The 72,089-nt window shown below is 40.5% G+C and overlaps 1 long non-coding RNA gene across 1 annotated transcript; it reads right to left on the bottom strand.

Annotated features, from left to right (window-relative positions):
- Nucleotides 1–21,469: 21,469 nt before the first annotated feature.
- On the bottom strand, nt 21,470–61,316 carry LOC112994362 (uncharacterized). The gene is made up of 7 exons (XR_003261933.2): nt 61,077–61,316; nt 54,509–54,659; nt 48,359–48,504; nt 45,616–45,801; nt 44,306–44,435; nt 40,832–41,016; nt 21,470–22,494 (listed from the first exon to the last, which is right to left on the bottom strand). It is a non-coding gene; the product is annotated as an uncharacterized LOC112994362 (long non-coding RNA).
- Nucleotides 61,317–72,089: the final 10,773 nt, after the last annotated feature.

Genomic DNA, 72,089 nt, shown 5'->3' with positions numbered 1-72,089 from the left:
TAATACTAGTGGGGCTACCTGCATAAATAAGGCATCAGAGCAAAGGATCTTTGTACATTAAATTCCAATCATACAAAGCTTTTAAACACGTTCCTTGCTGTAAGCATGTCAGTAGTCCTATTAAAGCAAAACTGTGTATAAAATGAAGCATCTGATTAAGTGTTTTGCTAGACCACGTTCTTCACCATCTCTCTTTGTGAAGACAAGTGACTGTGGTGTCAACTGCAGTATAGAGCTGGCTTCAATACTGACATTTGCCTAACTCGTTCTGGTACCCAGCTGAAGTTATATAGTCTAATTTACTTTTCAAGCAATTTCAGGCAAAATTCCTGCTGAAGTCACTGACACAGATATATTTGCAAAAATGGCTAGATACATATAGCACTGTTGCAGTGTTTACTCGAGACACATATGTATGACTTGAGAATATATAGATATATATCTGTGTATATTCAGGTTCTAGATCTCAAATTATTTGTCTTGAATTCAAAATACAGCTAGAGCTCTTCATGAAGCACAAAACATTTTCTCAAATGTTGTGATAACCACCAGGCACATAAGAAAAACTTAACGACAGTTATTTAAACACAGCTTCAGATGGTTTTCCTTAACTGGAGAATAAGCCAAATGGATAGGAGTATGACTTAGGAACAGAGACTGGTGAACATAGCTTTCAAAGTCTGTTTTGACTGTCAATGGGAGTTTGAGTGCAGATGAAATAAGACAAAATTAGGTGGTAATTTTGTTTTTTTTTTTCCTCCCAAACAAGTCTTTTTTTCAACAAAAGAGAAGTACTCCTCATGATTTCTTCTCATATGCTACAAACCTTTACATCCTGGTTTATGGAGGAAGGGTGTGTATATATTTCAATATGCACCAAACTGATAACATCCCTGGCAGCGCCTGCTACTGGTAGCAGTTACTAATCTTGGTGAGAAGTCAGCTGTCTCTGGGTCAATGCCAAAGAAAGTATGCTGTCTGATTTTGTATGCCACACATCACAGCTATTAACGGGACCAGAAGCTAGGAGTATAGTATCCTGAAAGAGTATCTAAGAGAGGAAGCAGCTCACACTACATCTGATGCTCAGAGAGAGGTAGAAACCTCAGTCATAAGCTAGATACCATCAGGCAGCCTATCAGCTGTATATTGCTTCAGTAACAGGCAAACACTTTCTTAGCTCCTGATGATTTTCTGCTGCAGGCAGGGTTAGCTAAAATCTGTGAAAGAAAAATACATTTTGCATCTTCTTGACAGTTGTCATCTCCTGCTCTTTTCTGTCATTCTCATATGGCTCTATCAGTTCTCTTCATATAACTGATACCTGAAATTTCAACTAAAAACCTGGAGGGAGAAAAAGCAGGTAAAATATGCTTTCTTTTCAGTGTCAACCTGTCATCAAAATTGAAACATTGAAAATAGAAGTTTCTTCTGATTTTTAGGGAGAAGCTGAAAGATTTGGGTTTTTTAGGAATGAAGTTAACAATTTCCATGGAAAACTGTTCAACATTACCCCACCCCATAACCTCCCCTTGTCACAATTATGTTGAAAAATTAGTCAGAACTAAACTCAGTTTCTCAACATCATTAATCAGTGCAGTTGCCTGAGCACTTCCTAGATGAGGACAGTGTACCAACATTATGTGTTCCCTGTGATCCAGAGAATCAACTTACGTAAATCAGCAGAGTTCCTCCACTGAGAATCATAGATTAATTTCTGTTGGGAAGGACCTCCAGAGGTCATCTGGGCCCATCACAGCCCGAAACAGGGTGTCAATGGAATGACATTTATTTAAAGCAAAGAATGGTCTCACCGCAAATATGTATTTATATAGGTACACACCCCAGCAAAATGAATATTGGTAAGATGTAAAAGATCATTATCTTACAACATTAGTTATCCAATTAGTTAGCTAACAATTCTATTAGCTATTAGTATACTCATATACACTATGTGCTTAACTTCAGGCACATAAGCATATAAACACTATTCTGAGAAAAGTCTCATGAAAACTTTTAAATACACTTTTAAATAAATTACTTCAAGTTTCCATTTATTTCATCTGAAGTCAGCTGTTGCCAGCCTTACGTTGTCCCGCACAAGGGACAATGAGAGAAGAAAGGAATTCTTACCTTTCCCTGTGACGCCTGTCAGCTGAAGTTGCCAGGCAGGTTGGTTTTGTGATCTGAAGGAAGCGAAGTGCTGGCTCGCTTATAAATGTAAACTCTGAAAGGAAAGGGATGCTCCGTTTCACCGCAATACCACAGAATTGCAACACGTGGACTGAGTTCCTTTTTAGGCAGTGGTAGAACTAAAGCAAAAAAAAAAGAGAGAGAGAGAGAGAGAGAGAGAAAATGTTTGGGAGTTTGGGAGTCCCAGGTAAACTTTAAAGAGGAAACGAGATTGTTACAATGACCTTTATGATATGCCAGAGGCATTTCCTTTCCTGTCCAGTTTTCTGTCTCTCTCATACTGCCAGTCTCATCAGCTGGAGAAGGGTAAATAAAGAGTAAATAAACTTCCAAAACTGTTTGATGGGAAATCTATTGTGAAGACAGAAAGAGAAAGTTAAATGAACTAAATCTTCTGCTACCTGGTAAACACTAAAGCGAGAAATACATGAACTAAAATCCCACCTGTCACATCAATCAGAATTAGAGCTATGGCAATTTTTTTTTAATTTCCTCTTTTAATATTGTATTTATTCTAAAAATTGAGACTTGAGTCAACCAAAACAAATTCTGAAATTGCCACATTATTTGATGTTGGCAATTTTTAAATAAAACCTATTGGTTTTTCCTTATAAACTGAGGTTCCTGTAGACCTATATTTGAGCATAAGAAAAGCTGCGTATATAACACATTTTTTGAAAATGAGGCAAAAGTTTTCATTTCTTTATTTATTTGAGAAATAGAAAACAATTCACTTTATTCGGCAGGCAAACCAAACTGAGCTGGTCAACTAGCCCTGTTCTAAACCTAAATAATAATAAGATTGAAAAACTATAAGCACCAAGAAATACATTGCTTATCAAAACAAAAAATGGAATTCAACCTGATATACTTTAGAAATGCATAAAGAGACACCCTTCTTTACCGCAAACTTTCTAGTGACAGAAGGGTTCTTACAGCCTGGAGATCAAAGATACAATGTAGGCATAGAGCAAAGAAAAGATGGTGCCTGTCCCTTCTGCTACAGTCAATGGCCTTTCACAGGTCCTTCACACAGGTGAAACAGCACAAGTGTGTGCAGTATGTTGCATATTTGTTGCCCCCAAATATGACAAGAACATAAAACAAAAGGAGGAACAACCCAAATTAGCAGTGAGACAAACTAGATTTTTATAAACCCCAGCAGTTCCCAGTGCATCAAGTTCCTGTTCACTGTCACACATTTGGGAGGCACAATAGCCAAGAAGGAGGCATGGTCTCATTTAAATGAGGGTAGTTTCAGGGCTCTGGAGTAACTGCACTGAAAGCTTTAAGCAAATGTACAGAATTGCTAGTGAAGTCCTTTTCTCTCCTTAGCTATCCCCTTCAAAGAAACACTCCTTGAGTAGGGTCACCTACCTTAGGCAGCTGAGCTTTAACTCCCTCGCATCAGACAAAACACATAATTAATGCACTGCAATGGCATTCTCATGGGGTCCTAACAGCTTTCCTGCTGAGTCCAATGTATCCAACCTGTTATTCAAATGTCAGCTTCAGACTAGAGACCACAGCCAGAGCCGGGATGAGAGCAGAGGGAAAGGGATGCAGGCTGTGAGTGCTGCTTTGAGTCAAGTTTGAAATGGCGGCTCTGATACAGAGAAAAACTGCTCAGTTCACATAGTTTATACCAAATCTGGATCAAAGTGGTTTATTGATTTATTAATGACATGGAATTGGACCAGCAACCAGTGAACTGTGCATTCAAGATCCATATCAATAATGCAACAGATGATAAATTGCAGTACCAGATACTTCCAAAATTTTAACTAATACCTACAAATTTCTAAACAGCCTTCTATAACTAATCCCCCAAAGTTCTAATCACACACACACAGACAGCCACACACACGCAAAGTAGAAGAAAGTGTGGGTTACAGACATATGCAACCTCTTTGGACGTTCACCTCCTTACAAACACCTCCTGTTGGAGATGTGGCTGCTCTAGCCCCGTGTGTATCTGTGCAGCTTCCTACAATTTGCTAAGGCACATGCTAGTGAGAAAGCACCTTGCAAGGTCACCTGTGCACACCCGAAATGTGAGTCCCTACTTGTTACATCCCATACTGTCACTCCACTAGCTGGAGTGCAGGCTACTCACAGTGTATGACAGGGAGGATGCTCTGTCAGGCCTAGACAGAGGTCATGATGTCAGTAGAGTGACTTCTGGCAGTGTTGGACCAGGTATTTTCTGGTGCTTTGTTTCTGCTCCAAGGTCTCTCTCCCCACTGTTTCAAATTCTCATGTTCTTTTATAGTACTTTTCAAGCAGACTCCTTCTTTGTTTCAAGAGTCTCTTTGTAACTCCCTGGTTACTGTTCAATCCGGCTGATGCTCATCTTCTCTTTCACATGATCAGTTGGCCAAATGTCCTCTCAGGCAGTTTTAGGTGCTCCATTCACATATAATGTTATTCCCATTCTTATCTTAACAGCAGTTGTTATCCAGGCCATTTTGCCAAGGGTGGGCCATGCAACCCCCTGCATGGGCTCAAACTTATTCTGCCATTGTTGTTACACCCTCCAGGAAGAGAAAATACCAGTCTGAGAAAGTGTGTTGAGAAAGATATGGCAGAAGCAGCCAGAGGAGCAGGCAACTGAAGGGGATTCAAGCTGTTCCAATTGATAAAATTGTCTCCCTCTTGTCCTAATCCCTGACTACCCTTTAAATACATGTTGGAAGGAGGCTGGACTGTGCAGTAGCTCCCCATTCATCTGGTTTTCTTTCGAGAGGAAATCTTGTCACAAGGGCAGGGAGGGAGCCTCAGTATGCTTTGACGCCTTCCCCAGTGGGGACATTCAGGAGACCAAGCCTGCAGGATGCACCACAGATCACACTTTGTGCATGAGCAACCAGGAACCAGGACTAAGGGGTGAGCAGTGCTGCCCCTCTCCTCTGACAGTCTCAGCCTATCATTCTAACCGCAGCCTCCAGGAAGCACTTTGGGCAGCTCTCCTTTCACAAATCAGAATGGGCTGAATCAAGTTTAAGCAACAGATTATTCCCACTTAGGACTATTTTCAAAACTCACTTCTGTGTTAACACACAAGTTAAATAGCAATCCAGCAATGACTAGGAGAAGTTGAGAGCCTCATTCGCAGTCACTGAACAGATGAATATGTGCACAAATAACCATACATGCACACTGCTTAATTCCTTCCCAACACATCTTAACTTTCCTGTTTGCTTATATCAACTGTGTATCATGACTTCTTTTTTGACTGTAATGTCAAACTAATGTTTAGCTTGAACATCCGCCCAGCCTGGTGGTTGTCTTTGAATGCCTGCTCAGTCTTAAAGCCTGAATAGTTAATGATTAATGTAAATGAATTGACATTTACAGAGTGTATGTTCCGTATACACATATGCCTACAGCACACATATTTGTCTTAGCTCAGTTATTGTTACAGGACAAATGGAGTAATAAATTGCCCAAGCTTTATGTCAAGAATCCAAGATGCCAGTTATGGACTGTAGGTACATCTGTATGGAACTTCCATACCGCGATAGTTTGCTATGATCCATCAGAGTGGAATTTTTAAATATTAAAACATAGAGATTGTGAAAATATCCTTTGATGACAGTCTGGGTTTCCATTATGAGCTCATATATTCTTAAGGGGAAATTTGGAGAAGAGCAGCTGCTCTCCCATCGTTTTATCCCACTTCCTCTATGACACTGAAAGAGAGAATGGTGGAAGTCTCTGTGTCAGTGCTTTGCTTTCCTCTAAGGCATTGAAAACATTCCTTATTGGCAGAAATGGCATACTGAAAGTCTTTCTATTAGCAGGAACATTCTACTGAAAAGAAGGGTCTGTTTGAAAAATGGTTTTACTTTCTTTTGGAGGACTGACAATTTTTTTGCTTCATGGAATGACACATCTATTTCAACACAATCTAGGAAAAAAACTGTTTGCATAGTATTAGTAAAAGGAAGAATTACAGAAACTGTATAACCAATATGGTTCCTCTTTATGGAATTTCCTTCAGCACCTGTCTAACTTTACATGGATGTCAATTTGTAGATTAATGCAGATGTAGACCAAGCTTCTTTACTATTATTATTAACATATTAGCAGTGAGATGAGAACTCTGCTCTTTTATATAATTCGTTAAACAGTGATTTATGTGACTTCATCCAGGATATTGTATAATATTAATATATCTTTGATCTTTACTTTCCAAAATCTTCATAGTCACTCATAAAATTCGTGCCGCAGATACAGAAAGAAAATGAGATCTCTCTAAGGTTCACTGGAGGCCTATAGAGATAACAGTCTTTAGCACAAGAAAGCATGAAAGCTTCTCCTCCAGAGAATGCATATGAAGATGGGTTCATCACATTTCAGTGGGGTAATGCACTGCTTTCCATTACATCCATCTCTATTTCTGTGATAAATCTAATACTACACTCCACTCCAGGATCTACATGCACGTCGCTCACTTTAAGTGATGTTCACTCATTTCCTGAGTGCCATCTGACAATTACTTGAAATCCACTGTCCCCATTGCTTACGCCAGGATATAGTGCTGGGGGTGGGGGAAATAACATATCAAACTGAAAGTAAAGGGAAAAACCCAGTAGTAACTAATAGACTTATATTCAAGCAACATTTTGTTGTTTGTCTGGCAACAAAGAGGTATGCAAAAGAGGTAGGATGGTTAATTTCTTTGCCATTCTAAAATTGCATGCAGCATTATTTTTCAGGCATTCACTATACGTTAGTAGTATGGAAGGATAAAATCCTTGGGGAACAGATTCAGTAGATGACTGTGTGTCCAGATAATTTGATGAAATACTTGTGATTTTTGTTACACTAATAGGAATTTCAGCTGATGTAAGACATGACAGAGAGAGGAAAAGATGATAGATAGACAGATAGACAGACTGACCGACCAACTGATCGATCGATCTATAGCTCATTTGCTTAATCAGTGACATTCCTTAGAGTGAGGGATCATTAGCAATGGACGTATGATGGGGTCAGATAGTCTTTTAAAACCCTGAATCACTCTGTGAGACTGGGATCAATAAGTCTACTGGAAATGACTGTAGCCTTTCCACATAATCTTGAAGGTGACAGAGGAGGCAACAGGCAGTACAGTCCTTCACATTACTTAAAAACCCTGCAAAAGTCTGTGTTTTCTATACCAAAAGCCAGTTAGTGCATAAAAATTCTCTGTTGTCAGGATCAGGCAACGTAAGAAAATCATTTCAGCATGGACAATTACTAGAGGGTAGCTGTTATGTGCTCTGAAAAATGCTTTGCTACTCTCATACTGTTCTTCAGTTATTCTATGGCCACAGACCAATGGAGAAGAAAAAGAAAGTGGAGAACTGCGGAGTGACATTGAAAAGCAGAAAAAAATTTACACTAAAATTCAATTAGAGAAATTAAATTATTCTCAAGTTTTGGAAGTGTATTAATCATCTAAAATTTATCAAATACACTTTTCTCAAGCATTAATTGATTTTCTCATGTAAAATGTGTCTGTTTGGTTAAATATTGCAGCAGGTATTTGTTGATAGGTATTTGTTGATATTTGTTGAAACAACTTTGTGATGAATGTCAGTTTTGTGGAGCAAGTGACAACATGCTTTTAACACATATTTTAGATAAAGGGTTCAGTGAGTGACTTCAAGCAAAGTAGAGACTTAGAGTTAAAAGAGGATTGCAAAGGTTAAGCATGCCTTAGAGAGAGAAAGAGAGAGATTGGTTATAACAATACCTTCCAGATACTTCATATTCCAGCAGTCATTATATTTTAATTTTTGTGTAATTATGTGGAATATTTCATTTTTATCTACTTACCTATCACTTTATAGCACACAGTTTACTGGGTTTTTTTATTATTATTCTGTCTCAGTAACCCTAAGAATTCTTTTTGGAACTCAAAGTTGCAGGCCAACCTTTGATGTCTCAGAGGCAGCAATATGAAGTAAGTAAGAACCTGTAGGCAACATGAGACATTGTTCTCCTTTAATTCAGTATGAGCTTGCTACATCCCCATGGCCACATGCAATATCAAAGGGTCTTTAGAGGAGCAGGCTGCACATGCGCCATAGATGAAAGACCACAGCTTTTGCATTGGCTAGTGTAGCCCATGGCAGGTAATTTGCAGCCTGCGTGAAGGGAGAAGCTGGGAAAAAAGTGCTGTTCATTTCCTCCTGTTTTGTTGGGTCAGGAAAAATTGTCAAAGGCACTGAAAGACATTTTTAACTACTCCAACATTTTGGTAGTATATTGCAAAATTTCATGGAAGGTGCCAGCTTTGTGTGGGACCTGGCCCTTGGAGTCATTCTTCTCCAGTAGCCCTGGAGCTAGCCTCAGGAAACCTAAAACAACAGCTGAAGTGTCAGGAGGATGATAGTGGTCAAAAATTTCTCATTTTTTTGAATAAGAAAACTGGCCATGAAGATAAAGCTTCTTTGGGGATAGGGAACAGGACTTTCTCCAGAGATGGCCCAAGCCTTCTGAATGAAACCCTCCAGGAAGGCAGCAAACGTCATTGCCTTCCACTCCAAATGCACTTCTTTTTACCCTGCCTGCAACATGTTTATAAAGAGCAAACAAAGTCTCCTTTTTGCCCTCCTAATCTGTCCACACTTCCTTCTCTGGGGAAAATAAACAATGTGGGTTCACAAATGCCCATTGCTCAGATACTGTGTGTATTTTCATAGATTGGAGGAGGAGAGGAGAGGAGAGGAGAGGAGAGGAGAGGAGAGGAGAGGAGAGGAGAGGAGAGGAGAGGAGAGGAGAGGAGAGGAGTTATTCTTGCTAGTAGTTCCAATAACTAAAGCTGTTTACATGGTATTTCACAAGCAAATTTGAACCCTTAGGAAGAGGGCGTACAGTTCAGGTTCAGCACTGTGCTAACTACCGCCATACAACTTCTGATCAAGCTCAGGGTCCCAGCAGAACAAGCTGAGGTCTGTGTGTGAGATACTGCATTGATAATATTTCAGTTTAACTCTAGTACATGTCTGTCAGTGCAAAGTGGGATCATTATGAAAAATACTTTGGTAGTATGCTTTTATTGCTACTTTGAAGGGGAAGGTGAATACAAGTTAAGGAAAGTCAGGAATATACCTGGAAGAAAAGGGAAACCATAACGATTTGCTACTTTGCTGTGTAATTGTTAACATACATGTATTTCTTTTATGCTAAAGCCTAGAGATGCAAACCAGCAATGGGGCCCCATCTTACAAGGGCTTGCAGGAGTTCACAGTACGATCATCATCGAGGCAGCTGGTTGCATCATTTATTACCTGCCAGAAAATTCCAAGTTCCTGGCCATTGTGAAAAGACATTTTACATTATGTAATAAGAGCTTTAACACCTCCTATGACTGTTAATGAATGAGGTCATTCAAGGCCTGTTTGGAAAGCAAAGATGTTTCACACATTAACCACTGAAGCTTCCCTCAACTTCTGACAAGCAAGGAAAATTTCTGAAATGACTCCAGTGGTTGTTTTAAGATATGACTTTAGCTTCTGTAATTACTGTGAATGTTAACATTGCTGAAGTCATGTTGTAATAAGTGGGACTACAGTATTACCAACTCTAAGCACTAAAAATTTAGGAGCCTCAACATGTGATGGTTTCTAGCAACCGCAGTAGTGGGGGGCAAAGGGGGGGACCATGCATTGGCACTCCCATTATACACCAGATATGGAGGAAGGTGCCTAGGAAGGGACAAGACTATAGCCCCCTTGGGCCTTCCATAGTCCCCAGATATATCTACTCAGTTATATTTAAACAGTGTTTTCTGTCTTTTCTTTTTTTTTTTTTTTGCTTTTAATTTCCTTTCCTGAAAGAAGCTAAATGTGAATTAATAACAATTTATATGGAGTTCATACAGTGGAAAAAGGAATGGTCCACATTTAAAGAGAAAATGATAGAGTCTTAATCCTGCTCCCTCTAATACAATGGGTGTTTCAGCTTTGGCTTCAGTGGAAATAGTTTTGGGTCCAGTGTTCACAAAAAAGCCTCTCCAGTAATAGAGGTACAATGCTTAGACAGGAAAATTTGTTTCAGACTTGTTTGGCAAGAAAATTTGTTTCAGAGTTGTTTGAGACTGACTTCGGTGCTTGCAGGAAAGCAGCCCTATGTCTACTGTCTTCAGCTGAAACACCAGGAACGGCCAGACTTGAGGACAGGAGAAGTTGCCAATGGTTTTAAACAGATCAAGATCAGATCTGAAGCATGCTTCTGCCTTTCTCAAGCAGCAAATCAGGTGACCCGTATCTACCTTCTGGCTTACTTAAAGAATGAATAATGCACATGCTGGGTCTCTCTAATACATTATGTGGAACAGAGATTCTCAAACTGGCCAACAGCCTCTTTTAAGAGGCTTATAAATGAGCTTTTAAAAAAGTAAGCTCCCCCTAATAGCCTTAAATTCTCAACAGATATTTGAAATTCCTCTGGAAAATTTGAAGAAATATGAAACCTAGGTTTTCAGTGGCCACTTGAGTCATGTAGCATGGAATTTCAAAGACAGAAAGTTAAAATAGTCGGTTCTCTTTGTGTAGGTAGTTTCATATAGTTAATCATGTAGCAAACCACTAGGGAGACCAGCAACACATGTAGAAGTTGGAAGTGTGCATGAGAATCCATATCCTTTAGCTTTGTCCATTAAAAAGGTGTTCAGAGTAAAACTGAACTTTAAAAAAGAACATACAAATACTTCAATAATTTCTCAATGTATTTCTTTGTAAATTAAAAAAATGTGGTACCCTAAAAAGTTAATTTTAGAGTGTCATTTCTTTTACTGCAGAAACACACTTCCTGTAATTCTGCATTTTGCAGTAATTTTGTCTTATACTTTTCTACTTTTTAAATTATCCTTCCTGAAAAATTGTCCTTTATTCGTATAGTTACTAACTGCAGCCATAAAACAGGAGATCAGCATATATTTATTTTTATTTCATCTCAACAGTATTAGTTTTCTATGTCAATTTTGAAAGTGCTGAACAGCACTTGTTATGAAAAGGTTTATGATATCAATCAGTTACTTGAATTAATCTTGTTGTTAGTTGAAGGGAGGGGCAAAAAGTCTTTTTAGAATTTCCTTTACCACTAATATGACATCTCTGCAGCTGAAAGTAATTAAACAGAAAGAGGGCATAAAAAAAAGGCTTTGCTCTTTGAATATTTTGTCTGTCTTATTCCCAGCTGCACTGACATACAGACTGCACAATATTAATGGGAATTGGATTGTTTCATACTTCAGCACAGCAACTGCATTTCTAGCCACTACACATTTCCGATCGAAATCTTTGCAGAAAGCTTCTTGTTTAAGATACAGGTGCTGGTGTGGGTGCCCATGTGCTAGCCAATAAGAATAGAATAATAAGAGCAATGTGAAGTTGTATCTCAGCATGTCCCCTGTCTTGAGCTTTCCCAGTGTTTGCTTTCTCCATTCCTGGCCAGGATTCAAATACTTGGCTTCTGTTCATGCCCAGTGAAGGGCAATTTTGTATTGGGCACAAGCAACTCAGCTGCTGGTTCCAGCCCTTTTTCCCCATTGCGTGCTGTATGGCCTGTTGCTTTCATTTCATTCTGCGCACAAAACACTCATTACTGCATTTGCACATCGGTTACACAAGCTGTAGCATTTTCTTTTGTGCTTTAAAGTTCCAGCAGCTGCTTTGGGGTGAGGTTAAGCACACAAAACTGTTCTGTATTGCAAGCGTCACAATGATCAATCTTTCTACAGGAAAAGTAACTTACAGGTTTATGGTACCAGGCTGTGACATAGAGAGGTTGTGACTGTGAGCAACATCTCCAAGGGAGCAGAAAACAGTGTAAAAGAAGGAAGAGAGACTGTTTTCTTATATCTCCAAGCCATAGGACAGCCACACGCACTGTCTTTGTGATCACTGGAATGCAGCAATGGCTGTTGATTAATGCACATGTAGACACAACTACAGGGCTCACATCCTGTAGAAGTTACTTTATTTATTTGCTGGTAGATTTTATTGTATCATGCAACATTTTTAGAACTAGCTTATGGTTTTCATTAATACTATCATCTCTATGTCAGTAGAATACACTAAGAAGCAAAAGCAGACATTGATTCCAATGTACCATTTTACTTTCCAAATTAACAAACACTGAAAAATAAACTACAATGTGTTTCCTGTGTTTAGCTGCCTTTCCTACTACTCACTCACCATATTGATTATACGCAGCTTTGAATCAAGTGAAAAGCTTGAACCCAGGATCTTCATGTTGTTGAATCATGTCTTCCATGTTACAGGACCAACCTGTAGGACAGTTTTTATTTTTCCTTTGCTGTATGGTCACTGGTCACTTATCATTTATCTCAGAAATGCTTGGTTGTACTCACAGTCAAAGGCTGGTCAATATGAGGAGCGAAGCAAAGCAAACAGGAAGTAGTATTTAATTATGTGAAACACCACTTATGGCCTGGATAGAGGAGTAGCTGCTGCCAGTCACTGGGTCTGCTATATAGGCGAATGAACAAGATGATCTATCAGTCTCTCCTGCCCTCCTGAATTTTTCTTCTTGCAAATTTTTCCAATATGATGTCTTGCAGGCAAAAATCCCAGTTAAAGAAATATGTGATTTGGTAAAATAAAGCTTGTTATAAAAGACTTCAGATTATGTCTTTTGATAGCAAAACCTCACATTACTGCAGATGATTCTCCAGACAGAAGTTATTCCAATTCACTGACAAGTATTTCTAAATCTGCTTCTTCTGCTTTGCTATGTACTTTCATAGCTAGCAGCTCTGATTTCCACTTAGGTTTCTAATTAAGAAAAAAGAAAAAATTAGAATTATTAATAGGAAACAAAGTGTGAAAATGTCTGCCCCAGATCAGGCCACAGGCCTATCAAGCCAAATATTCTGTCTCAAATAGTGGTAGATAACCCAGTGTCTTTTCCTGTGCTCCCTCTTTCTTCAGGAAGACTTTAGGTTTCTCAAGAACAGGGATACACTGTTCCCTAAAGGGAGTTTTTTCATATTCAGCTACTGACTGATCCACATGTTGGACAGGATCATACTCCACAGGGTTATATATACAGGTGTTCGAGTGATGGACCAAATGGGAGTGGGAATAAAGAAACTATAGAATGTATTTATTTTTTAATGTACCGAGATTTATTTTAAAAATTCTGAGAAATCCATCCTGGGTTTTACTTCTCATTTTAAACTTCAAAGCTGATAAAGATCTGAACATCTACCTGAACTGGAATACTTTGGCAGGGGTAAAAAACAAGAGGATAATTCCACTGCAATGTGCTGTGTCTTTGTGACTATCCTATGGCACAAGACGCATCATAACAACACTTCAACACCCTGGCTCAAGACTTAAAAGCAGTGGGATTAACTGAGATATTGTCACATACTGCATTGTTGTTGTTACTGTTGCTGTTCCACAGAGTTTCTTAAAACAGCAACTTTCAGGGCTACGACATTAACTAGCAAGCTAAGAAGATGAACACTGAGTCAGGTGATACGGCCCAGTGTTCAGATGCAAGACAGTGACTACGAGGGTGAAGACTTCAAGATGAAGTTGCTTCATCCAAGGAGCAAGTCTGTTCTGCCCCACCTGCATGGATGCAGGAGGGTGAGGAGCAGAGTTGTCCTTCCCTGTCCGGCTCTACTGAGCACCTGCTAGCAATGTCATCTGACTTGGGCACAGAGGAAGCGAGACAGAAAAGGAGGTGACTGTTTATATTGTTTTTGATCTAGGCAAAAGCAGACACTCAGCTTTTCTTGTCATTATGGGCTGTCTATTGAGATTCTGGGTGTGAACTGACCTACTGTTCCATATTCAGGGCAAATTATTGGCAGGTCAGTAACTGTCATTCAGCAGACAAACAATATAGGTGTCAAAGCAAGGAGAAAGCCTTGCGTGAGGGAACTTCCACTGAGTACTTTCCCAAAAGAATGATGAAACTGCTCGCACGGAGAGCACATGGCTGTTTCTTCTCAACATCATGCAAGAGTATGAGGATGTGCCTGGAGCTGCTCATTTTGGGAACTGTGTGCCCTTGCTCCTCCCTTTGCTCTGACACCATCCTGAGTAAATGCACCACAACAGGTCCATGGAAAACTTGCCTGTCACACAGATGAAACAATTGACCAATGTCAGTAAATTCCTGAACTCAGGCAAGAATGAGATCTCTTTTAAAGCTGTCTGAGAAGACACGGATAGAGGAAAGGAAAGGAAATGGTTTATATTAAAAAATGTTCATAGATTTGTTCTTCTTTTTTTGTGTCAAAAATGTAATCCAGTGACTTGTTTTGGTGATCTTATGCATGGGTCTCCTTAGGCAGCACTGCCAGTGGCATATAGATATTCAGTTCTGGTCATAATTGACTCCTATTCTCTTGCTCTTGAAATGTTTTGACACTGCAGGGCTCATTTGATCCTGTGTTCTATAGGCAGATCATCTACAGCCTAACCTGGCAAATAGGAGTGGCTGTGCCTGTCTCCCACAGATCCCAAAAGAGGAGAGACTCCGCTGGATTCTGCTCTTGTGAGGCAGAAAGCATGATGTTAATGAGACTAGGACACTCTAGGTTACAGGGAGCAGGGGTGCTGTCCTGTTAAGTAACTGCTGTAAATAACCCCTGCAGCTACCACGCAATGAATGTTGACTCTCCTTCTGTATTGCTTCCTACCTCTGCTCTGCCCTGAAGCTTACCTGTGTCCTTTTTTTGGCAGTCCTCACTCTATCTGGCTGGAGAATGAATGAAGAAGGTGGAGATCAAAATCCGTCTCCAGCTTCACAGTGCACAGCTGCAAAGCATAAAGATTCATTCCCCCCCCCCCCAATTTCATTTGAATTATAAGCTATTTGATCCCCAAGTGTGTCACTCCATTTTTTATGTTACATTTTAATTGGCTCTTTCTGTTGCCTCTTTCTGTAGGCAAAATCCCCTAGTACACTCCTCACAGTACTCCAGACACAAATTCAGTCTCTCTGTGTGAAGCTAACTGACGTTACCACTGAGTATTGATGTAATGAGCACAGCATGCAGTTTCTCCCTACCTCCACCAAACCTTTCCCCGACATTAGAAAGTCAATCAAATGTGGGTTCCAGCCACAAATGACAGTACTTCCTTTCCGCGGTAATAGGAAACACCATCTGAAAACAGTACACCTAATATTAACTCTTTATATCTCTGATTTTTGTTGACTGAGCAAGGCGTATGCTCATGTATGTGACATTCCACTGTGTAAATTCCTCTGATATTGTGAGGCAAAGCTGGACAATTTTCCAGTTAGCTATGGAATTTCTAAGGTAAGTGCAAAACACCAGGAGAAAGCCCAGCATTGCTGAATCTCTTTCATAAACACATATGCCCAACTACCTCAGAAGTTAAATATTAATATTACTATGCAAAGCTTGTATGCCTAATAGCAGTAGTAGTAATATAGGTCATAGGTCTTCTGTGTCAACTCTCTCCAGCTATAATTAACATCTGAGAGTGAGAATCAGTTCAGAGAGCTTTAGTTTGACTATCATAGCAATAAATCCCTTTGTCAGAGGAATTGTTGCTTGCCCAAAGCAAACATGTTCAGATCAATCACATGTACAGATGCCAGGAGAAAACCACTTTTATCAGAGAATGCAGTCCAGCATAGGAAGCGTAATGGTGTAGAGAGATCAAATGGAATAGAAATTTAGGAGTAAAACCATATATTCCAAATAGTATCCTTCACATGCTAACTGCTGTCTTCTACTTATTTTTGTTTTTAACCAGCTGAATTTAATGGCCATGGGACTTCACCATGAGCAGTCCCACTGCAGTTAATGAGCTAATTCTCACTAAGGAGCAGTACATCTCTGATACATCATTATGTAAGCAGAAGTGCAGTTTTAAGCAGGTAAGACTAATCCCATTCAAGTACTCAAAGTTCAGCAAGTACGTTATGCATCAGAACAGTGTTTCATCCTCAAAAAATAAGTCATTTGTAATACAGATACTCAGTCTACTGTGATCTTATTAACAGTGTAAAAGCAGTATTACCAAAAATTTTCTAAAAAATTCTGTAATTCTGTAAAAATTCTGTAAAAAATTTCTGTAGTTTTTAAAGTGTAGGGGAGAGAAGGCAAAAAAGATTAGAGCAATTTAAAAATGACAGTTATAAATATATTGATTTTTCAATATACCAGCCTTTTCGCACAGCTAAATTAACATCCAGTAAATAATACATGAACAAAGTGACAACAGCAGCTATATCCCTTTGCTTTATCATTTTGTGTTCCACATCTCTATCTTGTCTCTTTTATGGTGACACCTGCTATTTGATCCACCTGGAAGGACACTCCCACCCAGGATCTGCAAGGAACTTCATGCTGGCAGAGAGGTCCAGGCTTGTTGCAGGTTGTAGTCAGCACCTTGAGCCTGGGTATTGCTTCATGAGCCAGCTGGCAGAAATGCCACAGGCACAGGATGTGGTATGAGACAGCTGTATTCCTGGGGTCACCACACAGCTCTCCACAGAAGTCGTCTCTGCAGCAAAGTGTGCTGTTTTAAGAAAACAGGAACTCTCCAATCTGCTGTAGAGCTATAAATAACTGGAGGCACATTTTACTCACAAGTGCTACATGGCAGGTGACCGGGCACAGCCATGGGTTTGAGAACAGTCATGAGAGCTAAAATCTCTAGTAGTCATAAGTTTCCACTGTGGCAATACTATAATTTCCATTTCATTATGGGGAATGAATTTGCACTGCCTTTTTTCACAGTTAGTCATTCGTGAGAAGGAAGAAATGGGGAGAAAAGAACCCCAGAAATACTGTGCTATCTTACATACAATGCCTCTTGTGAATGGAACGAGCAGGTGAGATAAAACTGCATCACTTGCTCTGTAGCTTTATTTACATATAACAATTTGAATGAAAAGGAGATGCAGGGAGAGCAATACAGATTCCACTACAAAATGTTGATATTTGTCATAGCAGTGAAGTTTAGGTTACATTATCTCAGGTATTGCACAGTTGATGCACCTTGTCTCTGGATTCATAGGTCAGCTGGAATCATTTTTGTTGGGAAAGGTCCTATTTGACACGTCCTATAGCGCTCAGGTTTTGCTAAGATTTGAATCAGCACTGCTGGCAAGCAAGGCAGAAATGGGGTAGAAAGAGCACAGGTACCTTTGCAATAGCACCACGTATAATTGCATATAACGTAGACAAGGCATCAGTATGTGTGCCTGTATATAGGTTATGTCTCAGTCATCACTATTCATTGTTCAGACGCTTAGCTATGATGGTATGTCCTAGAGACTCTTCGCATCTGTGTCCCATTTTATAGACGCAAAGGCCTTACCAATGTTAAAATCCAGCCAGATGCAAATCAGTTTCTTGTTCTGTCACAAACAACTTCAGCACACCTGCTTTTGGGAAGGAAAATTTAAAACCACTCCTTTTAAAAGAACTGATTTATTTAATTGGAAAAGCTAAAGAAATTGGCCAAAGAATTGGCTAAAGAAATTTGGCCAATTTAATTGGCTAAAGCTAAGAAAAAAGTCCCTTTGCTTAAGCTTAGGAAATTGTGATAAAAGGTTTTCTCTACAGCAGGAGCCACCATGTTCATCAATCAGTATGAAACTAGAAGGTCTTCTGGCAGCTCCCCTTCCCCATCACCACCTTCTGTCTGGAGACTCAGACCTGCCCCAGGGCCATGTGGGAGGATTCCTGCATCTGAGCTATAACAGGAATCCCGGGATGGCGCAAGGCACTGCCCATAATGCCTGGCAGCCTCTGACCTTCACTGCTAACTTCAGAACAGAGACCACTCCTACCCTGGGCTGGCACAGAAGTTTAAGTTCCTGTCAATCAGTGTCATGACGAAAGCCAGTCTGGCTGTGGCTCTCATCTCTCCTTGATGTAGCTATTTGGTTTTTATGAATCAAAGATGTTTCCTCTGATATCACCTCAACTGGCAGGAACTGCCATTTCACAGAAAAGGAAGCAAAAGACCCAGTGCTTGCATGAGCTGAATGGGCACAGTGATACTGCAGAGCCATGCCAGCAGGATTTAAACAGGCTGAGAATCAGACCCAAAATCCCAGGATTTCACTGGTATTGCTCATCAGTTGGAGCACATAGACATTGCAGAGAAATGGGTAATATCCCATTCAGCAGCTCAGACTTCCCACTGATGCTCAGACTGCTGTGCTCTGCAAGCTTCTAGTGACCATCGACAGCAACAGGGTGTGGGTACTGGTATCTGTGCTATCTGTTCTTTATAACTGTTTCTGCTATGTAAAAAGAAAAAAGACACTACAATATGTTCAAATCATTTCAGGATTTTGGGATTTAAACAGCCATGCAAACCCAGAAACATCTTGAGACTTCTTTGGAATCAGTTTAAAGTTTTGTTGTAATTATCAGGAAAATATCAACCTTTCAGCAAGTTATAGACTTAAGTGGCAAAGACAGAGCATTTGTGTGCTGTTTAATTGAAATCTGGTTATTCTGCTACTGCTTCTAAAATACCAATTGATTACCTTAATCACCTGACTTTTGTATGTGCTACATGCATCTTTTTGTTGGTGTGTGAGTATTTTTAAGAAATGAAATGTAATGAAATTAGTTTATGTTTCAGTTTCAGTATATTTAATCAAGGAAAAATAAGAAAGAGAGAAAGAAAGAGAGGAAAAAAAGTGAGAGAAAGAGAGAGAAGAAAAGCAAGAGAGAAGGAAAGAGGGAGGAAGGAAGGAAAAGAAAGAAAGAAGAGAAAGGAAGGAAAGGAAGGAAAAGAAAGAAGAGAAAGGAAGGAAAGGAAAGGAAGGGAGAAAGGGAAAGAAAGAAAGGAAGAAGAGAAGAAAGAAGAAAACAGTGAGAAAAAGAAAGAAAAGAGAAAAAGAAAGAAAAAGAAAAAGAAAGGTTAGAAATGAGGAAGCATTTGAAGTAAAATTTCAAAATCTAGTTTTGGGGAATCTTAGTGTTAGGGAATTTCTAAAAAAAAATTAATAAAAAACACCTTAAGTCCAATTTGCCTGTGGTTCTGGCCTCCCTCTAAACACTAATAGCTTAAAGCATCTGTTTGAAGTTTTAACACCCACTTTTTCTTTCTTTTTCTTAGTTTCATCTTGCTTTCCATGATGATTAGTCTTGATTACAATTTCTTCCCAGATTTTTGGATCCCTTTTCTCTGTCCTGATGGCTTTATGAGGTAATCAAACTTTTTGGTGAAAAAGAAAATTCCATTTTCCATCACAATTTCACTAAAAAGAAACCACACATGTAACGTTTTGAGTTTTAGCAACATTTTCTCTGTCTGAGATTGAAACCTTCTGTTTGCTAAAATATTGTTAAAAATATGAGGTTTGGAGAGCTCCACTCTTTGGACAAAAGCCCGGTGCAGCTGCAAGGGCGTGGGGCGCGAGGGAGCCTGCCCGCCCCGGGCACCCGGGCTTGCTCCTGTGAGAGGCCCCCGGCAGCGCTGTGGTCCAGCGCTGTCCCCAGCTGCCGTGCAGCACCCCAGCGGCAGAACCGCTCCCCTCGGCAGCGTGGCCCCATGCCGACGCTTGACCCGGTCTCCAGCCACTGTGCTGAGGGCTGTCGTTTGCTCCCGGCCCTCACGGCCACATCCTCGATGACGGTGAGTGACCTGCCGCAACGCTCCTCTGAGCCCCCGCACCCAGGGAGGGGATGCAGCGGCTCCGCTCGTCCTGCTGGGAGCTCTCCGTCGGCAAAGTCCGCTAGTGCTTCTTGTCCCTCTGCGCAGAACATCGGAGACTGCTCTGCACAGCTGCAATCGCGTAATACAGCTGAAGGCAGGCTGCAGAGGCTTGTCTTCCCTTACATATTGCTAGAGAGCTAGTAAGAGCTTCGGGATTCCTTGGCAGGAGACATTAAGAGAAACCAGCTGTGTGCTCTCGGAGCAGCCACGGCCTCTGTCTCACCAGACCTATTGGTTTAGTCAGAGCAAGCACTGATATATATATATATATTTTTTAATCTTTTTGCACATCACATGCTAACAATGACTTTGGCCGACACAGATATTTTTTTAACGAATACTCAGGAAATGAACCCTCAGGCTTTCTTTTTTTTTGTAGTTTCTCACACTTACTGACCATTTTCATGGTCCATGCCCTTCAGTGGAAATACAGTCTGCATGAAAACAAGCACATAATGCCAGACTGAAGTGCCAGCTCTTCAGATGCATTTTTTCTTTATTGGACTATCCTGTTTTGGAGAAAGTTGGCAGTTCTCACAGAAACTGCTTTCTCTGCCTCAGAAAGTAAAGGAAACATTTTCCTTTACACAAACTTGTATCAAGCCCAGCAAAGCCAAAGCTTGTTGAAAAACCACAAAGATATCAGCGCCAAATTTCTGGAGGTGATCCCTTAGGAAGCAGGGACAAGGAAGGCTCCCAAGATCCTACTGCTACAAAAACGATGGGAGAAGTGGGTAATTATAGCTGGGAGCAAATGAGGGGAGCAGATGGGAGACTGGAGCAACACTGATCCCACAGAACAAGCGAAGTCAGTGGCGTGACTGCCCAGCAATGCGCAGCGCCCGCTGGAAGGGAAGGAGTAGGGCAGTCACGGGCACAGCAGGTCCTGGCTTGCTTCCACCTTCTGTGTGAGCACATGGCATCAGGGCAGCTCGCGGAGGGGAGGAAAAATGCTGGACTGTACGGACTGGGGTAGCAACACCAGATAGACGCGGGTGTCCCATGTCATCCTCATACCAGGGTGCATGACAGCCGTGCTGCTCCTGTGGTATTTTTCATGTGCTCCAGCTAATATGTGGGAGCCACAGCCTCCTCCCTTGCAGCCCCTTAGCTGCCCAGGGAGACTACGGTGCGCATGCACTGCAAATTCCTCCAGAAGCATGGTACAGGTCTGTGCTGCTCACGTCCACCTTCGCACTTGTCACAAGATGAAACAGCTCCACACATCAACACTGGCATCCAAGACTACCTGTATATTATTTGAAGCCGTTGTGATGTACTGAATGTTATTTCAGGGCAGAGTTTTTTTTCCACATGCATGCACATCTTTTTTCCAGCTCTAATTTTATCATATGGCTGTTTTGAGATACCAAGAGAATTTTGTTATGTTAAAAACTTTGTTGTTTCCTTCTGAGAGCAGCTAGAGGTGGAGTACACAGTCACTGATTTGCATACCCTCTTCGGCTTTCGTCTAGCAAAGCTTCCAGTTGCTGCCTGGTTATCTAGGGATGTCATAGCCAGCTCCAGTCAAAACAACTCTGTGGTTTCATTTACATATTAGGGGAAATAAAACAATATGATGAGTCAGAAGTGGAGCTCTCTTTATTATGTAATAAAATAACAAACCTTTCAAAGAAGACACAAGTTTGTGTTGGCTGTAGTACTTCCCCCAGAACTGTCTGTTAGACTTAACTAGACCACAAAACCCAAAAGCCTGAAACTGGCTCCTTATTGTCACAGGAAAGCAAGCTGTCGTAACAGTCATATGAGTATTAAGAGCAGGGCAGTTGTTACACTTATCAGCAATGTGGTGGGTCCGCACAAACTCACACGCAAATTTCCCCCTCCCCCCCAATATCTCTGATACAGTGCATGTAATGAAACCTCCAGAACTGAAGGGAGATCTCAAGGGAACTTGGAAATTTTCAGCCTGAATTGTTTTTCTCTCCTCTGACATACCTGACATGTCTCTCTCGCACAGAGAGGAAATCTGTATTAGAAATTTGTCATTCTTTTTTGCTAGAGTGAATGGTGTTTCTACTTCCAGATCATCTCCAGAAGCAGACTTGGCAGGTCTGTAGATGGCTGTACCCCACGGGTATGAGAGCATCGTAGCAGGAGACACTGCCATCACACTGGGCCTGTTCATGGAGTGGAGGATTCCTCCATGTAGCTACCAGCCAGAGGATGGAGATTGAAAGAAAAGTTTCAAGACCTTTAGATTCAGAGAATAGAGAGAATAAGATATCTTTGCTGGGGGAGAGGAGGGTAATTTGATCCAAGGAAATATAAAGACCTGAAAACCCATTAATCCCATGATTAATGTCTTCAGAACTATGAGTCCTCTTGCAGGGCAAGTGTCCCTGGCCATAGAGTTTTCTTCACTAGTTGGTGGAGATGGGTTTTACTTGCCTCTATGGGAAACACAGCTGTGCAAACTCCTTTTGTTTGTACATCAGGGAAAGAAAGGATCTGTAAGCTCTGATGCAAACTCTGCACTACCATTTTGTCATTTTCTCCTGCCAGTAGGAGTGTGTGGTGTCTGATTTGGATCTCTGTAGTTTGTCCAAAGGCCAAACTCAAAATTCACTAGAAACACAATACACTGCAAAAGAAAAAAAAAAAGCTTATATATTGTTTAAAAACAACACAAACACTCAAGCACCTCCTGAAAATGAAAACAGCTTTAAAGATGTGTCGTTCTTAAAGCACAAAACACATGTTAATTCTCCATACCTGTACCAAGAAGTATCTTGTCCCGCTGACCAGCTGGCCTGGAAACTGATAATCAGTTGCTTTTTAAAGTTTTAATCACCATATTCTATGTGGAAAAATCTCCTATGCTGTGAAAAACACACTGGCATTTGTTCAAAAAAAAGAGAAAGAAGCTGATTTTCTTCATTTTCTAACAAGAACCTTTCAAGTCTCAATTTCTAACGCAGCTATCTTGTTTGACATAAACTCCTAGCGTGTTATATTGAACATAAACCAATCAGTTCTTCTGTCAATTTTTTATGTCAATACTGGGTCCTGTGACTACGGATGGTGACTTCACACAGACTCCTTTGGAGTCATGACTTGGCTGATGGTTTTTAGGTACTTAAGAATTGTAGCTATATCTCTCCTCCATTTATACAACAAAATATTTGATGCAGAATGAAAAAACATATTCGTTTCACTGGGTCAGGATTTCACCTCTGGTATGTACAGATGTGACTTGTGAAATGGCAGAAAGAATTAAAGAATTTCAGATTGCTTAATGGAGACTAAAAAGAAACAAAGAAGATTTTAATTTCATACCCCTGGTACTGCCAAAGAAAAAGAATTAAAAAAAAAGGACACATCTCAAAAATACTAATCAGTAATTAGCTTTTGGGAAAATAAAACAATAAGATATTTATGAAGATTATTTTTCAGTAGAATTTCTGATTTGACAGAAGAGCACAGATACTCTGCTACAAGTTTCTTATGTGGCATTCACATATTCCAGGATTATTTACGTCAGTTGCAGAGGTGTTTGATTTTCATTCCCTTCTGTATCCACACCACCACCATCTTAAGTCATTCATTTGGGCTTTGCTCACATCTTTATAACTGACTTGAAATTTCAATAATTTTTATATGGCTATTCTGCAAGTACTTTCCAGTACTTACAAAACAAAATCAAACTGGAAATACAGGCAGAAGTCCCACCCTATCATGTCACCTTGTCACCCATATAGGTCATCAGGAACCTTTAGAGACCAACAAGGGTGTGAAGAAAGATTCAGTGAGAGCTTGGGAGGGCTGGCATGGGAGCGAGTAGAGCGGGGTGCCATGCGCACTTTGAGTGGTGGCTTTTGCACCCACCTGCTGGACATGGAGTCTGGCTGACCCCAGAGCCGTGTGTCCCTCGCATGTTTCTGCAGAGAACATGCTCTAGCAACCATGGACCCCAGTGGGGTCACCAGTGCCTGCTCCCATGCTTGGTCTTTGCCCTGCTCCCTTCACCTCACCCCAGTCGTCTTCCCTGCTCCTCGTTCCTTTGCCGCCTCCGAGCTGCCTTCCTTACCTGATATTCCTATTCCTCCTTGTCTCTCATCACAGACAAGCTGAGTCTCATTCTCCAGACTTATTGCTGGACTTCTGAATTTCCTCACCACAGTGGGTCTCTTATCCTTTTTCATTCTCCTCCTGCCCACTTCCCTCAAGTACATTTCACCAGAACCTCTTTTGCTATGAAGATTATAATAAAGTTGCATGAGATGTTTGACTTGAATCATGTATTTTGACTAGAGCTTATAGAACTCAGTTTTGCATTTTACACCCAATTCTGACCTTTCCCCACATTCAAATCTAGGCTTTGAGTGATGCTCTTTTTTTTATCAAGGAGTCATCTACAGTGTTTAAACCTGATCGATGATTTTCAAAAAGCCCAAACCCAGCAGAAGCTGAAGTTTATTAAAAATGTCTTTGTGAACATTTTCACTAAATCTAGATTTCCTTAAAATTGAGACTGCTGCTGGCATAAGAATTTGAAACTTGAAATGCATTCATGACAAATTCAAGTAGAGCAACTAACATGTATTTTCCAATGTGGCTACACGTCTCACTTCTGGTGTGCCAACAAACCCATATGACCAATGCAAATATACAGTGACATAAGCTATAATGACATAATGATACAAGCAAAACTAAATCTTGCCAATGGGTTTACAATAAGATCTGATTATGGGAAATGAAGAATCATGCAAGCTGAAAACTTGGCCAGCCTCAGAACTAGAGAACAAATGCAGATTGAGTCTGGTATAACAGAAAACAGGAACCTGTCCTCAATAAAAGAACTTGCTTTGAAAAAAACCTGCAAAAGGCATATAGAAGTCTGAAAAGTTATGCCAGTCTTTGCATCATGCTGTCTTTGCTTCTACGACTCAGTGACATAATGACACCTGCTACACAAATTAAATGTGAGGAAGAGAATCACCAGTGAATGTTATTTTCCTGGGAACTAAACAATCATCACATTGTAAAAACACAATTAAATTTTATCTCTCTGTTGCAAGTGTAGTTTTTGGGCAAGCAGGTGAAGGTAAGGAGAGGTGGGGAGAGGAGAAGAGAGGGAAAAGGACAAGGTTGATCTTATGCGAGAACCATATGGGACATATTTTTAGTAGATAAAAGATAATATATAGTGATCTTGAGATGCATGAGGTAATGACAAAGCAAATGACAGTGTGAAAGTTTTTGAACTGGAATATAGTACTGTAATCTACTTTAATAATGCAGTCTTAAATTCAAGCATGCACAAAGCACCGGACTGTCAAAGCTCAGGCCACCAAAAACAGTGCCATTAGTTCACTGCAAAAAATGTTACTGATGCAACTTCTCCTTTCTACTTAATATTTGCAAACAGCATCATTATTTTAATGCTATTATTTTAGGAATGTGTACCTTCCCTCCAATAATCTCACTGGATTATTACTGAAAGATTAAGTAACTTGACTAAAGTAACACAAACACAGATGATTTGTTTCTGCCTTATGCCATAATTTCAAGATCAGTCATCTTCTTTGTTTAGATGAATGACTTAAAAATGGAAAGAAAAAAAAAAAACAAAGAATTTCTGATGTTGGGGTTAACAATATTGAGTTTTTTAACTATGAATCAGGAATTTGAATCCAACCAAAATCTGCAGTGACTGAAAGTCATTGATATTTAATGGCTAGCATCATAGAAGATTTGAGTGGTTTCACTCCAGTTTCTCCTAAACAAAACCCCCTGTTAGAAAGAGACTCATATCCAGGGTGCTCTCATTTGCAGGCAGTTTCAGCAGCAAGACTAATGCTCACGATTCATCTCAGACTTAACAAACTGTGAAGAGATTCCTAAAAAATGTACAGTCAATTTTTTTCTTCAATCAACTTCCCTTTTGTTATTTCTCTCTATACTCAGTTCATGTTTTTGACTGAATCAGACTCCTCTGGCCAGCTGTTCCTAGTCCCAGTGGTGAGCTGCCAAGGCAGTGCTGTGGTACCTCCAGGGGCTCCTACACGGTCCAGGCACTTGCCCAGAGTTAGGAGGCTTCCAGAATCCATAGTCAAAATGTGAGAAAGACTTTGCTCTTCTCCAGGTGAACTTACAGGAGACAACTCCTAACAAGTCCTTGCTGTTGGAGATCTCGCTCGGCCTCATTCATCAACCCTGCCCTCTCCCAGCTGCATACCCTGTCCCTTCTCCTGAGCTGCTCTGGTGGTTGTTGGCTACCTGCACATTTTGCAGCAGTAAGCTGTTAGGTGAGCTGAAGCAATCTCATACAAATTCACCCTAAGGTTGCAGAAGGAGACAGCATGGCTCTCCAGCACAGCCTGGCTTGCAAATGTCTTGCAGCCATTCTGATTCCCCTGAGCCCCTCTGCCACAGAGGACACCACCTCCCCACGGTGGAGGAGACCCTCCACTCTGCATCCTGGGGCCCCGACGGTCCTTTGCAGCCCATTGCTATGTCTCAGCAAACAGAATTTGCAGGGACGAAGTCAATGCCTGAATAACTACAAAGATGAGCTCCTCTCCTCACAGCCGCGAGGAAAGAACAGTGCTCGGGGACTCACACTGACTAGAAATGCCACAGCTTGTTCAACACGTTCCAAGTCTGTGACCCTTCACTTCCAGCACTGACTGTCTGTGTGTCTTCATAAGCATTCAAACTTTTGCTTTGATAAGAAGAAAATCATAGAGTAATTAAAGAATAGAGTATTTCAAGTAAGCAAGCAATCCAATTTTTACATGCTGGACTTCATATCTCACAGGAGAGTGAGATGACCTCACATGACCTCAAAAGTCCTCCTACAAGACTGCTAGGGATATGAAATGGGGAAACTCACTGGGGCAATTTCCTTTCTTCCTCTTTCATTTTCCACGTGTGCGTGTGTGAATATAATATCCTTAACTGGAAAATTCAAGTTTAAAAAAAAAGGTAGCTGGCGCTTTGAAAAGAAAGATCATGAGTTTCAGCAATGGTCAAAGAGTTCATATGCCCATGTTTTTTGCCCTGAGGAACGATGAAAACCACAAAGAAATTTACCACATCTGAATTTCTTCACCTCTCTCTATATTACCAGTGAAAAAAAGAAATTGGAAGAGACACCTGGATCACCAGGATCAACACTGATCTTCCACTATCACAGTCATGCAAGAGACACTTATTCAGAGCTTCCCCTGAACAGCCCCTTCCCAAGCTGTGAAACACTCCTCTGAATACCTTTAAAATGGAAGGTTACAAGACCACAGTATCTCACAGTAAGAGAGCAGGAAAGACCAAGGACATTAGTATTTTAAGGGTCCTATATTTCCAGGGAATTTCTGAGATGCAAAGAAAGACTACACCTCCTGCTGCCAAAGAAAGGCAAAAGAAACTCCCAGAGTCCTTCACAAATCTAACTGAAAAGTTCTCCCTGAACCTCAAGCCATTTATTGGCTTAAAGCCAATTATGTGAGAAAGGTATATTCTTAACAGTCTCTCTAAGCAGTGACTCTGGGCTGCTGTGCCTTACTGGCAACAAGTCAAAGGCTTACACAAAAGCAGCATTTTGCCCCTTCCACCAAAGAATGTCCTCATTACCTAGGATGGTCCATGGACAAAACAAATACAACTTTCTTCCCAAAATAGGGGCCCTGGGGGATGGTTGAAAGCAGGACAGGCATTTTGAGATGGAAAGGAAAATGATTGGAGCATTGTGCCTGCTGGCTGTTCTGGGCAGCTGGCCCCGTGGAGGCTAGGAGCAGCCTACTGAGATTTGGCTGGGGGATTGCTCCTGCATGCCTCTGGTCACATATGCCTCTGGAGCAGCCCAGATCCTGAATAAAGAAACATTAGCTTCACACCTCTCTCGAGTTATATCTCAGTGGTTTAGACATAAGACCACGTCTCACGAATACAAAGTTTTCCCAGAATCTTTGATTTTATTATTTTTCATCTGCGAGGGCTTCTTTGGAATGTGATAAAGTACTACGTGGCAGGAGGTTCTCCCTAAACTTCTACTACCAATTCACAGATGATTTATCCTTTTGGTTAATAAAAATTTTCCAGGAAGAAAAATCCACCCTTATTTGCTTTCACAACCACTGTGTTGCACTGTGTCAGAAACTGCTTGATTTTTAACACCTGAGCAACGATAGAAGCTAACACAAACAAACATACCACAAACATATTTCACATTCTACTGTCTTCTTACCATGGATCTCAACCTTCATCTCTCATCTTCGCAAACATATATCCACAAGCTTCCCTAGAGGTTTCCCTGCTGCTAAAAAAGAACTGTTTTGTGGATCCCCGTGTTGAAACACTGTCAGAACACCACTGACATAGTATTCTCAGATCAGATTCTCAGTTCTGCAATGTCTTCTCTGTAGTCTTCGAAAATTAGACAGTTTTGACAACAGCAGTGTGGTTTGACTACAAAAAACAAAACACACACAAACCCATATTTAGAATTGCAGAATGATATAATCCTCTTGAGATGAACAAAAATTCCATATTTTCTTTTAAGAATTATAAGAAAGGCACCCTTTTCATTGGAAAAGGATTTTTCATTTCTACAGGGTCTTGTATCAAATAGAGACAGTGAAATAAACTCCGAGCATCTTAGCCCACAGACATCAGATTTTGTGTCATAAACTCTCCCACCTTAGAGATGATTCTCCAATGCACAGAGCACATCCCAAACCACAGTCATTGGTGTCAACACTGCCTCTTTTGTGGGTCCCATAGGGTTCAGATGCTGGCACTATGCCCCCCTTCCCACTCTTAGCATCCTTTGGTGAGCCAGTACAATTATCCAAAACAGCTTGATTAAAATACCAGAGTTTAAGAGAATATTTTGTTAATGCCTAATTTACTTCACATTGTAGGCATGACTATCTTACCACAAAGTGGGTAAAGGAAGGCAAGCATTGCCAATGTGTGAATTTGTTCCCTTAATTCTTCTCTTGTTTCTTACCATGTTTAAATTCAGCCAAACTAAAAATCCATTTTGGATTTACAGCCTAAACTCAAACTGGCACGCTTCCCAATGGCTGAACCAAACAACAAAAGCAATAGCCTTACTACTGCATCTAAATGCCTTGTAAAGATCTCTTGACAGGTCAAGGGATATCATATCTCTAGACAATACCTTGCATTCCTGTTTTTTTTTTCCTAATAGGTCTGACAATTTAGTCCATGATTGTCTTAAGCAGGTATCTAAATATGATGTTCAAAATTATTATAGGCAACTGCAAATCTGCCCAATCACTACACCAAGTTAGAAGATATGAAATGTATTTTCTACCTTATTAAAATGCTGTTTAGGACTTAACTCTAGAAGCCTTTGTACTGTGGTTATATTTCATTAGGCAGTCAGATACAACAGCTGGCACAGGAGAATCTCTCCGTAGCTCATACAAGCACTGAATTTTGATCAAGGTGCCAGGCAGGCATGTACACATGAATCTGGCTTTCTGATCCTGTTCAGACACTGCTGCTGTTTCTGAAGCTATTAGTCATGTTTAGGCAAGAAAAATCATCCACTTTCTATAGGGTAAATGCCTCTGTGCCTGAAAGAAAAAAAAAATTACTCATAGAAGACCCATCTTTTCTGAAATTAAGACTCCGGCTCTCCTAGGTGAGAAATAACAACTTGTTCCATTGTTCCGTGGCAACATTTTAATGAGTTTTAGACTGGCTATCAATACAGAAGAGTCAGAATGCCCAAATTTTCCATTCCTGACACTTGTTCTAGTTTATCTTTCTTGCCATACTTAGTATTCGCCAACAACTTCTAGGTTGTACTTAGCAAAGCACAAGACCTAAAGAAATACCATCACATTTTGTGAGTCTAGCAAGCTGCAGATGACTGATCATGGAAATAAAGTCTAAGCAAGATGGTGTGAGAATGAGTCTCTGTCAACAGAAGAAGCCGTAAGGCTGACATGATCACAGCCTCCCTAGTAATGGATAGGGTAAACTATGGAAAAGAGACAAAACTGTCCAATAATTTGGGAATGAATTACAAGGTAAGCTGGTATGGCACCAGATATGAGCCTGCTCTTCCCAGGACTGATGCAGATCAATGTAGTCACACAGCATTTGGACCCCCATTACCATGGAGATAAGCCTCAGTTAAAATGTCCTGCCTCTCAACACCTCTTATAAGCTGTGACTCAGCTTCAAGCTGCAGTGGCCAGATGACTTTGGACTGGTTCTGGGTTCAAATCGAGCCCCTGTTTCTGGTGTATATTTGTATGTACAATGTCATTTTAAATAAATTTTAACTGTACCATACAATTTTTATCTAATGTTTTAACTCTTGTTTTTCACCAGAAGAAAAGCAGTATTTTTTTTTTTGCTTTTTACTTTCATGAACTTGAAGGCATTTAAAACATCTGTAAATTTAAAAATAACAATTCAAACAAAAAAAACTCTAAGAAAATGTAGTGATAAGAAATAGAGATAAAAAATGACTCTACTAGTTTCTATTATGTAGGTTTGGAGAATGCAAAACATAAAGTAGTTAATAACAAAAAATAAGATGTGACCAAAGCTTCCTTCACCCAAATCATTTAAGGCCCAATATCATAGCCAAAGATGCATTAGTTTATGCCATTTGATGCCTGCTTCACTGAAGAGTTTTGGTGCTTTTTAGCCATCTCAGTCACAGGAAATGCACATCTGTGCTGGCTTGACCATATGCCACTGACCAGGCTGTGCTCCGAACTGCAGAGTGATGTAAAAGACTCAGAATATAGTTTGGCATCTGGCTTGGGCTTCCCAGTCAGTTTGAGCAAGACCTTGACTTATTGGGTGACTCCCTATTAGGTTATGACAGTCCAAGAGAAAATCAAAACCAGCTCTTGAAAGAAGGTGATGTCGGATGGATGAAGTTGGAGCACATTTAGTGAAAATCATGTAGCATAGGAAAATACTATCGCCATTTGTTCATTCACAGGCAGACTGGTGTGGAACACAGCAATGTGGGGAGCAAGGAGCTGCAGCGGGAACCCTTTGGAGTTATACCAGATACGGCACGTGTTCATTGCTGAGAAAATCCAGTCAACAAATGGCACTAAGATGAAACAATAACTACGCACATCTGTACAAAGCCAACTGGTGATCTAGATCAGCTCAGAGGCTGAGTGGTATATGAGGGCCTTTCTCAATGACACTGCCAAAGGTAAAGATGGCATGCAAAAATAATTGCAGATAACTTACAAGCAAGCTTCATTTTGAGAATGAAGTAAATGTCTTATCGAAGTGTCTCATCAGTGACAACCTCTTGTTCAGGGCCTTTGTGGCTATATCTAATTTCATAAGGCATAAAAAGAAATCTCTCAAATTCAGCTTGCAGTTGTGTAAGACATTTCACTAGGCAAAAGAAACAAAGAAAACAAAACTCTAGATAATAGTGGCTATACATAATGCAAATGTCTTTAAAAAGAGGGGTGAATCTCCCGTTTGTATACCATGCTGACTATTAGGAAAGTTCAATCCTATATACCATGGATAATTGTATAGTGCAGTACAGGATATATTTTTCAGATATCACTTTTATAAATGTTTCCATTTTGGGATGTCACCAGTATTTATATTTGACATTCATATTCATTGCAATCAAACATAGATGGAACCAAAAGTTTAAGCTACTGTTGGCCATCTAGCTACTAAAATGCCCATGGAACAAGGTCAAGTTATTTCCTAAAACTGGAGACAATCTGGGCAACTGCAAAGACTTTTGATTCAGGCTGTGAGGCAGAAGTCTCAGAAAAACAGAAACAAAACAGTAGTTTGTTCACTTAAGTTAAAACTGCAGAACAAAGTAGACCATGTCTTTCCAGTTGGCTCCTGAATTCCAGTATGGCCTTTCAACATCAGCAGTCCCACTGCTGTGGTAAACAAAGTCACAGCAGGGAGACATCCAGAATCTGCTGAATTTCTGTTGGAAAACAAAACAAAGCCTAAGAACAAACATGAACTTTCCATTCTAAAGACTTTGTGTTGTGGACAAAGCAAAAATTAACATTTAAGGCTATTAAAACCTCAATTGGCTAAGCTGAAGCTAAGGGAAACAACCTAGAAACAAAAAGATTCTAATTGATAAAAGGAGACGAAGGGCAGAAAAAAAGAGATTGCATTACCATTGTGATGCAGAACACGAAATGTTGCAGTTTTACCTTACTTCCTGATTCTGTTCCTGTGAGCCCCAAAAGTAGTTCCTCCTTAATTTCTGCTTTTTCTTACATTAATCCATGATTTTTTACATTTTGAAGCATGGACACCACATCAGCAATGTTGTTAATCCTTCTGCATTCATACTAAAGAGGGAAAAGAACAGAGCTGATGTGATTGGTCTTTTCAGGTTTTCCTCACTCAGCATGATAGCCCTTCAACTGCCCAACACTTTGTCCATCCTTGAGACTAGCTGACTCATGGGGCCCTGGAGCAGAATGCTGTCCTTAGGTGGAAGAGCATGCCACTTGAAGAAATAATCCCCCACAGAACTTCCCCTCAAAGTGGTTTCATGGACAAGTCCCTTGACATGTCACAGACGAGGTTTCCAGTAACATGAAAATTGTGACCACTGTGTTCATTTAAACAAAGCTAAATCAAGCTCCCAATAAGACACAGACACGATGTGAAATACCAGCTGCCAAATTCCGCTTCCAGCTCCACCTCCCAGCTTGGGATAACTCCACTGAAGTCAAGGCATTTATATCAGTGCAGCCCAGTTCTTGGCCTCTAAAAAGGCAGCTGAACAAATGGGAGCGTGAACAGTCTCTTCTGCTTGATCTCTAGGGGTAGTGGAGGTCAATATGACCAAAAGTCATCGCTAAGAGCCAGTCATATGCTCCCTTGCAACAGCCCACTGTTGGCCTTCCTACATGGATGGGTAAGCAGGTAAAAAGGAGTCCTCACACCTGTGGCTCAGCCCACAGCCTGGTAGGTTTTCAGTAGTAATTGTGTAACTGGTCTCAGTCATGCTCTGAAATGTTAAACATCCACAGCGCAGAAGCCACAGTCACAGCTGGCGCAAAGCATGCTTTAACTGGCATTCTTTACGTATAGCACACCAAGCCACTCATTTTTACCACCCCCTACTTTTTAGCTCTTTAGCTGGTGGATAGGACAGTGATTGCTCTACACAGTGGCAGAGCATGTTCCCCTGTCTGGGATGCTTGAGATAGTGCCTTTCATAAATGAAGCACTCAAAATTAGAAAGAGGAACACTGCATCGGCTAATGTGCCCTAATCCGGCTGCAACTCACAGCCTACTAAACCAGAAAGCTACCTGCACTTCAAGTTTGGCAGGGAATAAATTGTGCATAAGAGCTTTGATTAAAAGTATCTGGGAGACAGCATTAGCTTTGCTCTGTATTTGACTGATCAAGGTGATCAAAAGGGCACAGAGCACTATTCAGGTGTTTCTGAAATTTCACATCCAGGCGACTTTGCAGCACTCCATAGAGTGTTGGGGCCCAGCAGTGTGACCATCTTAACAACACCGTAACACCTCAGGGAACAGACTAGAGCATTCAGGTGATTCTCCTTAGGATGCCAAAGGGTGTGTTTCCCTCCCCCCCCCCTTCTCTTTGGAGAAATTCTACATTTTTTAACTGCAGAAATTTTGCCTTTGAAATCAATGGGAGTTTGCTGTAACTGAAGATTTCAGAATTTGGGACCTTTTAGGAACGTTTTCAAGAAAACAGAAGTTTTATCTGTTCAGAAACTTCCTGACCCTAGCAATTATTTCTAGGCTCCAGCAACAATCTTTTGTTTATGACTTTTTGATTGGATACAGTGATGAACATTTACTTCTACGCACATACACACCATAGATTGGAGATTAGGAAGCAAAAGGATGTAGGTTGCCAAGAAACAACCATAAATTTCTGTAAGTAGGTTGGAAAAAATAGAAGGAAGTACTGATAATAGTTTCACACCACAGAAACGTGGTCATTCAGTAGTAACACCCAGTGAGAACAAAGAAATTGTCTAGAACAATACAGGAACTACTACCACTACTCCAGCCAGAACCAAATTCAAGCAGACATTACAGAGGTTTATACAACATTTGCAAGAGACAAAGCAACAATATACCAAAAGGAAGGTAATTTTCCTCAGGATATCTAAGCACAATTTTGGCTTCAAGTTGAGAAAATCATGAGAAAGTGCTTTCTTCAAGGATTTCTGTTACAAGAAACTACAAATTTTTAGATCAGTTCAAAGATACTTCAAGGCTTTTTTAATCCCCATACTTCTGAAGATTCATACTCCACAAACACTCACAGAGTATAAAGAGAACAAAGCAAAAAGTTCTGTCTAGAAAAAAAGTAGCTTTGATTATGAATCTCAAGACTTTCTCATATTCTCTTTCTACCAGAGAGCATCAGAACAACAACACACAGAGCTCTGTGCGTATCTGAGCACACCTGGCCTGATCATATAGCTAAAACAACCCCTTCTTTCCCCTCCCCCCAGCCCCTTAGTTCATGTTCCACAAAACTAGGAAACACAGTAATTTATACCCTCCAGCAAAAAAGGTGTGTTTAGGAAGGTGTTTCATCTAGGAAGCAGCTAGCACCTGTGAACACGTGTCCTACCACGCTCAAAAGCTTGAAAGGAGGCTAGGCAAACCACAGCCTTCTTGATACAAGACAAAGCAAGGCAAGGTAAAATAAAATGAGATAAAAATAGAACGTTTTTACTCAAAAACAACTCAGTATGTAAGAAATATTAGCCTTCAGTGAAGTTGCATCAAGGGGATGAAAATGGGCCTCATGATCGGAATCTAAACTCTGTGATCATTACAGCCTTATATTACTTATATTACTGTAGGGGATTAGCAGTAATTCCCTCCCTGTCTCCAAGGCTGAAATCAAAAGGGATAGCGAAGGAAGAGTTCAGGGCTCTTCTGTACTGGCACTGGCTGGCCTTATTGTGGGTGGAAAAGTTTGAACATTATGGCAATATTTTCAGCAGTTTCATATTCTCAGCAGCACTGAAAATTTTCTGCCTTTAACATGCAAAAAGACAAGACATTCCTGCATTCAAAGTGTGCTGTGATCATTCTTTGCAATGAGAAATTGAGACAATTTGTTTTTATACAAGGTATCAGCTTGAGCTAAACACCACAGAAAGCCTCGTCTTAAGATCCTAGGGAGGACATGACCTTATCTTGTGTTCCTAACTCAGGAGAATTAAGGAGAATTAACTAATCTCTCATGACATACCAGGAAGCTAAGACTTGAGATACAGAGACATGCGGGAAGCTCTATCATCTATTAGAATTCTGTCAGTTTGGTCAGGCACCTAAATAGGTATGGGGAAGCAGAGGAGGACAGAAAGACAAGGAGCCTTTGATGACCATGTAAATGGCATTTATCTGGGAAGGGTCAAATAAAGACAGAGTCCTCATTGTTCTGTTATTTTGGCTCTTCCACAGAAGAGCATGCAACTCAGAGAGATCAGTGTGAGCTATGGCATAAAGGCACTTTGGAAGATTTGAGTCACTGACATATTGTATGTCTCAGGAGCTTGAGCTAGGGATCTTGTCTTCAATGGCTTGATTTATAACCCTCATTTTAGTTTTGGAAGCTTCAGAGAGCTCATAGCATAGGATGTGCCATCCCATAGCTGGGCTGAGAAAGACACTGTTTAATCCCAGACCAAACATGGCACAGCCAGGCTCGTCCTAATTCCCGAGCAACATAACTTTAACCTGATAGTTCTTTTTATAGCCACATTTGATCTTGGGCCTCTCTCTGTAAGTGTGAGACGCATAAACTGAGGCTGGCATGATGCCTCCCTTGCTTTCCTCATGCTCAGAGCTTTTTAGCCCAATATTAGGAACAGCATTGTTCTGCCTACATGAACACTTGTCCTCCTGTTAGCATCATAACTTGCTGACAAAGGACATAGAAAGTACTAATGGAAACAGTACTCTTGAAAATGGAAGTAGAAGAACTGCTGTAGTACAACAGAGGTTACTGGAAATTCCCCTTGTGGTTCCAGACCGCTGCGCTCTTTGCAATAAACTGTTATCCAGGACAGGTTGCATTGGTTTCCTGTAGTACCTTCAGAAATGCCTTAGCAAAAACATCGTCTTTCTGTGGGGGGGAAAAGGGGGAAGAAGCAGCCTCCCATGGACTAGCCTCTGTCAAGCAGGGGATGAACAAGAAAAGTCCCTCCTTAATAATTACATGACTTGGAATATCACTATGGTTAGAGCAAGTTATACTAGCAGGGTTGCTGTGAGGTTCGACTCTGCTAAAATTGCCATATTGCTGTCTAGGATTGCTCAGAATGAAAAAAATTGAGTACACAGTGTAGCACTTGTGCTTTGAATCCAGAAGAATTAGACCTGCTGCACATATGCTGTGCTGTAGGGAATAGAATATATAACTGTATGGTTTATTGGCTGAATTCACATTTAGAAAGTATCACCTGGTCTAGCAGGCCACCAACTATTTCTGTGCCTGGAGTCAATGTCTGCCCTGAGAGATTCCCCTCAGGGTGACCGGAAAGGGGATGTAGTCCTTTCCTACCCACATTCTCTCCATATGACTCCTCTGATGGACAAGTTTTGGAATGTGCTTCTGGATGCTCTTCAAAGATCGTAGTGTGGAAGGCAGAACAGTCTGTCCTTGACAAATGGAAATTCTGGATAAACAGCCAGACTTTTCATATTTGATTAGAAAAATGTGTAGGTAGTTAAAGATAATGTGTTTGGTTAAAAGTCAAAGGGTGCATTATCACTACATGAATGCAGTTGTAGGTTGTAAGGGGCAGCAGAGTTCAGTTACTGCTTGAGGAATGTGTCTTGCCCTGGTTCTCTCTGAGCACGGGGCCATTTGGAGGTCTGCAGTGTGGTTCCCCAGTGCATCTCCTCCAGGAGTCATGCAGAAGCACAATCCAGAGTGGAAGAGAAGAGGTGAATGCAGGGGAATGCAGGTCTCCATAGTGAAGGGAGCCTGTGGCAGAGAATAAACAAGCCCTTTCCATGCTCAGAGCATGGGACGTGACCAGTCCGATGTTTGCAGATAACAAATGCACTGGGGCAAAAATCCAAAAGATTGTGCACAGTTCATTTACGCTGTGCTGATGTCCAGATGTGATTTCTTTCCTCTGCGATGCTACAGTACCCAGCCATTTGGGACTGTGAGACATGAAACATCCCCCAAAACAGCTGAGTTTTACTATACTGAAGTTCCATGGACAAATAAGGTGCTCTTTTAGGCAGCTGCTCTCATTTTGAGAGCAACAGAAAAAAAACCCAACTACTTGGCATTGTTCCTGTGTATACCACACCTGAGAAAGTGGTGGGCAAAAGCATTCTGTACATTTTGTTCCAATTAAAAACAAATGTTGATCTGAATACACTTAGGGAGTGTTTTGCCCTTCATAAATATTCAAATACTTGGCGTTCCAAGTTCCAATATATCCTGAATGAATTTCTAATAATATTATACATTTATTTTAAAAGTCTCCATCACAAAAGCCTGCTGAGTTTGCTTTGCTTTAACTATAACTATTAATGATTTGCAAAAGGAAAATAGTGCTATTAAACATATCACGTGAAATGTATCACTAGTGGATGGTTATATAAATTTGATGGAATTGTTTCTGTTAGTTACAATAAACAATGCAATCACACTGAAACAATGTAATTTCAAATTGAATGTTCTGTTCTTATATTCATAACTGGAATCATGCGGGTTATTTATGTAAGTCATTCTGCCAGAACAGAGCTAATATCACATAACTCATTAACCATGACAGTGCAAAGAGCAAATCATGAGTACCCATTGAAAATTCTTAATGTAACTGAAGACTGAGAAATATGAAATTTAATGTAATTGTTCTGAATGAAATACACCTTTGACTCTCACTATTTCTTTGTAAATAATGAAAGTATGGAAAGTTGTCTGATTATTCTGAGATTTATTTTCTCAGTTTAACTGGAATTAAGTTGATGAAAGCCTGTTGATTTGTTAACAATAGTAGACACACCATTTTTACTGCCGCATAAATTTAGAATGATATTAGAGAATGAACAATTAAAACATTTGGCTAATCCCTTGAGAGAAACTTATTGATCAATTTAGGTGATATAAATCCCTCCAAAACTCTTTAACAGAATTTGAAATTAGAAATAGAAGCTGAAATTTAAAATAATTTTATTTCCTGGGAACTTTGAATGATTGTTCCTCCATATCACCCTCAAGTAAAAATTGAAGTTTTTAATATACTTCTCCTTTCCTAAGTTTTTAATATTTAAACTCTTTTAAACTGCCTTTTTGCCTTTTCCACTCATCACCAAGACTGGAAAGATGTCAGGGAAGATAAAAAATAAACCTTCATCCATTTTTAGGGCCTATTTTTATCTTCCTATTGTGGCTCTGCATCTCTCAGTGCTGAAGACTGTTTTGTCTGCATTGGCAAGAAGACACTGTTTCTCACATCCATTTTGATCAAAGATGAACTGACTGGGATTGTTTTTGTAAGACTGTAGCCACTTCTATTGTTTTGAAAAAGCTAAGCACAGCATGAAACATGTATTGTAAGTCTAGTGGCAATGCACAGTCAGTTAAAAGACATTACATGTAAACCTGCAGTTAGTTAATTTGTTGTCTTTATTTTAGATGATGATGCTCAAGGACTCAGCCACTAGAGGGTAATATAAGATAAGGAAAAATGCCCTCAAATTTGAGCTATGGCCTTTTTCCAGGCTCAGATTTTAGTGACACTGTTTATCCAAACCAGATAAATGGACTCACATCTTCTGTTGTCATTGTACATTTCGGTTTTGCATGACCTCTAACACTAAATATAGAACAAGTTCTAAAGATATTTTTAAGTACTTTTCTCTCAAATTGATACTGACGCTTTCCTTAGCTGAACTACAGCAACGATGAAGAGTAACATCATTTGAACAAGGGTGACTTGTGACCTGGATTCAAGAAGGAAGATTACAGTGTCTTTTGCGAGCTCATAAGCATCCTAGCTTCAGCAAAGGGAACATGTATTTGCTAAGACTGCTCAGTCACAGTAAGGAGCTGTTGCTGCTTACACTAGGGTGGTATGTAGGAGCCACAGCCAAGGACCAAGACACATATGTAGATGGTGCTGTATACGTGGGAGAAGGAGTATGATGTGGCATTCATATCAGCTTCTCTGCTTAAAAAGCTACATTGTCTAAGGAAATGTTTTCTAAAGCCGAATGAATCCTCAGACAGGGAGTCCTGAAGACAACTGTTTAAATTCCATTTTAATAATTTCTATGTTGCTTCCAGGCAAGTGAGCCTAAAATCCCCCTGAAGCGGCTAGAAATTTTTCCAAAGTGAAATTTGGCCTAATAGATGGGAAAAGAGATTTTCTAATAGAATCACAGAAAGTAGAGTTAGAAAAGACCACCCTATTTGGTGTATTTATAAAAAAATACAACCAAAAGCCCTGGGAACTTTTCAGAGACTTTTCAAGCTGAATGGAGTGCCACTGAATGCTCCTCAGATACCAAAGACTAGCTCAGGGATAATGACCACACTACAGAGCTTATTGACGATATTATAATGTCAAGTGCCTTGTCCTCTCTATTTTCAAATAACCTAAGAAGTAAGGTTTCTGCAAGTTCCTTGGGGATAAATACCTCTGCACTGACTCATACAGGAAACTTCTGAATGACATGCACTGGCTGTTATGTTCTCAAGTCTTTATGCACAAACAAGCCAATACAAAAAACATCACTGAATATTCTAGGCACTATGCTATGCAAGCTGTTTGATTTTGCTAGGATTTAATTTCCCCAACTTCTCCTAGTTTTCATTTATTCAATGAAAATGAATTTACAAATATGGCTTATGTCAATAAGATCACTACTGAAAGCTAAGAGCTGATCAAGAATGTCTATGCATACCATGCCTGACAAACTTGTATCAAATTCAAATCCGAGACATTGTCAGAAAGAGAGGTCCATGTGTTGTAGCAATACTGTAAGACACTATGAAAATAAAAGCTACAATCACAATTACAGATAAGCTACCTCTGCTTATTTCTGAAAGTAATTCAGATAATGTATACTGTATGGCATTATAACTATGGGGATATATTTTGCTTGAGGTCAGTGAGTTTACTTCAAAACAAGTTTTAAGTTGTAACTTTTCTAAGTTACTCTGAATGGCCATAGTCACTCAGTGTGGTACAATCAAGAAGGATCACTAGAGCTTGAAAACAGCAGACTTCAAGCTATGTGGTCTATAAGCACTTCTGTGACTCCCAACATGAAAGTGTGATCTTTCTTTGCTGGCTTAGTTTGACTGCTTTGTGCAAGCAGGACTAAAGGTAGTAACTGAAGCAGTAACGTAGTAGCTGGTCCTTTACCTACAAAAGGCCTAGCCTGCTAGCATTCATTTCACATCTTTGAGATGTGATTTCACAGTAATTGACACTGCATGTAAATGCAGATGTCTGTGGGAACTTTGGCTGAGTGTAGAGGCAGGCGTGGGTCTGGATTTTCAACTTTTTGGTAAGCAGACCCTTAACCCCATTACCAAATCTAAGCCTGTCATCAATAGACATGCTTTTCTTCCTTGGAAGTACACGAACTACTGTGGAAGGGTCTGTGGACTCTTGGTGGATGGTTTTGTGGGTGAGGAGGGGGAGAGGTGGTGACATGGGGAGAGCAAGACAATATTTCATACCGCCTATCTTTAGGACCTAACAGCATAATCTCTATTTAGGGTCTACACAGTCAGTGTAGCAAGAGAGGGAGAGTATTCTCCAGGCACAGCCAAATTTGATGTTTGCTTTGAACCTTCCTTTCTGTTGCATCTGTCTGTACTCTGAAATTCAGCATGCAGCTCTGAATTCCAGACTGGAAGGTACCCACCAAATCCAATTAATAACCTCCAAACCTTGAGCTGTGCATGCTGCCTTACCCTTGCATCCCATGAGAGCCGAGGAAAATTCCACAGTTTGGGCCTCAGGATTCTGGTATGTGAAAGGTGTCCAAGATTTGCAGGAGGGCTGCTACATACAGCCAGCATTATTTTGTCTAATAGCTCCTGACAGTTTGCTCCATCGATCATATGGCTTCTTCCAAAGTAAAATCCTAAAAGATTTCCTGAGAGGAAATAGACACAAATTAATAATAAGCTGTTTCTCTTTTGGGAGAATTATGTGCTGATAGACAATGTTTAAGAGACACTATTAGAAAGTGGTGGAATCACACTTTGGTAAGACATGGATGATCTAAGTATGTAGATTTTGATCTGCTACACTTGTTTGAAGAAGCTCAGTCAAGTCAAATCACTCCCAAATGTAAACTTCTATGTATAAGACCAAGAGATGCCTTCATCAAACTAAAATATGCCTAGAGGTCCACTCAGAGCTTTCAAGTTTAACCAGTAATCATTCTCCTGAAGTATTCTCAGCTCACACTCAGCATTGTTCCACCACATAAGAACACTTCAATAAAACTAATTAAAAAAAAGAAATGAGAATTTGAAAGACACCTAAAGATCAATAGCTCCTGGGATTTTCAAAAGCGCTTAATTGTAAAACTCCCCCTGTCCACATTATCTGCCTCTATATAACTCTAATTACCATTGAAAATCTCTTTATAACTGGAAAGGAAAACTTTTTTTTTATTATTCAAGCTAAGCAAAATGCAGTCAGCACAAGCAGCAGAGAGTAAAGACTTTTTTAAGCCTTTGGTTAAATATTATTTGGAATTCATAATAAATGTTACAATTATATATGTCATTACAGCATAGTCTATGGTATTATATTAATACATGTATTTTTCAATTGATCCTCTTATTTCATCCTATTTGGGGGCATTTGGGGTAAAAGGAGAATGTTTTTGCTTTTAACTGAGTTGTTTTGGAGAACAAATTTCAATCATTGGGTTTTTCAGTACTGTCTGTTCAGCATTAGGGAGTCATACGAGGTAATTGCTCCTCTCTGAAACGCTGACTAAAACTTTCAAAGTCAAGAATGACAAGCGGCTTGCCATGAATAAGGTCTGCCTGGTGCAGATATTTTTATATTTGTGCTTGCATTTGAATAGCACTTAGGAATTGTGAATATGTTCACAAAGGAAGCAGGCATGTCCTAACTATTCAAACAGTGTTCCTCCATAAATAGCAGCGAGCAGGTTTGCTGTGTCTTGTGGGAATTGTGAACTCTTTCAGTATTAGATGGACAAGGAACTTTGCACCCCATCTTTCACAGCACAAAATCTTTAAATCTTGCTCAACTGTTCAGAGGCAGGGTGAGGGCTGTGAAAATCTGAAAACACTGTACAGTCATGAGGCCAAGGAGCTGTAGTCTTTGTGAGGGATAGAAAGGGAGAAGAAGTGAAAAGTCAACTACTGTATCAAGCACTTGCAAAGATCGGTTTTAGCCCATCTGAACTTCCTCATCTACAAACTTTCCAAAATAGACAAGACATTTCCAAACCAAAAACCTTGAAACTTAAAATCAGGCAAACCAATCCTCCCTCCCCCCCAGTCTTCTAAGCTTATGGAAAAAAGTTTTTGTGCTTAAGCTTTGTGTGAATGATGAAACTGGTGTTTTCTGTCCCAGAGAGCCACCACACCAAGAGCTAAGCAAAGAAAAGAATCTTTTAATGCCTTATCTAACTCCCATTAAAATCACTCTTGGATATCATGTTCATCAAGTGAGTAGCATCAGATCAACCCCCATCATGATTTCTTAGCGACAGCTTTGCTTCATAACGAGAACCAGCATGTCTCCTTCAAGGTTATATGCTGCTGAAAATTATACTGCTATAGAAAATGGGTTTCTGCAGGATATATCAAAGGCATCCTACATCCAAAACATTATTCTTCAGAAACAATGACCTGGGGTTACATCGAAAGAGACTGCAATTTGTCAGGTAAAATTTAATAAAATAAATGGAAACAGTCTTAAAACTTTGGAATCTTTTTTTTTTCCACTGAAAAAAACAACAGAGAAAAACAAAAAGAGCCCTTCCTTGTCAGCAAGTCAGCTCTATATCCTCTGCTGTTACTTAACAAGAGTTATTGAATCAGTAGAGGGGAACAGAGATTTATCCTACAGTAGGGGGTCTATTTCAGAGTATGCTGAATAGCCATTCTCTTGCTGCTGGTTATCGGGCAGCTGAGATGACTTGTGTAGCCTAGATTCAAGTTAGACTGGACGGATCTTCCCAAAATATCTGCACAAAAATAGGCTGTATTTTATCACAGCAGCATCAAGCAGTGCAGGGCAGATGAACACATTTTTTCATTCTTTCTCCTGATTCCGCTCTGCTTACTTGACTAAACATCAAACCCACCATGGGAACAACATCCTCAAAGCTAATGGAGTTGAAGCAGGAGTTAACTTGCCCTCAATATACCAGCTAGAAAACGTTGTGCAAAAGGTTGTTTCTGTCTGTCTGCCATGATTTAGGGAATGTAATAAACATACAGCTGATTTAGTTTTCAATGCAAGCAAGAACTAAAATAGATAATATTAACTCTTTGGGGTCTAGTTGTTTCTCTTTTGCAAACAATGAAAATAAACAGTTGTCTGCTGCAGTGGACCCTAAAATCCAAATTTAGTAACATTTTTAGCACAAATGTATCCTTAAACACCAAGTTAATATTGCTGCAATTAATCAAAGAATCATCAAATAACTTTGGTTAGAAGGGCTCTCTTGAGGTCATCTAGAGAATTATTGAGTCAGCTCACATACTTAAAATTAAGCATATACTTAAGTACCTTGTTAAACTGAGACCAGAGCAACTGAACTACTTGTTTCCTTAGCTAATTCCTAAGCTGTGAACCAGACATGTCACCGAACATATGCTTTCTCCCTTCTCTGTTGCAATTGTCTATCTTCACTGTTTCTCTTCAGCTGATTACTTCCTAATTCTGTCAAGAAAATGAACTTATTAGATCCTTCAAAGGGTTTTGCTTCTACCAGTAGAACCACCCCTGCAACTCCTTTAAGTCTTACTAGAATTTGGCAGGGTTTACATACAAGCTCTTTCTCTTTCGCCACTTAATACACCAAAATTAAAAAATAAGTGTCTCTGACTAAACTATCTCTTTCCCTATAGCTTTTCCTTTCTTCCCTCTCTCTAGTTTTGAACTAGCTTTTCCAAGTCTGTTTTGTCTTGATTTTGCTAGTATCTGCAAAGCAAAGATACCATTTTTCATTTCATTTAATGAATTTATGGAGTCCTGTTATAACTGTACTGGTTCCTTAGGGGAAACTACGTTAAAAAGAAAATCAATGCACAATCTGCTCTCAAGAACTAGGACTGTAGAACTCTTGTGAATATTTAAAAATTAGAGGAGGGTATTTAGTCATAGGAGAGCTGACAAATCAGAACATTTCCATCACATTTTGAAACCAAATAATTCCTATTTCTTACCAGACTCAGCAAGTGGAGATGATATCGGAGAATGGAGCCAAGACCTCCAAGGTTGGAGAACCACCAGGACCAGATCGAGCCCTCTGCTCAGCAGGACTAGTGCAGCCTGGCTTATGGGCATAGGACAACCCTGTTCCAGAAGACCAGCACACAGATTTCTGCTTATATGTTAGCGTAAGAGAGCAGGGTGCGTTCCAAGGACAGAATTACTTACTAATAACAAGCCTCCAGGGAAAGTGGGATACACATCCCACACCTCCTTCATATGCCAGGCACATTGTAGATCCCCACCTCTTCCTGCCTATAGGCTTAGCAGAATATGTTCGGCCTCCTAGCCACTTGACTGCTTTAGTCTCCCCATCTTTGTGAAGGAAGAAGAGGAAGCAACTGGACATCAAGTTTAGGCCCAAATTGTCCCACTGGCCTGAGCTCCCTGAAGATAGCAATAGAATGTAATATCTGTTCTGTATGGCTTTATAACAAAAATAACTACTAGAATGGCTTTTTCCCAGCTACTCACAAGGGAGAGACAACAGTAAATCGAACAAAAAGGGTCTTTTTTTCCCCATGTGTGGTATGATTCAATAATGTGTAACTTTCAGATAACTTTTTTTTAGCGTCACTAATGATACTAATCTGGGAGTTTCACGTCACTCATGTTTATTTGCATAACAGCTTTTCAGCTGAAGTTGGCACAATTCCTATTGCTCATGTGAAGAACAAAAAAACCATATGTTGATTGGGATGCATATTTTTGGGATGCGTCCAGCACAATTTTCTCCCTCACTGACCACAATACCAGTAATCCTTCATTCGTTCACGGCATAACACTAATCAGCATTCACTGCAGTTGTATTTTGCCAATAGTGTTGCAAAACACATCCTGGTGTCTTACATTAGAATATCACAGTTACCACACAGTTAGCAGCACAATTAGCAACAACCTCTGGAAAATTTGATTTCAAATGACTTGCTCAGCAGCTATCCCTTCTGTCCCTGCAGACTCCTGACTCACTCAGCCCATGCCTTTCCATGCCTCCAGGAAAAAGGCAGTCTCTTGCACACAACAATTTGTGTTGCTATGCACCTGATTTATCCCCCTAAATTCACTCTGGGCAGCGGATGAGACAGGTCCTTCATCAGCAGAGTACACAATCAAATAATTAAGGACTGTATTATAATGCATAACCATAAGATGTCTGATTTAATGCTCATCAGGAAACAGTAGCTGTGCTATCTCCTTGCTCTTGACAACTTTATGAAGGATTTGGTAACATAGCTTCTGGTAGTCTCTTATAAAATATACACACCCATCACAAATATTGTGATCCAGAATCCTTGCAGATCTTCTCGAAAGGGCTGCCTTACACCATGGCTGCCTCCCTCAAGGTGCCCCATGACAGCAGTTTCAGCTCTGGGATGGTTGTCTGCAACTGTTTGGTCCTCCATCTGTTGCACTTCCACAAATGACTGCATGACGCAATGATTTACCAACCCTGTGTTGGCAGATTGCATAAGATGTGTTTTAAAAGACAAAAAAAAAATTAATTTTCATATTTATTCAGGAAGATATCTTCTATGTATGCTTAGTACAGCTACCAGAGAGGAGCCTATCAGCTGTTCTTTCAGCTGCCCTAATCTTGCGACTGGTTCAGAGCTAATTTGGATTCCAATACGTGCCAGTCACAGAGAAATATTAGTTTTATGCTGGCTGCTATAGTCCCTAAATGCCATCAGCCCTGGACCTTTGAAGTGCATTGTGTTTTCCCTCTTTTCCCTTCTTAGCCCTGCCACGTTCATATGCTGGAGCTAATAATACAATGTGAGCATATGGGTAGCTCTTCCTGTCTGTGTCAGCAACAGCAATGATTCAGTCTCTTAACGTAGCGAGTTGCTTTGGCAGTGAAAGATTTGTAAGCAAATGCAGTTTATAAGTTGTTTCCTTTACTGCTAAGAAATGAAGTTTTACTGTCTGATTTCCCCCATAAAGTTACATCTTCTCCAAACCATCTCCTCATCCTCTCATTTCTCCCCAGTTCTCTCTCCCAGTTCCATCACTTAGATCTGTCCCTCCTCTTCCTGGGACAGGGGCAGCTCCAGCTCCTTATTCTTGAATGGACAACACCTAATGGCTTGTGGGGAGGGGAAAAAAATTCCTCTCCAGTCTATGATGTCCGTTTGTTGCATCTGGAACAGCTACTGTCAAAGGCAGAGTACTAGCAGCTGGATCATCAGTCTCATTTCCAGTAGTTCCTGCCTCCTCAATTTTTTCATAGCAACTAGCGAAGTGGTATAACTACCTACAGACTAAGAGAGCAAGCAAATATGTTTTTCTTTAAATGGGTACAAGGTATCTATTGGCAGAATTACATGCATTCTCCTGGCAGGTACCCACATTGAAGATTCTACTGATTTAATTACAAGTGGTGACTAGTTTCAGGCTAGATTTCTTCCTGATCCCTACTATCCTCTACCTTCAGCCTTTCCCTCTTTGACTGAAGAGCACAGTAGTTCCCATCCCTTGGCTCAGAGGACTATGCGGCAGTGTTCCTTAGACCTGCATGGCCTGGCTAAATACAAACACATCAAGAATTATTCTTGTATGCAGTCATAAGCAATAACAATCTTGCCATGAAATGGTGACACGAAACATGCTGCTATTTCAGTGCTCTGTCTGAGTCCTCTCAGTTGTTACTTGCAGTGGGTCTGGCCTGACAGTCACTGACAGGAGAAGGAAGGCTCCCAGAGGTTTCAGTGGCCTTTAGATTTACGCAGTGTGTACTTGTGACAGGTCGGTATCTCCATGGATCTACTTTGTGGTGGTCTCTTTGAATATTTGGATTTGTAAGAAACCATATTCCTTAGTTCATTCCAGAGGCATCTACAATTCCTGAATTTATTTCCTACTTGTACCTGTGTTCAATGACTTTTCATTAGGTGAGAAGAGAGACAAGCCTGTTGTGAGTGCTGGAGTTAGTTCCCCTAGAAAGTTCAGTGGGGAATGATTCATCATCTTGCACTTGTTTTGCCTGAATTTCCTGCTGATAGATGCATTTCTCAAATGTTCAGTTACAGAGGAGATAATGCCACCCTATTTAGGTAACATCTCTAACTACGATTAGCACAGATGTGGTTGAAATGCAGCACATCCACCCAGTCAACACAGACTTCCTTTGGTCTACAACTTAATTTTACTTAATATCATTTTCAAAAAGCATTACATAGCTAAGTTAACAGCAATATCATCACTGCAATTGAATGTTTTGACTGCAGGATGTTCGTTATTGCAGCAGTTCAGCTTTGACATTTATTTTGCTCTAAAAGACTGTAAACCAGTCATCATTAACTTGTACTGAATTCAATATATAACATTATTTCCACATCTTGAAAATATGCAGCCTTCTCAGTTCCCCTATTTTTGTGATGCCAATCTGTGAGTCATTTCTGCACAACTAAGCCTTTTTTCAGATTCAGTTCCCACTATTTTACTCTTGGATTGTGCAAATTTGAGGTCTGTGGCCTATCAATACTATTGCTCACTTTTGAAACACCTGTTTCTTACATTGCTACGTTTCCAAGCCTCATCAGAAAAATGATTCCGAATTTGCAAGTGGTTCTGCGATCCACGTCTAGGAGAGCAGAGCTGGTGCCCCATGGTCACAGCAGCTGTCTCTGTGGCTGAGAAACACTTTGGGCTCTGGGGCAGCTCAGAGGTAGCCTCTCCCTCATGGCAACACCCACCAGTGCTGCATTCCCTTGGTGCTGGATGAGCCAACAGAACTGCGGGTGTAAGAAATGGAGAGAAAGAGGCAGGCTCAGGTACTCCAGGTCATCTTTTAAAAGACCCTTCCTCTACCACTGCCTGTGAAAGGAAACTAGGAAACTACTCACCATAACTTAGCCATTTAAAGCATGAACTCCTCTAAGTACTTTCCACAGAAAATAAATATAGCGAAGTCCCTAGCAAACAGCACAAAGTTTTCAGTTGTTCTCCTTTTGAGGATCAAATTTCTGCTCATGATTGCATGGTATTGTTGATCAGATTTAACTTACCTCCTGGAGGGTTACAAAAGAAAATCTGTGGGAAAGTCTGTCCCAAAAGAGTGTTTGCAGTGATTGCTGAAGAAAGTGTGGTGCCCAGATGACAGCACGTGGGTTCACAGGATCTCCTCAGCAAGATTGCTCTGCATGTGCTATCCCTAAAACAAACATAAAAAAATCCCTGCAGCAAATCACTGAATTGCTGTGTACTTAGTGTATGCAACCAAAACATGAAGAAAACCCCAATCTTGAATACAGTATTAACCAAAGCCTCAAACGGACACATTCTTGCTGAGCCATCTCAGCCCCCATCCTTCCCATGCTGTCAAACATTGCACAGGGGAAGAGCACTGTCCTTCCACCCTGGTCTGTCTTGGGTTTGAGGTCTCACCAAGTACCCTGCTGCTGTGCTGTTTCCCAAAGGTTTGACTTCTTACCATGGAAAACTAGGGAGGGTCCAGAATGGGAAAGCCCAATTCCAGCTCTCCCTTAGTCTCAGTGAGGATGAAAGTCTTGAATGAAACTCCATGCTGTGAATGAGGCTTAGGACTATACTAGAACTTCAGGTTGTCACATTCGATCTTAGCCTGGCCCTGAAGCCAGTTGCTGTAGCTCATGCCATTGCTAATAGAGTCAGAAGGGGAAGGACACTGGTATTTTTAAACTTTTAAATTGGCATAAGGAATTGCCACTTGCTCAGAATAATTAGAAAAATTTTAAAGACATTGCAAGGATCAAGGATTCAACACATGCCAGTAAATGCCCACACACTGCCCTGTTAAAAAAGCTAATATCCTACAGTTAGTGAATGGATAGTAAGATCATTTGGAGACTGTTTCTCTCTGCATAATATTTCTCTCTCTGGATAAGAATATATCCTATTGCTAAGGTTGGAAAGGAAGCAGTTTCTTTTAAGCTCGGAATATCCCTGTGGACAGTTGCTTAAGGTCAGTATTTCCCCAAATGTCTGCTTTCCAGTCAATAAGTTTCAGTGTTCTCAAGTCACCCCTACATATTTCTCCCATGTCACATTCTATGTACTTTAGCCTTCAGTAGATAAAACTAAGATGTGAGTTCCCTGCACATATTCACACTTTGTAAAATGTATCCAATTGCCTGCAGATACTCTGTGCTGTATTCCTGCTTTTAAAAAACTCCCTGCTAATCAAGTTTTCTGGCAGACAGAATCTGTTTATTCAAACAGAATCACAGACTTCAGCATAGAAGTCTGGACAAATTAAATGCTCAGAAATGGCTTCAAACAGTAATTTACTTCTAGGGTCATTTAATCATTTTAGAATAAAAACAAGAGAAATACTGATGGCACTAAAGCTGTGTATGGGTCTTGAGGCTTCATTCCATGGAAAAGGATCCTCTGCTAGCGCTGAGCAGGTATAACCACCACTACTCCCCTCTCCCTGCCGCAGCCTGATTCAGCATCCTGAGAGAGGTGTACCCATGAAGGCCAGAGGCTAAAACCATTAAAGGGGGGCTAGCGCATAAATGATATTGACCTTTGCATGGCTGGGAAGTAGGAACTTCTTTATTAACTCCAGTCACTTAAGTCAGAGCCTCAGCTTTTACACAAACCAGCACATATGCACACCTGGTTTAGGAGAAGGCATTTCAGGTGGTAGCAACTACTGGAGCAGGAAAAGAAGGGTGCATAGATTAGACACTTCCCTAGGAGTCTCCTTTCATTTCCACATGCCCAAGGTTGGGAGAAGAGACTTCAGGATCTACGGGGAAAAAGGATGCCTGCAATTTGTATGAAATAGAGCCTTTCCCTGCCATGGTCTCCTCCCTCCTTGGAATGGCAGTGAGATGGGAATGAAGGCATGGAGAGCCTTCATATGGTGGTATGTCAGGAAAATTATCTCCCCATAGACCTGAGCTAGAACTGATATGTAAGGTTGTATGTTTTTGTTAGGCTTGGTTTTGTACCTATCTTCTCTAGACATACTGCACACATTTAACAAACAGAACTTTAAACAGCTATGAAGAAAATTGTCCAGACATCCTCACTGCTTCCATTAGGTCCTTCAGAGCTAACTCCATCAGGAGTGTTGAGATAGATAAGAACTCATTTCCACATGTGTGCAATCTAGTCATACTGTGTTGCTGGTAGAAAATTCAACTTAACAAGCCTAAAAATACCACTTTTTTCCTCAAACAAGTTCAAGCAGAAGGTGAAATTGGGGTCTGTAACTGATGACTTTGTTTCCTTAAAAAGGGCATTTCTGAGCTTGTTGCCTCCCTCTACAAAACCAAGCCTCAAAGCACTGCAAGGGGTTTGTAATGAATGAGATCCCCCAGAACTTCTGTCTCAAAAGCCTCTGTGCCAGCACATAGCCGGAAGCACTGCTTAATGTATAATCCTGCTTGCCAGTGTCAATTAGGAATTTCTTGACCTCTGGGACAACCTTCATTAAATGAATTTAAAATATAAATCTTCAGCAAGAAATTGAAGGTCTGGGGAAATGGTCCATGTTGTATTGCTATTAAGACTCTCTTCCGCTCAGTTGTTTCTCAGTAATCTCAGAGGAGAGCTGCAATCAGACATGCTACCTCAGTTTCATGTCCTAGCAATTAACTTCCTGAATAACAGCAAAGCCTGTTTCAGCCAAAATGGCTGCAACTGGCAAAGCACAAACAAGCCCCTCAAACTCTGCAGGCTGCCCCCCATCTGAGAGCTTCATGAGCCAGACTGCAACGATTTGAGCTATATTCAGGAAATTTCTAAAATGTAATAACAACTGGGAAGGAACTAACAAACTGGGGAGAAATTTGCATCCTTTGTTTTGAAAATATGCTCTCACTTGCCAATTGTTTTTCTGAAATCATCAAAATGATCTGATGGGAGGCTGGGAACAAGGTTGGAATTATGTTAGGAGGTTCAAATAATTCTCACAAAAGGAAAGACAGGCTGGTAGTGAGTACAGGTGTGCTGGGGGCAGAAAGGGAGACACCATCCCACACCATCCAGTAGCAAAGACCTTTGCATTACTGAGGAGCTAGTTACAGTCCCAAATTAAAGTCTGGACTTTCATCCCTTCTCCATTTGATCCACCTTGATACCATCTTTTCACTGGGCTTCCTATGCAGCTGTATCATTGCTACTGACTGTTCAAGCTGAAGAACACATTCTTGTGGACATCTTCCTCTGAAGAGACAGGTCCTTCCTTCTGACTATGACTACCACAGCTATGTACCATTCTTACTCCTTGTGTGGCACCTTTATCTGATATTGAAAACCATTTCACTGTAGAAGTTTTTAATGCCTTAGCACCTGCTGCTTCATAGAAGGCCAGAGTAACATATGAGCCTCTGGAAGAATTGTCTCCATCGGTTAAAGTGGAATAGGGTATAAATCCTGGGCATATTTCCCCCAGCGAGGTCAAAAGAAAGGAAAAGTTTCTGCACCAAGCTCAAGTTTCTGCAAGCCCATTCTCAGAGTTTAAGTCACAGGGCTGTAGCTCCATAGGGTGGAAATTTTTGGCTAAATATGGTCTAGAGAGAAATATGATTAAAATGGCCTTGTTTCTCAGAATGCAAAAGAGCTACTGTTTCAGCAGAGGCACTCCATGCCTTCACTCCGCTGCTTTCCTTTGCGCCCTGTGGAGCCATGTTAGCAAGGGCTCAAGGTCTGACAAGAGGAGCTCCCAGGAGCACACTTTCTGAAGGAGAAGTGATGTCCAAGAGCAGAGAGTCCAGAAAGATGAGGCAGCAAAGGAAGGCAAAAGAATATCCAAAATGATGTTACTTGCTCCACAACAGTTTCCTCTTTTTGGTCAAGCTGTGAGTGACCCATGACTTAACAGAGTGGAATGAATGCCTTATTTCCTCATGCTCCCTAGAGATGCCCTGCTCAAATTAATTTCTGCCTAAAGAACACAGCCATCTATTTTGTCTGGTTTGGTCTGGTTGAGTTTTTCCCATCATTGCTGTATTTTTTGAAGTCCCAGGAGTTGGGTGGAGTGTTACAGTTTGAGTTATCTTCAGTGCTGCCACTGGGAATGCCAAGGAATCCTATGATGCTCCACCCATCTGAATTTTAGGGGGCTAAAAATCAAATTCCCTGAGGTACTGTTAAAATCCCGGGCTTTAATAGAGCAGAACTGTTTCTCTCACTTAATAACAGCGTATGCCTTGGCATTGCCAATGTTTTTCAGAGGCTGCTTTTCTCATTTTTCTTTCCTTTCTTCTCCAGAAAGGTAAAAATAAAAGCCTCTGTCCCTTTCTCTGCATCCCTGTTGCTCTGTTTTGCACAAGAAAGGGAGCAAAGGTGGTTCTTTGTGTGACTCCCTGTGTAAGACACAGCAGCCTTACAGCTTTTCTAGTCAGCACAAAACTGGCCAAGAACAGGCAAAACAGCTTGAGTCTCTGCACCAAAAGAGCCCAGGGACAGCGAAAGATGCTGCAGCAAAGAACTTCTGGAATGACTGTGAGGAGTATAAAGTTTCTTTGTGCTGGGGTTTTCCCTGGGGAAATTTCCACCAGGTTAGATGTCTTTTTCATATAAATGAAGTGATGTAAGGGAACCAGTTTCCTAAAGTTTCCTCATTCTTTTGATAAATGCACAAAGCTATGAAGACAGCATCTGCAAATGTGTGTTTTCTCACTTGCTAATAATGCTCAGTGATTAGTTCCTCTCTCAGAAAGAAGCAATAATCCCTTTCCCTAGGAAGCTCTTCTAGCCCTAGAGAAAGTCCTTATCTGCTTAAATAGCTGTAAGTTCCCCAGGAGTCGGATGCTCTCTTATCTTTTCTTGAAAACAAAGAGAGAACTAGTTAAGAACTGGTAGCTGGTTCTGTAGGAAAGGGAGACACATATGGTAGGAAAGAAGTAGTTTCCATTATCTGGACTAGACCAATAATCTCAGCTGTATTGGTGAAAAACAGCAGTTGCTATTCCCACAGGACAGAACTGCTGAAATGTCTCTTGCCTGCTGGGCCCATGCCAAAGAAGGAAAATACTTTTCACTCAGTGCAGTTCAACCCAACTGACAGTGGGAGTGAGGGAAGGTCAAAGATGAATGGCAATATCAAAAGATCTGGATCCACCTGGAGCTGTTGAATTTCCCACAATAAAACTGTTTGAAAAGCTTTCTCTGCTTATTTTAGCTGATTTGGTTCTGTTCATCACCTTTTTTCCTCAAAAGCTGTATTTTACTTCAAAGAAAGAAATTGGAGAATGCAGAAATTGGAGATGGTGATAAGCAATTCCTTTGCACCCCTTCTCCTTGGCTTATTTCACTTGTTTATTTTTATCTTACTTAGCTTATGTCAACCTCAAAAGGAGAAAATGTATTGTTATTTTTTAATTTCCTCACATGCATACACACATACGCAGACAAAAACTCCTCTTCAAGAAACAAGAAAAGCAACTTGTTTTTTAGTGAGAGAAATTGCTATTAACCTAAAATCATAGAAACTGGCTGACTGTCTGGATAAAGTTAGGGTGGCTAGGAAGAGCCCTCCCACATTCTGGGGCTCTGCTTCTGTACCAGCTCTATGGTGACTTATTTCTGATGACGACCATTATTACATGCTGTAACTTTCTCCCTAATGGTTCTCTCATTCTTCACCAGCTCATGCAAACTCTTTCTCTTCATCCCATTTTATTGGGAAGCCTTTATACTATTCCTAGTCACTTGAGAAAACAGTTGTCTGTGTATTTTGGGCACTGGAATAAAAAGTGACCTGCATTTTCCATCTCTTCATTAACCCATACCCTCATCTTAGGGTCATACAGGGATTGCTGGCTCTGTCCTTTCTTCCTCTGTTCTTTATGGAGTAGTCTCAAAAGCACTGCTATTTCTGTGGAGGCTGGTGATATCACTCAGAAAGCTCATAACTAACACATGATGCTTTTCTAGTAGCAGATCTTCAGCTGGTCTACTTCAGCCCAGTGACACTTCTACAGATCTGTCCCCTTAAAGCCTTTGTACAGTCAGGGCTTCATGAGAGCAAACTGTACTGTGAAAGTTTTACACGTATTTCAATGCGGAAGATCATGAAACTAAAACTTTTGAGGATTTTCTGCATAGTAAAGGAGAGGAGCATGTGCATGGCAAATAACCAAGAAAATTCAGATAAACATCTTGGGTGAAAAGTCAGATTTTATCTATTTTTGTGACTTTAAACAAGAAACTCTACTTACGTATTAGACCAAAAGACCCCAGTGAAACAGTCCGTAGCAGAGTTCTTGTCAACACACTTATCCTTTCAAGTCTTTCTAAGCAGTCTCACTGACATGTTGTTTCATTTCCTCAGCATGAACTTGGTAATTACAAATCTCCAGAGCCATCACCCTGCAAGGGAAACAGAAGTTGCATCAAAGCAGCAGATTTAAAGAGCAGTTTTTGGAAGTGCAAGTTCAAGGGATCCAGGACAGTGCTCAACCTTCTAAGGATAGATGGAGAGAAGCACCAAGGGAAGGCTGAGATGGAAACTGTAGCTTTGTGATCCACACCTCGAGGTGGAGAAGGAACTGGGAGCGGTCGGCTGTACCAGTGTGAAATGATAAAGCATCAGGCAGGGGATGCAAGGAGGATAATGATGGCAGATAGCATCATTGAACATATTTGCCAGCAACAGTTCTTACTGGAGGTATTCAGAAACTTTGTATCATTTGCCATCCTTTGCAACAGAGGCAGGACATACAGCTAGATATCTTCTGGACAGACATATATAGCCACATGTAGCCCTGATTTTGAATGATAGCATTTTTCATAGCTTTAGCAAGAATTTTCAGTCACATTGGTTAGATGTCTTAGCAATTCTTCCTTTTCCCAGACCCTCTCCTCTCTGGCTATTAGCTAACATGTTGCTGCAAAGTTTTTGCAGCAAATGCTGCTCTGATCTGACAACATGATTTATTTGCTCTGCGCTTTCCCACCTAACACATGCAGTGTCTTTACAGAAGATATGCTTTCAAGATATCTGTTGACTCTCTTGCTAACCAACCACAGGTTATTAAATACTTCATATTCAAGGAACTTTCTGCTTGGTGTCATAGCTGCTACCAGTTCCACATGCCTTTCTTGCATCACCACCTCCACACACAAGGACCACAGTTTGGCAAAACTTGAGAAGTTATATTCTGTTAAGAAATGAGTTGGAACCATAGTTTTTCCAGGCTTACTCAGCCCCAGGACATTTTTTAACTAAATAGAATTGCATACAAATAATGTTAGAATAATTTATGTTCACCATTAAAGAGCTATAAATAAAAGGAGATGTAACCTAGGGCCCTGGCTCCAAATGACATGGCTCTGCTAATATTATTACAGTTCCTGCTGCCATCAGACTGGAATAGCTGGAATTGCACCAACTGGGACAGAGACCATGGTTCAGAATAAATACAGACCATCTAGCTACATCAGAGGATTGTGATTAGGCCTCGTTAGCAACTTCTCTTTATTAAATGATTCCTGGGGGCTATGAGTCATACTCAGAGTCACTTGACAAATGAGGAAGAATCATCACACTGGAAGTTTTCACAACATAGTGATGAAAGAAAAAGATGTTGCCTAACATTCTTCTCATTGAAAAGATCAATTTCTCTACAAGAATTCAATATGCTGGAATATTGAATATTTTGATAAAACTTGTGGTATTTGTTCTTGTTGACAGAAATGTTGCTGGGTACCTCCTCAATATAGCACCTCCTATAAAGCTACAGAAATCAGTTTCCAGAGGAGTGGAAGCCTTCCTTTGGCTCAGTACAGCTGCCCTGACGAAGAGGAGAGACGGCTGTACCTAGGAGTGCTAGGTACACATTGAAGCCTAACTTTTCACACCAGAAGTAACTCCTCTTTACGCCAGTACGTCATGCTTCAGCCCCAAATCTGGCCCTTGTTTTCCTGAAATCAGAATTAAAAGGAAACATACAAACAAATATGCATTTAAATAAATATATGCATTTAAAACAGTGGGAATTCATATTCTGTTCATGCTGTCTGAACGTTATTAGGAATCACCACTTTCTTGGAAATCGCACCGTGATCCTCATGAAAGCACTGCTCAGATCTGGTAAAACACATCAAGATTAGAAGCCCATGTCAATGTTATGTATTGTTTTCCATATGTAAAAGTTGTCCTTGCTGAAACGCAAGTTGGAGCTCTGCTATCATCTTCTGCAGATCTGAAGGTTTGAGCTAGTGAATAATGTCTTGTCACTGTCAGCTGGCATTACACTGTGTGGGGAATAATCTCACACTTCATTACTCCATCCTACATGGGTTCAGTATTGGCAAAGGCTGAAGGATGTGATTAAAAGTGCTAGCTGAGCAATCTGGTGTAGTCGGGAAAATCCTGTTTTCCTAGTTTAGCAGCAAACTAAACTAGCATCTTCACCGGGATCTGGCAAGATTGCCTCTTACTGTTCCGATAAAGCAAGCTACAATCCTTGAATGAGAAAAGGATTTTAAAGGTAGCATATTTTCTTTGCACCACTGGATGCAAGTCACATTCTTTAGAACAGAATGCTCTGCTAATGTATTTCTTTCTACAGCTCCAAACATTGTATTACTTTTTCGCAACGACAGTTAACAAAGTAAGAAAAACTACATTGAACTTTTCTGCTATAAATTCACAATGAACTGATTTCAGTGGATATTGTACTCTTTTGTCTGCGTAATTGTGGATATTAAATTTCCACTACAACTAGAATTTATGCAAATGTTCCACTACAGAATCTGAGTATCAAAGTAAAAAGTGAGGAAAATATCTGCATTTTTTTCCCATTGTGAAGTATTTTGTCAAATCTAGTATTATTTTTATGGGATGGAACTTCTTAGAGTGAAAGTGGCATTTTCCCCATTTATTTAAACTTTCTTGTTCTGTTTTCCCACGTCTCATCAAAATATTCACTTATTCACAAAGTGTGAAGAGATCAAAAATGCTTTAAAACGTGAAAGATACTAACTATTTTGAACCTTTTCTTAAAACCTGCTGAATTCTGAGGTCTCATCATTCCACTTGAATTAACAGAAAATGAAGATGCTCTGGAAATGACGTCCATTTATCTCTCATTTGTCTCTTCAACTACTGTCTGCCTTTCATTTCAGAAAAAAAAAAAATAGGTTGAAAACCTAAAATCTCCAGGGAAATGGAAATTCCACATTTCAATCCATTTTAGTCACACTTAATCATGTAAGCAATAGTACCAAAATTCAGTATGTTCATATATAAAGCACAGCAATCCTTGATCTAAGTTTGTGCTCAAATGCTTTGCTAGATCAAGGCATATCTCAGGAGAGCATTTTAACCTTGTGGCTATCCTGACTGACTCAGTCCAACTCACTAGAACTCATGTTCATAATCCCTCCAAAAGCTCACACCATCAGCTGAAACTTCACAGTGTTCACTTGCTGTTCCTTCTCATTTTACAAAGAAAAGACTTGAATCTTGTGAATTAGTCTTTAAAGGCAATTGAATAATTTTTCTTTCCACAACAATATTTTGTATGAAAGAACAGAATACCCAAGTGTTCAAAATCAGAGAGTCTGGCAAATAAACTTTCAAAGAATATGTGACCCACAGTGTCAGGATGTTATTGTCCCACCTCTGCCAACTGGACTGTCCCTAAGGGCTGTTTACTAATTGCTAGTGGGACTTTGAAATGAAGAGCCCTTAGGGAGTGCACAGGATGCAGCAGTCCATGCAGTTAGTGCATGTGACACTAGGACATCAAATTGATGCCTGCTGGTGGGAAAGCCTGTTTTCCCTCCAACTTTTCAACTGTGAACTTGGAAAACCACTTCCATAGTGTTGTGTATGCTCTGAGTCACACTCTATAATCCAGGGTAACCGAGATGAGAGAGACCTTCTGCTTTCTAGTCTTACAACTGATTGGCTGGTGCCCAAGTCCCGTTGTGAAATGACACTATCACAAAAGGGTCAAGAGCAAAACATTTTTTCTTCCAAAAACAGAGAAGTCACTTGGTCTCTATGACAGATAGCTGTTCTCACAATCTTTCAGTAGTTGACTATGGCTAAAATAACAGTGAAAAAAAAAAAGAAAGAAAAAATCAGTAAGTTAATGTAAAGAGCTTTCTGCTGCTGTAACAGATAGCCCTTAAACACAGAAATGCATGATTACGTTGCAGCTAGGAGAGTATTGTAACTTTTTTATACCAAAAAAGGGAAGTTGAAAATTCTGACTCAGGAGGAAAAGCTTTATGGCTTTGCTGATGTTGGGTTGTTCATCCAGTCATCTGCAGGCTACCTTTCACAAACAGTGAACAATTTTTTGGAGTGAATGTATTAAAAGTGAGTGTTCATGACTGACAGATGTTGGGAACTTCAGTGTCCTCTGCACAGCTGAAAAACGGGCATTTCAAGCTTGCAGATCTTTCCATACTTACTAGGAGCAATCTTTGTGTAGCCAGAGGCTTCACTTTGATCTCCATTCCCATTCAGCTGGTAACTGTGATTGCACCTTCAGGGCAAGCTGCAAGTATATCGCTTAGAACTGTGGAATTGTGGTTGGATCAGACTTTCAGAGGTCATTTGGTCCAACTGCTCCAGGCCTTGTCCTGGTGAGTTCTGAATATCTTCAAGGATGGAAATTAAACATGCTCTCCAGGCAACCTGTTTCAGTGTTCAACCATTCTGTGAAGATTTTTATTCTTATATCCAATTCGAATTTACCTTGCTGCAACTTGTGTCCATTGCCTCTTGTTCTTTCTCTGAGAAGAGTCTTGCTCTGTCTTCTCTAATACTCTCCCTTAGCTAGTCAGGTTAGCAGGGCGGTGGGACAGCTGACTGGATAGTTCTTAGAATTATAAACATCTGAAGATTGAGATGAAATCGTGCTCATTAGAGGAATTTATCTTCTTAGACAGTCTAAGATTTGAGACTTCAGCTGCAATACAAAACTCTGTGTGCTCAAGGACTTTGCCCAACAGTGAAGAGTGTGAACAGATGATTTGCAGGAGAACTGTCTTTTATGCCAGCATGAGGCATGTGCCTGACTGCTGTGATGGAGATCAGTTCTATGAGGGACTTATCATTTCAGTAACATTTCTGAAAAAATACCACCTGTCTTTTCCCCAGAAGCCTATTCTGGGCACACTTGATAAACAAAAAATGAATTGGGAAAAAAATGAGCAAACATCAGCCTTATCTTGACAGATTTGTCTTGAGTAAAAAATGAGACACTGAAACTTAGAAGACCTGGGTCTACCTGGCATTTTGGCTAACCTATGCTAGGACTTACGCTCCCATGCAGTCCCATACCAAATCAGAGACACCTTTGATGTCTGCAGAGCACAACACCATGCAGAGATACTAGCCTGCGTCCCAAAAATATAGCCACATGATTTTACAGCTGAGATAATGAGCTGAGAACATAGCCCTGTCTGGACAGGTGATCTGACACAGCTCTGGCACTTCCAGTTCTGGGCCTAATTAATAGTGCTATTGAACAAATGCCAGTAGATGGAAAGTGAAGCTTTGTCATCCCAAATCAGCTCTCTTATTAAAGACACAAAAAATAAAAAATAAGACAACATGTAAAACCACAAGGGAACTCTCTCACTACAGGTGGAACAAATTTTTACTGATTCATAAATCATTTGATCATTTATATCATTTATATCATTTTTGATTTGATTGATAGCATTCATAATTTCTGCAACAAAAACTCATTTTTCCTGTTTTAAAATATCTGGTAATTTCACTGAGATCTGACTACAAATAAGATTGTATCTGAAGATCCTTGAAATGGTTTATGCACTTGACTGGAAATTAGAAATAGCTCTGAAGTGTCTGCAATATAAAGTAGGAAACACTGGATCACTAGAAACAGTGGCACTGCTCTGCCAAATGCCAGAGGAATTCCACTCTGCCATCTCTTCATGCTCTAAGTTAAAGATTTATTCAGCAGCTTTGCCCCTTCCATTAGATTAGCCTGTTTAAAGGCAGCAATTCTATCAAATGGGGTCTCCAGAGAATACTTCAGCTAATGAGTCACACTATTTTAGCACAGAAAAAAAGTGCTTCAGAGGGAGAGAACATTGGGAAAAAAAAGTGTGTCTAATGGAAAGTCACAGGAAGTGCAAGATGATCTTTGCCAGCTTTGGAGAAATCCAGAGATAACTAGAGATAGTGTTAATATCAGACTCCTTAATTCTTTACTAATACAGGACAACAGATAAGGTGCCGATATACCTAAGCATCTGAATTTAGATGGTACTGAGCAGTGTGTGTACAATGACACTCCAAGAAACCTGAACTAGAGGCATCTCAGAGAAAAAAAAAAAAAAAAAAAAAAAAGCACACATCAAAGAGTAAAGCTATTATTAACTGTAGAAAAAGAGTTGTGACAGTCAGTCCTCCTATGGGGTCCTCCCAAATCTACCTCACCGGCTCCCAGCTATGTGCTCTCAGCACGTGGCACTGTGACACATGCTCAGGAAGAAGGCACATTACAATGCAGCAGAGTAGATGCATGTCACCATCAGACAGACATAGTTATTATGGGAATGAACAACACTATTTTATTCAAGTAACTAGCTGAATGTGGTTACTCAAAGGCCAGTTTCCTTGGAGTTTCCTCCTTCTCTCAGCCTCCTGGGGAAAAAGTGACAATCATCTTACAGATGAGCAAAGGAACAGCTGTACCAATCCACCAGCTCAGTATCTTCCCCCTAGCAATGGGCAATACTGAATACCTAGAGAACACAATATAAGCAATCTGCAAGCTGATCTTTGCACCTTACCTTCTGCTTAGATGCTGCAGAACACTCTTTGACAGTATGGAACTTCATTTAGAGCTGTGACATGTTTGATTACTCCTCTTTACCTTAGGGGCTGATGCACTGATGATTAGCCCTAGTTGAAGATCATTTCCTGACTCTCTGCTCTGCTGTACAGGACAGGGCTATTAATGACCAGTCTCCATGATATGTCTGAAATACGATGACTCTGATGCACCCTGACTCTTCACTCCCACTGTTGTCTTCTGTGAACTGTAATAAAAATGCTGTTAGCCAATCCCTTTCTCTAGGGAGAAGAGATACCAGCACAGAAAAGGTGATTTACAGCAGACGAATGAGAAAGGTCAAATGAATATCTCATTTAGGGCCTGATCATGCTATCATTACTCACGAAGAATAGTTGCTTACTTCCATCAGGATCTACTCATGCATCCTTGCCTTGACATAGCATTTGGCCTGAGGAAAGGTTGCAGAAACAAGCCTGAACAAGTCCCGGATTTTCAGCAACATATGTGTTAAAGAAAACAGCAACCCAGCTGAGCTTAGTGCGATGGCCTGTTCTGCACTGCGGCAGACAGAGCTTCCCTGGGCACAGGCAGGAGCTGTGGCTCAGGGCTCAGGACAAGACAAAAGTTTGTGAGTTTTAGCTCAGTTCAGCTGTCTGCTGGGCTAATAGTTCATTGCATGGCCTGGCATCTCAAGAAGCAATATAACAACTAAAAAAGTCAAAGGGAAAATAAAATGAGTTGATCATGCTAACATTTTTTCTAATGAAGCCTGAGTCGTTATTGCAGTTAGTAAGCAATATCTTACTTCTTTAGCCAAATGATTGCTACCATCATATATTACCTCAAAATCTATCACTATTAGAGGATGAATGCTGTAAATTCAGGTTCCTCATTATCCTCAAATGCCTCTTCATTGAGTTGAAAGAGAAACATTTCTCTTTTTTTCCCATCTGAGACAGAAAACGAGGTGTTTAATAAGTAGCAAAGGCTGTTGCAGCAGCTCTCATAGAGCCCAACCAGTCACCCATTCCACGGTCTCACTGAAGGCAACGTGGATTTGAAATACTCAGGGAAATTCAAAGCCTATCTTGCAAGAAGAGGCTAGCACATCAAGTCTGGTGTTCATAGAGCACATGCACTCCTGCAAAAGATGAAGGGGAGCCTATACAGAGCAACAGACTGTGCTTGTGCCCTGGAAAATGTGTGGATATGCCATACTGTATTGCATCACTGCAACATGGGTACCTGCTCAGCATTGTTTCATCTCTAGGAACACTTTGCTAATAAGTCCTGGACTCACTGTAAGATGTATTAGTTGTGGATGGTTTTTGATTGCTGTGAAGTTCTGGTTAGGAATTTGGAAGGGATGCCCCCAGAACTTTACACAAGTTTTACAGACTTTAATCAGCTGTATGAACCTTGTTTAGGAAATCCCCAGTAATCTGCTATCTCATCCTTGTGTTTCTTAAAACCTTAATCCAGTTTTCTTATTGAAATTATCCTTGTCTTGAAAAACTACCTTCCCCTTTCTTTAGGACTCCACTTTTTTTCCATTTCTGAGTCTTTCTGCCCTCCCTTATAGGTCCACTCAGACAGCTTCTCCTTCTCCTGAAAGTCCAAAAATTCACCTCCCTGCCCATCACAACACAGGCAGGCAAAAAATTTACTACAAAGTAGGCTAAAACAAGAACTTACATCTGCCTGTGGTATACCCTTAACCACAGTAAACAAAAAAGGGGTTAACTATCTTGTGCTTCCGTGGGATAGTATAGGATATAATCCTAAATCTGGGCAATTACTTACAGCTGCTCTGTGGGAACATCTCTGTTTACGCACAAGAAATTGTTGGCACATCCATACCCACAGTTCCTCCATCTATGCTATGGGGATAACAGTATTGACCGTCTCAGTACAGTGCTGCAGCACTACAGCTAAGTAGTATTGACTTCAGAACAGCATGCTAATCTACACTGAATTTCCCAGCCTCAGTGGTTACTTTTTACTATTTATGAATGTTTATGTCTGCATTTAATTTCCTGTGGTGCTGAAAGTTCTTCTTTGAGTCTTGCAAAACTGGCATCATATGTTTCCCAGAGAACCTTTTGTTCAGCATGAGTAAAACATCAGGCAGCAGCTTCAATTTCCTGATAATTAAATACAAAACTTTCTTAAAATGCTGGATCCAGCTATAGCAACAAAACAGTGTGTTCTGAGGAGACTTCAGATTCCAGTTCACTTAAATATCTTGACATTCACAAGTTTCTTAAAGCTCCACATTTAAGCAAAGTGGAAGGCCAGGCTTCTGTTGTCAGCTGGATAGGTATGTAAAGAAAAAATAAGGAAGGAAAACAATCAGATCAGTGGCATTTTGTACGGATGGGGAGAAGCAGACAATATGAGGTGTAGAAAGGCCCGAGAGGAAAAAGTAGCCAAAATGTCAGAAGCGTTTTGTCTATTTAGGCAGAGAGTGACATACAGATCTCCAGAACGTTTTGGAGAAGATTTGAGCAGTTAGGGCTCAAAGCAGATAGGGACCAAAGATTGAGTCAAGTTGTTGAAAGGGTTTTCAATTTATCATAGACTTTAAAAAAGCACTGCAGTTTTTAATAGTATGATTTCTTTGTTTGCTTTCTCTGATGCTGTTGTTGACTAAAGGAGTTTTTAATCTCATCTTCTTGATCTTCTCAGAGCCATGGTCATGGTCTATGACAAAACCAGCCTTTTCTCATAAAAATACCTGTGACTGGAATGAGGAGTCAGTATGACTCCACAGCCAGACCAAGCCTGAAACTCAGAAAGGCTGTGAGAGAAAACCTTGATTAATGCATCTGCTAATTCGTGGCACTTCCATTTGCTAATTAGCAAGCATAGTGGAAAGAATGAATGCCCAAAATACAGGCCATATCCTTGACTTGTGTAAATCAGTGCAACTCACTGCCAGTTGAGGGAGCTACACTGAGGTACACCAGCTGAGATTCTGGCCCCTTCATACTCCAAGGGAAAAGACACTTGTTTGTTATTTGATTTGATATAATCAGAGATTAAGCTGTGGTTGCTAAGCTGAATTTTAGAGTTATGGGCCAAATTATTTCAGCAGGCTAAGTTAGCCATCACATAATATCCTTTATGCAGAGCTGTAAAGTTATCACTAGCCATGCATTAAAATAATCCCTTTTCATTTTAGTTATACTCTACTGATGATATACACTCTCCCTCTCATACAGCAATTTTGCTTTCCTACAAGATGGGCTGCTCAAGGCACTAGTCATGTAAATAACTCCAGCACTGGGTAGGCCAAAGAACAACATGAATCATTCCTTAGAGATGAAAAATATGCTAATTTCCAGATCAGAATGAGAGCACTGGTCACAATGAATAATCTCTGTGTAATAATAAGCAAATTTTACTCCTGTTAGCTTTCAGAGTTCAAGTAATTGGCTCCAAATGACCTTAGTTCCTTCCATGCAGAGTGTTTGCTAAGTTGGATTAAAAAAGCAAGATACTAGTGCCTTTTTCCTCTGTAACTGTTCACTGCTTCATGCAGTAGCTGTGAAAACCAGCTTTATGACTGAGCCATCTGGACATGTGTTTCAAAACTGTCACTTCAGAGAAACATTCATACCAGGTTTTGTTTTTCCAAATCTATCTAGAGCTTGTCCAAACTCACACAAACTTTGTGCAAAGGAGGAGGATGCTTGGACTGCACATCAGAACATGCTTGTTTACTGGTAAATCCCCCACAAGGACCAGTGCAGGAACATCTCTTTGAAGGATAAAAGCATTAATCTTTCTTAGCACTCCTTGCCAATAAAATCAGGTACAAGTTACTTACTGACATAGTTACTGAGCAGACTGACTGCTTGAAATGCTTTCCTGTTCTTAGATGGAAGCTGCTTTATGAACTGAAAGTATTTTTTACTTCTTTCATGACAAAATAATATAATATATTTTTCACAATAATTATTCCAGTAGAAATACTCTTATGCTATTACTCAGTGAAACATTATAAGGTCAGTGGCTTGAACTCTTTTTAAAAATGACCATGTCTAGAAAAGGAGAAAAATTAGAATTAGAAATTGCATGTGATGAACTACATAATTCTGATCATTTTAATCTTCTTTTAGGAATAAAAAAATGCAGGGCCATGTCTTGACATTGATGGAACTCTGCTGATGATGCCATTGCAGAATGTGATTCATAATTGCATTTTTTTATCCTTTCATTCCAAGAGTGTTTGTTTATTCACATAAAAACATGGAATAGCTTGCTGAAAAGGAAGCTGAAGCACTTAATGGAGGCAGCAGCCATTTTCTTAAATCCAGCAGAAGTACTTTTCCAGAACAAGTTCTGTGGAGCTGAAAGTCCAGTCTGGCAGTCAGGATGTAACAGAAAATAACTGGGAAAATACTTCTAGCCTTTGGGTATGGTCATAAGTTGAAGCAGGGGAGGTTCTGAATGGATGTAAGGTGAAAAAAACCACTGTGAGGATAATTAAGCACTGGAACATATTGCCCAGAGAAGCCGTAGAGTCTCTGTCCTTGGATGGTTTTTGTCCTGTCTGGATAAAACCGTGAGCAATCTGGTCTGAAGTCAGTGCTGACCCCACCTTGGGTGGGAAGCTGGACCAGAGACCTCGTGTGGTCCCTTCCCTCCACAACAATTCCATAATTCTTTAAGGCATGAATGATCTTTGCTGTTTGTACTTGTGTTTAAAAATAAAGCCAGAAAAAATGGGTAACTCCTCCACTGAGAATTTTGAGTATCTTTATATAATTTTTAAAAGTTGTATTCAACAGTTTCGACATTTTACCTAGATGAAAACAAACACAGAGAGGCTACCCTATGATGAACCCGTTCTGGGTCCCCCCCCCCCCCACCACCATAGGCTCTTGCCTTGAGAAAGGAAAAGGAACATCTGTTCTTTTGGCTCCATTTAAGAGTTTAAGTCTTCCCAGTCTTGAGGAGTGCTTCATAAACAAAGTCTGAGATCACTGCATGTTCCCACAAAACTGTTTGTGTAATCAGGTTAACGTGGCAGCACTCAGGCTGCCGGCTGGTAGCAGAATCCCTGCTGCAGCAGGCAGTAGATCGCTGAGAGATTCACGTTTTAGATAACAAGGGGTCTGAGGACATCAAGGGCTATAAGTCAGCTCTTCAGGAATTTTTTTCTCTAAGAGCAGATTCTAAATTTCAAACACACACACAAATAAACCAGAACTGTCATTCTCCAGTCAGCAGCTCATTGGGTAATAAAAGGAAACATAGACTGCTAGCACTCAGGATCTCATCCATTCCCTGGGTCTTCCAAAGGCCATCTTTATTATCCTGACTGATGACGATGGGTGGCAGGAAAGCTGTGTCAAATCCCTTCTCCTGCCACGCAGCACGGGGCATGGTAGTCAATGGTGCATACAGGCAAGGGGCCACAGCCTCATCTCTCCCCTCGCTGTCACCTGCTGCACACTGGGCAAACTTGCCCCCGGCCTGCTGCCTCCCCTGGCAGGGTGCATCTGGAGTGGGCCTGCAGTGATCGAGGCAGTTTCAACAAACTTACATGTTTTCTTGAAATACTGGACGCAGAAAATTCCACAAATGTTTCCTGGATGCTCAGTTCTGAAAATGGTGCTTGAAACAACATGAGGTTAAAGGCCATGGTGCCACAACGGTTGTCTTTTCTCATCTTCTCTGGATTCAGGCAGAGAACATGACTGTTTTTTCAGTGCGTTTTAGGAATACAGCAGGGCACTGCAAAAGTAACCATCTCTGGAGCTCGTGTTCAAGGCTTTGCCTTCACTCAGGAAATTATCCGAGTTCCCTCCATGAGCCAGTCAGGAAAAAAATCAAACTTTCTTTAGCAAAGTTTCCTGGGTTTCTGTAAAACTGAAACATCTCATAATGATTACTTAATGTCACCAAGTTCCTGACAGGACTTGCTGCATTCTTCTGTGCAGTTAAACACTTTGGACCCCAGTACATGCGGGGAGAGTTTCTGAGGAGCCCAGGTCCCCAGGGCTGGCGGCTCTAGACAGGCCTGCAGGGACAGGCTGCCCCAGGCCTTGGGATATTGTTTCTGTTCCCAGACATCTGAGACACTGTGAGCATCCTGTTCTTAATGGGGCAAAATCAGATCTGACCATACCACAAAATGGTACTGATTTTCCCTGGGTTGTTGTATGACCATAAGGAGCTGTCCCCGAAAATGATTGTAAAACGAATATAGGAGTCACTGACACCCACTTCCCAGAGAGGTTAAACTGCTGCAAACTAACTGTCTTTCTCTATTTTCAGCTTCCTCATCCAGTCATACTCTCCTTGCCACTTGGCACCTCCCTCTTATCACTGCCCCAAATGTACTCTTCCTTTTAATATCACTCTATCATCAATTGCTTAACACTGGCTTTTGTAATCTATATTTTAAGAGCTAACTGAAGCTTCTTTAGAAATTCAGAGTCAGGAGGACTGTAAAAGAAGGCAGACAAGAGCCTGCCTCCATCTATGTTTTTATTTCCTATTGACTCCAATGGGGCCAGGATGTCACCTTTGGTGTCTGAGAATTAAGTACCTACAAGCTATTTTAAAATCTGGGTTGTTGATCCTAAATGCAATAAATCCACTAGTACGCAAAAGAGATGCTCTCTGGTTTAAATATTCATGAAAAGCAGTCATACTTCAAATTTTCTTCCTCATTAAAAAGAATATGACCTTTTCTACTAGCCCCAACCTGGCGAATTCTATGATTTCTGATCAGTCTGGTACACAGTCAGCTTAACTAGTTGTTTTGAGTGAGATGGCTCATTCTGCATGTGCAAAGAAGCTCTGCAGCCATCACAGCTGTGTTTTTCTATCTGCAACTACCAGGCAGATGCGGCTGTCAGGATTTCCCAAAACACAGTGCCTGGAGAGCCTGAATGAAGTTTCTCATATGTGAAATTAAAGCTAGTGATTTTGTTCTCATCAGGGAGTTAGCTTGTATGCATCATGAATGTCAGGCAGGTGCATCCCTGATCGGTTATCAGGACACAGACCTGTGACTGGAAATTAAAATGCTGTCTTTCTTTGCCTCAAGCTGCCAGGGATAAAAACTCAAAGGATACAGGGAATAATCAACCCTGGAAATGTGCTGTGTGGACTTTGGAGAAGTGAGAGTAATTATGCTCTCTAATCTCTCCCTGAAGCCCTTAGCAGTGTGTTGCCAGATATTAAATGAGTAGTTCAGGAAGGGAGAAAATAAATTAACCATATATACAGATAATACATTTAGTGAGTTAAAATTCTTCATTTTCATTCCTTATTTCTCAGCATGTGAAGCCAGCTAGATACCTTCAAACCAGCAGCAGCCTCCTAAGGTCTTGTCTTGCCTTACACTAAAATCCCCCAAAGGGACATTTGGTCACAGCTTTGGGTTTGATGCATGCCCAGGTGGCTCGCAGTCCCGCTGCAATGCGAATCCTCCTTTGAAGCGGCTGTGCCAGACCGTGCCGGGGGAAGCTGTGGCCCAAGGGACACCCACGCCAGGGCTGCTCCGTGCTCCATGGTGCCCAGCGCAGGGCTGCACTGTCTGCGAGCCTAGGTAAGAAAACTCCTCTCCGCCAAACCGCTGAGCGCACCGTGTGGTATCTGAAAAATGGGCTGCACGTTTTCACTTCCATCTCTAATCCAGATAAAGAGCCCAAATATGCCTCTTGCAGACTGAGTTACTTTCCCAGAAGTACTGACCTCAGTGTTTACATTTTTAAACAAAACTCTAAATCTCTTTTTCTTTCCCCCTGCCAGGCAGAAAAAAGCATCTGTGCTGGTTGCACACATACTTAAAAAGACGGTCACCACTATTCACATAGGACTTGCAGACCTTGGGCTTTCCCATGCATGCTGTTCATGCAGTTTTGCCCCAGGCTACACAGTATCTCGGGGCAGAACCCTGCCATTTCCTTTAGCACATTTCACACTTCCTCTTGCTTCTGAGTTTTCCTGTGCTCTGAAAAGGGAACTCTTTCCTCTTCACATAGCTTAGCCTTCAGTAGTCATTAAGTCTCCTTAGCCCTGATCTTTCCATGTTTCCTTTTATTCCTCTATATAACTCCTGCCTGAAACACAAGGAAACCCTCAGGATGTACTATGATGTAAAGTGGTATGATATATAAATGAAACTATTCATAATCATGGTGAAGAATCTGATGCTATCCAACAAGACATGAAAGAAAAAATGTTTTAGATACTAATAAGATAAAATGAATTTTTCAAGAGAAAACACAGGCAGCTTTGAGAAAGCTGAGAGAGGTCTGCGCTGCACCCTTACTATCCACTAAGTTGCTTCAGTTATTCAGGGGAATTTCCCTCATCAGAAAAGACCAATTTTCAAAATCAAAACATTACACAGAAAAGAGATAACTTTGATTTGTTTTCTGATTCAGAAGAAATAAAATATTGAAAAATTAAAAAAATAAAAATTCAAATTTTTACTTACAAAAAAAATCCCATACTTCAGCTCATAGTAATAGCAATAATATAAAAATTAAGATTGGAGGATGAAAGTTTCTTAAAGTTCCAAAAGAAACCAAAAGTTTCATTTTTATTTGGGCACTGTACTTTTTCATACTTCGCCCCAGTTTGAGCTGGGAAAATTTTGTCAGACACTTGGGGGTTTTCAAAGGATAGGAAAACCCATTTCACTCACAACACCTAATAGGCAGTTAATTACAAATTGAGTTTTCAGGAGGATACACTGGTGCAATCTCAGTAACCTGAGAGCATTATATTTTCTTAGCATGTGCCAGACCAACACTGCTAGATTTTTTCCTGAAAGACCACGCAACCTTTTCGAAAAAGTAATGAACAACAAAAGGCCATCATGCATTTCACTATTACTTGGTAACTGGGAAAGGAGATGATAACTAAGTGCTTAATACTTCAGTAACTACAATTTTAAAGTTTGTCACTGCAAACAGTTTCATTGAAAACACTAATGATACAAGCCAGGTCCTGCTGGTCCCTAGGGAACAGGAATCAGCTACCTTCTGCTGCCTTTCAGATGGTTTAGTGGTCCACAGACTGTAGATGAAGGAAGTTCTTGCTTCTGCTTTTACTGCTGTATCACACATCTTCCCCCGCTGTGATACAGGAAGGACAGACTCACCTGCTGTCACTCTCCGTGTTACTGCCCCGGCGAGGGGTCTTCCCAAAGAGTCGCGCACTGCTTGTCTGTCATGGAGCCAAGAAAGTCCCTCTCGTGGTGGTGCCTGTGAGCCATCCTGAGCTGCACCCCTCACTTTCCCAGGCTGAGCCAGCAAATGCTCCGCTCTGAGACAATCTGGTCTATAAGAGCAAGGAAAACACACAATCACCCCGACATACTCCCAAAGATGATCCCTGCCCTTGCACTAAATTCCTTGGATATGGAATGAGGCAAAGTTCACAGCTCTTGCTGCCAAATGAAGAAATTCTGTGGTTCAGCTAAAAAACGCAGGGAGCAGAGCGTGTTCAGGGGAACATTACTAACCTCTTTTTCTAAACAGAAAAGTTTGAGATTGAGCTAATGATTCTTCTGCTGTTCTAATTTTAAATATTTCCTTTACATCACTGAAAAGAATTCAAAACTTGCATGTAGTAAATCCAGTGTGTGAAAGGTCCTTTGGGCTGGTAACAAGATTTTCAAAGTTGCAGAAGTCAGTCTGTGAAAAGGCATTCACTGGGTCCATTAATGTGGAGCGTATCTTTAAAAGGGAAGTCTGACTTGGCTACTGGAAAGTAATTACTTCTCTTGCTCAGATGAGACTTTGATCTTTCTAAATACAATCATGAACCTTACAAAGCCATTTGTAGTAATTGCAATCCTTGAATAATACACTGGCCTTATATATTTTAAAGGCATAGCCCTAAAAATAACTTCATTTTTAGAAGGAGACTTGGCATTTGCAGGGCTGTAGTGCTATCAGCATGTTTTGTCACTTCTCAGTTCAAAAAGTTTTCAAGATAAAGGTGGCTTCACCTAGAATGATGAGAGGAGGGCTGTTCATTTTTCCTCTCCATAACTACGTCTGCCTACTACTCCATAACTATCTTCTCTATCAGCCTATCAAGAGCACCATGATCACTTGTTTCCTGCCTTCAAAGAGACCCTACACTTGTGATTTGGGATAAGCATTAAGTGAAGGCTTTGAGGGCAGCTATTTCAGAAGAAAAACAATGCATGGAAAAAATCACCTAAAAGCTCAAAGACAATAGGACTCTTTCTGTTCTAATTTTGGAAGCCGTTAGATATGTCCTTGCTATTGTCAGTAGCAGTAGCAGCTCCACTTGTTCAAAGAGCTCTCAGATGTCCTGGAGCCAGTATTGGAAGGGACACTGCTCTGGTGCTGCCAGTTTCACAGCAGTGAGGTCTGCTCCACCAGCAAAGGACTGGGCATGGTGGGGCTGAGCTTCTCCAAAGCTCCTTCTCCCAACTTATTTGCTATACAGTCCAGGTGTGCCCTGGGTGGTAAAGGCTGGGGAGCGGGGATGCCAGCTAGCGCAGTTTTCACAGCCTCTAATTTTATGTATTTTCCACTATACCCTGCAATACCCTCTCCCTTATTCTAGGCTTATTATCCTGACTGCTGGATCATCTTCCTCTGGCCAGTCTAGGGGATGACAGCATTCTTACAAAATTTCCAAGCCTTCCCGCTATATGGAGGCTCAACATGAAAACTAACAATTTAGCATATAAATATAAGATTTCATTTGAAGTTCAGATTAATTTTACTCTTTGGAGTGTGGCTCAGTTTTTGGAAGTTAAAAATATGTAATTTTAAATGCCCAGATCACTTGCAGAGCTGTATCATCTTCAATTTTTATTAACAATTTGCAAGCTATGCAAAATCTGTTTGAACAGCTATGACTAGTAAATAAAGTTTAAAGTATTTCCAGTAAAACTCTGCAAGGTTACAGAGAGGCTGTGAAAAAAATTAATTGTAAGTACTTTACAGTGATGGCAACAAGCAAATAACAAATGTTAGTGTTGAACAAAAATGTA

Source organism: Dromaius novaehollandiae, chromosome 15 (genome assembly GCF_036370855.1).
Source record: "Dromaius novaehollandiae isolate bDroNov1 chromosome 15, bDroNov1.hap1, whole genome shotgun sequence".
NCBI classification, from domain to species: Eukaryota; Metazoa; Chordata; class Aves; order Casuariiformes; family Dromaiidae; genus Dromaius; species Dromaius novaehollandiae.
Note: the sequence above shows the minus strand (reverse complement) of the source record. Positions and strands in the feature narration are given on the sequence as shown.